General features: G+C 39.6%; 3 protein-coding genes and 2 non-coding genes across 5 annotated transcripts in view; 1 reads left to right on the top strand and 4 right to left on the bottom strand.

Moving 5' to 3' along the window:
- Positions 1 to 26243: 26243 nt before the first annotated feature.
- LOC130977485 (small nucleolar RNA R71) lies at positions 26244 to 26347 on the bottom strand. The gene has a single exon (XR_009085174.1). It is a non-coding gene; the product is annotated as a small nucleolar RNA R71 (small nucleolar RNA).
- An 8512-nt stretch (positions 26348 to 34859) lies between these two features.
- On the bottom strand, positions 34860 to 34963 carry LOC130977252 (small nucleolar RNA R71). The gene has a single exon (XR_009084953.1). It is a non-coding gene; the product is annotated as a small nucleolar RNA R71 (small nucleolar RNA).
- A 7365-nt stretch (positions 34964 to 42328) lies between these two features.
- LOC130974692 (uncharacterized) lies at positions 42329 to 43039 on the top strand. The gene is made up of 2 exons (XM_057899551.1): positions 42329 to 42541; positions 42704 to 43039. Exons 1-2 carry the CDS (start codon positions 42329 to 42331, stop codon positions 43037 to 43039), a joined length of 549 nt encoding a protein of 182 aa, XP_057755534.1.
- Positions 43040 to 68368: 25329 nt separating this feature from the next.
- Positions 68369 to 70001, bottom strand: LOC130973290 (serine carboxypeptidase-like 50). Its single transcript, XM_057897751.1, has 2 exons — positions 69984 to 70001; positions 68369 to 69901 (listed from the first exon to the last, which is right to left on the bottom strand). The coding sequence occupies exon 2, from the start codon at positions 69876 to 69878 to the stop codon at positions 68526 to 68528; it is 1353 nt and encodes a 450-aa protein (XP_057753734.1). The 5' UTR covers positions 69879 to 69901; positions 69984 to 70001; the 3' UTR covers positions 68369 to 68525.
- Positions 70002 to 71147: 1146 nt separating this feature from the next.
- LOC130974691 (uncharacterized) overlaps positions 71148 to 72089 on the bottom strand; it is a 3160-nt gene continuing 2218 nt past the window's right edge. The window contains exon 3 of the mRNA XM_057899549.1: positions 71148 to 72089. This exon is cut by the window's right edge and continues 207 nt beyond it. Within this exon, the coding sequence (XP_057755532.1) occupies positions 71148 to 72089 (942 nt within the window).

Below are 72089 nucleotides of genomic sequence, written 5' to 3'. Positions count from 1 at the left end.
AGCCTAAGCCTAAAAGGGAAAGAGATCAACACGATAGAACTCGGACGAGTTCAAGCACGAGAAGATCTTCGGCCACAACCAGAGGGAGAAACCGAAAAGGTCCAGATTGGGAGCACACCTGAAAAAATAACAAACATAGGGGCAAATCTCGAGGCAGGCCTAAAAGAGGAACTCATAAACCTCTTAAGGAAGAATTCCGACCTCTTCGCCTGGAAAGCCTCCGACATGCCAGGCATAAGCCCCGATCTGATGTGCCACAAGCTATCAGTATACCCGGGATCCCGACCTGTCCAACAAAGGCGCAGAAAGCTCGGGCCCGAACGCATGCAAGCAATAGAAGACCAAGTACAAGCACTACTAGATGCAGGGTTCATTAGGGAAGTAAAATACCCCCTATGGCTCGCGAACGTGGTCTTGGTAAAAAAGCCCAATGGAAAATGGAGGATGTGCGTCGACTACACGGATCTCAACAAAGCCTGCCCCAAAGATCCATATCCGCTACCAAGCATCGACGCCTTAGTAGACGCAGCCTCAGGCTATAGATATCTCTCCTTCATGGACGCATACTCGGGATACAACCAAATCCCGATGTATGGACCTGACCAAGAAAAGACCTCGTTCATAACCCCAAGGGCAAACTACTGCTACGTAGTAATGCCCTTCGGGCTGAAGAACGCAGGGGCAACCTACCAGAGGCTAATGAACAAAGTATTCTCAGAGCACATCGGACTACAACTGGAGGTGTACGTCGACGACATGCTGGTAAAGACACAAGAAGACAAAACTTGCTGACCGACCTCACCAGTGTCTTCGGCACCCTCAGAAAACACAACATGAGACTTAACCCGACGAAGTGCACCTTCGCCGCAGAAGCCGGAAAGTTCTTAGGCTTCATGCTGACTCAAAGGGGCATCGAAGCAAACCCGGACAAATGCCAAGCAATACTCAATATGAAGAGCCCGACGTGTGTCAAAGAAGTACAACAACTGAATGGAAGGCTGGCCGCCCTATCAAGATTCTTGGCAGGATCAGCAATAAAATCGCTACCTCTCTACTCACTCCTAAAGAAAGGGAAACCCTTCTCGTGGACCCCGGAGTGCGAAAAAGCCTTTCAAGAATTCAAGGAATTCCTAGGACAGCCACCAGTCCTAACCCGACCTTTAAAAGGAGAAGAGCTCGTACTATACCTCTCGGTCGGACACCGAGCAGTCGCTTCAGCATTAATACGAGAAAATGACCAAGGACAACACCCCGTATACTTTGTAAGCAAGGCACTACAAGGGGCCGAGTTAAACTATCAGAAAATAGAAAAATTCGCCTACGCCCTAGTGTTCACAGCTCGGAGGCTCCGTCCCTACTTTCAGGCCCACACCATCAAAGTCCGGACAAACCAACCCATGAGACACATCCTACAAAAAACAGACCTGGCAGGACGAATCCTACAATGGGCGGTGGAACTGTCCGAGTTCGACCTCCACTACGAAGCCCGGACTGCCATAAAATCTCAGTACCTAGCCGACTTCGTCGCAGAATACACTGAGACCCCTGGAACCCCACTCTCATGGAACCTGTATGTCGACGGGTCCTCAAACAAAACAGGAAGTGGAGCGGGGGTTATACTCGAAAGCGACCAAGGAACGCAGATAGAACTATCCCTAAAATTCGAGTTCCAGGCTTCGAACAACCAAGCCGAATACGAGGCCCTACTAGCAGGACTAAAACTAGCCGAAGAGGTCGGAGCCCAGAAAATCACAATCTTCAGCGACTCCCAGGTCGTCACATCACAAGTAAATGGAAGCTACCAGGTCAAAGACCCAACTATGAAGAAATACCTGGACCAAACGCAGGCACAATTACGCCACTTTTCAGAAATACAGATCCAGCACATACCTCGGGAACAAAATGCCCGGGCAGATGCCCTCTCAAAGCTTGCCAGCACCAAGCCCGGAGGCAACAACAGAAGTCTCCTCCAGGAAACCTTACGATCTCCCTCCGTGCTAAGAGAGGAAGAAACGCTAAATATATCCGACCAACAGCAAGGATGGATGACCCCCATACTCAGCTACCTGAAGTCAGGAACTCTCCCCGCCGAAAGAAAGGAAGCTAAAGACTTACGAAAGACGCCCAGAATTATACACTAATACACGATGTATTATACAGAAGAGGATTCTCAAACCCCCTCCTTAGGTGCGTCCCGACCTCAGAAACAAAGAGCGTCCTCGAAGAAGTCCACGAAGGCATGTGTGGGAACCATCTCGGAGCTCGGGCACTATCCAAAAAAGTAGTCAGAGCCGGGTTCTACTGGCCGACCTTGCAAAGAGACGCAACAGAGTTTGTGAAAATATGCCCCCTGCCAAAAACACGCCAATTTTCACAAGGCACCACCCGAAGACCTTATCAGCATCACTGCGCCATGGCCCTTCGCAAAATGGGGACTCGACCTACTCGGCCCGTTCCCACAAGGACCGGGGCAAGTCAAATACCTCATAGTAGGGGTCGACTACTTCACAAAGTGGATCGAAGTTGAACCCTTAGCCACCATTACGGCTCAGAAAAGCCGCAAATTCCTATACAAGAACATTGTCACAAGGTTCGGAGTCCCCTACTCCATCACAACAGACAATGGAACACAGTTCACGGACACAAGTTTTCAGAAATTGGTGACCGAACTAAAAATCAAACAGCAATTCACATCAGTCGAGCACCCACAAGCCAATGGGCAAGCAGAAGCTGCAAATAAAGTCATCTTGGCCGGGTTAAAACGAAGACTCCAAGAAGCCAAGGGGGCATGGGCTGAAGAGCTCCCCCAGGTGCTATGGGCATATCGGACAACCCCACACTCTACAACGGGAGAATCGCCATTCCGACTAGCTTATGGAATGGAGGCAATGATTCCTATTGAAATAGAGGAAGGGTCACCTAGAACCATATTCTACAACGAAAAAGATAACCCGCAGGCACAAAGGGAAGAACTCGACCTCCTCCCCGAGGTCCGAGAAGGAGCTCGGATTCGAGAAGAAGCCTTAAAACGGCGAACGGCCCTCAGATACAATCAGAAAGTAATAAAGCGAAGCTTCTCCATTCATGACCTGATTCTAATCCGAAATGACATCGGAACACAAAAGTCGGGAGAAGGAAAGCTAGCTGCAAATTGGAAAGGACCCTACAAAGTGACAGAAGTCCTAGGAACAGGTTATTACAGGATATCCGACCTAGAAGGCAATGAGCTGCCCAGGGCCTGGCACGCCTGTAATCTAAGACGGTACTACAGCTAGAAAGATTTGACCCGAGGTGTACTCTTTTTCCCTACAAGGGTTTTTTAATGAGACACCCGGTCAAGTAAGGCACCCGACCTAGTCAAGGGTAAACACTCTGTAAATATTCTTTCTTTTTAATACTAATCAAATTTTTCTATTTTCTTTTGTTCTTCCTCGTGACGAAACAAATCCTGAAAAAGTACCCCGCCAAGGCACATTAATTTATGCTCGACAAAACGCAAAAATCATTTGCCAAGAGACCACACAAGGTCGGCAAAGATAAAGCGACGAGGTTCAAATTAATGTGAGAAGTTATAAAGTAACTCTGGAAAGGCTCAAAAAGCCAAACAAAAAGAGATTACAAAAATAACTTAAAGGGCCGACCGGCAACAAGGTCGGACCCAACAAAGGAGGTACTCGAAAAGTCCGAGGTCCGAGGAAAAGCCCGGACCAGAGAAAGAAGCCTTAAAGGGGCGGAAAACCAAGATTTCGAAAACGCTTACTAAGAAGTTGCTTTACAAAAAACAACTAAAAAGTACAAGCGAAAGAACGAAATCGAAGGAAGTTTCGAAAACGCTTACTAAAAAGTTGCTTTACAAAAAACAACTAAAAAGTACAAGCGAAAGAACGAAAGCAAAGGAAGTTTTCAAAACGCTAGCTAAAAAGTTGTTATCCGAAAACAACTAAAAAGCACAAAAGCGAAAACAAGGAATCAAAACGCTAGCTAAAAAGTTGTTATCCGAAAACAACTAAAAAGCACAAAAGCGAAAACAAGGAATCAAAATGCTAGCTAAAAAGTTGTTATCCGAAAACAACTAAAAAGCACAAAAGCGAAAACAAGAAATCAAAACGCTAGCTAAAAAGTTGTTATCCGAAAACAACTAAAAAGCACAAAGGCGAAAAACAAAAGGTCAAAACGCTAGCTAAAAAGTTGTTATCCAAAAACAACTAAAAAGCACAAAAGCGGAAACAAAAAATCAAACGCGGACAAAAAAACACCGCATAAAAAAGTTACTACAAGTAGCTAAATAAAGCAAAAGGTGTCCAAAGCGTTCACAGAAACCATCCAAAAAACAAAAGAGCCCACAGATCGGGCAAAATACCAAAAATACAAGGTCACAGAGGATCAAGGCCCTTTCCAGACTCCGCATCAACTGAAGGCTGCGGAGCAAACATAGAAATCGGAACTGCATCAACGGCAACGTCACCCGGGTTTGAAACCCCCACACCAGATCCATCCCCGGCCAAAAAGGAAGTCGGGTTCTCAACAGGAACTTCGGGGTCAGACGCCGGAACCTCATCCTCGTTTGGAGCAGGAACAATCTTTCCCTCCGTAACGACGTTATCCGTACTGAACAAGCTCAGATCTAGGTCGGGAGCAAGAACCCGAACCTGAGCCTTCAGATTTTCAAACATAGCGTCCATACCCTTGGCCACATGACTTTCCAGCTCGTAAAACTTGTCCTGCGCAAATTGCAACTCCTCCTTCGTCTCCACAAGCTCGGCATATAGCCGAGTATAATTCTCTGTGGCCGCCTTCGCCATCTCCTCAGATGTCTTCGCTGACGCCATAGCCGCAGTAGCCCTAGCTTTCTCTTTCTCCAAAGAAGCCTCCAGCTCAGTAATCCTGGCAGCCTTCAGTTGACTAATCTTATCAAGCTCGGACTGAGCCTTCTCAAGTCGGGAGCTAGTCGCCCCAAGAGGAGATTTCTTGAACTCCCGGGCAATAGCAGCATAAAGACTAGACATCCGGACACAGCTCCGTGCCATATACTGAAAATGATGCTCCATAGACACATCATCAGTAGAAATAAAGGTCTGAGGAAGGATATGCTGCTCAATCCAACCAAGAGCATCAAAGTCCTTATCATTAAAACCGGCAGAGGTCTTCTGCTTCTTGGAAGGAGGACCCGAGAACGGAGGAGGAGAAGAAGTAACAGTCCCAGAGGCCGGAGGATCCTGACTTATAGCTCGGAACTGAGGAGTCGGAATAGTCTTCGACCGAGTCTGAACACCCACAGTAGCCTTCTGTGGAGAAGATCGGGCAGAATCCTGCCCGGCCTCGATATTCCGAGCAGCAACCGACTTCTTCGTCCGACGAAGGAATTTCATGGAATCCGCCTGAGAAGACATCTCTGCAAAGAAATAAAGAAAAGGATTACAAACAACAGAAATTCCACCAAAAACAGGCAATACAAAAATACTACAAAAAGATGAATTTCGGAAGAGGTCGGGAACTACCTAACTCGGAACGGAGAAGGCTTGGATCTCCCAACATTTTCTTCGTGTCCAAGTGAGGTGCCCGACCCCATAAACTGCTCACCACACCCACAAAAGCCTGCTCCACCTCATCTAGACTCTCAAAGGTATACTTAACAGACACTACATTCTCCTGCCAACAAAGAAGAAAAGAAGGCTCCCCACTCTCATCTAGAAAGAAAGGTCGGACGTCTCCAACAGCCCGGACCTTGAAATAAAAGTTCTTAAAATCGTGAAAGGACTCATCATACAGGGTACAAAACTTTCTTCCCTGGTTAGCCCTAAAAGAGACCCAGGACACCTTCCCTCCACCCGACCCCGGCTTCGTCAACACAAACAAATAGGAAAAAAGAGAAATAGAGGGAGAGACACCCAAAAACTGACACAAAAGTTGGAACAGCTTTAAAAATGCCCAAGAGTTTGGATGGAGCTGCGTAGGGGCAAGGTTACAAGACCACAATACCTCGGACTCCAGGTCGGTAAAAGGAAGTCGGACGCTCAGTTTAGAGAAAAAACAATCATAAGCGTAAAAGAAGAGCTTCTCGGAACTATCTAAGGGCGGGAAGCACACTCTCTCCTCGGAATCGGGGGCTAATAGCTCATAATCCCTCTCAGACTCTCTATCTTCACATATACTACACTGCCTACGAAACCTAGCTAAATACTCAGAATCTACCACAGAAGGGACTTTTAGAGGAACATGATCTACCCAACCAAGACCACTCGGAATCTTGGTCGACATTGCTTGAAGAACCTTTCGAGACATAAAAATCTTGCCTACAAAGAAGAGTACAAACAGCAAAGCAAAAATCACATAAAGGCAGCAAAAACCCATTCAGCAAAAGCAAGAAAGAAAGATCTTTTAGAAGAAAATACAGCAAACCCAGAGCAAAATACCAGAAAACAAAAAAGAGCCCCCCCATGTACAAAAAACAAAGCAATGGCGGCGCCTCTTTTCGGGGCAACCCAGGCATAGAGAAAAAGAAACAGACAAAGAGCCACACAAAAGAACAGAAGCATACGTACACAAAAGAAAAAGAGACGAGAACAAACCTGGAAAGAAAGAGAACGACGAGTTCCGACAGCAAGAAACAGGCGGCGCAGAAGAAACCCCGGAAAAAACGCACAGAAAGAATCGGAGAAGAAGAAAAAAGAAGGAGCGGTGCTCGAAGGAGAGATGGCGAAAACTCAGAAAATGGAAAAGGGAAACAGAATAAACGAAGAAAATGAGGAAAGGGGCAAATAAATAATGACCTTCACAGAGCCCGAACGGAAATCGAGGAGAAACGGTAAAAAGCAATAAATGCTGAAACGGCCATTTTCAAAATTTTGAAAAAGCTACTATGCCCGAGCTCGACCTCTCAAAGGACGAACTCGGGCAGGGGCACTGTTCATACCCTGACCGAGCTCCCCAAACTCGGTAAGTTCATAGCAGGTCCGACCTTGTTCCAAGGCCCACGCCTGAGGTCGGACCTCGGACAAATAAGCAAGGAAGGCCCATCAAAAGGAACGCAGCCCAAAACCTAAAGGCCGAAAAGGCCTAGCAAAGGCGGTTCCACAAAGATAGGGATAAAACTCCCGAAGGATAAGATAAGATAAGAATATCTTATCCAGGGAAGATCACGGCCAAACTACTATAAATACACTGGAGCACCCATGTATGAGACACATTCTATATTCTACACATATCTGCTTGGACCCGTGCTAACTTAAGCATCGGAGTGTCATTGCAGGTACCCCCACCCGCCGCTCTGCGCATCAAGCTCGGGTCACGGAACCCCCACCTCGGGTCTCGCCAGAGGACCGAGCTACACGTTTCAGGTAACCCTCGGAACAATAACCATAGCTTGCTTCATACCAACAATCTCCGTGGGATCGACCCTTACTCACGTAAGGTATTACTTGGACGACCCAGTGCACTTGCTGGTTAGTTGTGCAGATTGCAAAAGTGTGATTGCAATTTTGTGCACCAAACACCCTCCTCAACATCAATTTCAAACGTCTTTGAAAGAGGTTCTATAATTTGACTTTCCCATAGAGGTTCAACATCTCCTAAGTCTTCAACCACTTCTTCCTCCTCAATAATTGCGGCTTCCTCCAGTTGTTTTAGCATAAAATCGTACTCCTCCTTGATGATTTTCTTTCTATGACAACTCCTTTCAACTACTCCTTCATTTTCAAGGGTCTCTCCTACCTCCACATTTTGGGCTTCCTTTTGCTCCCCTGGAAATAAAGCCACGTGTAACCGATCCATTGCGATTGCATCCCTAAGACGATCCCCTCTCTCTTGTTCCATGTCAATAGCATCATTGGGATCATGTTGCTCTTGGATTGATGGACATGGGTATTCTTGCATAGAGGGTGGTGGTGCAGTAAAGCTTGAGGGTTGAATACTGGAGGTAGAGGGTTGGTCCATGCGGGATATAAGATTTTGGAGTTTAGAGGTGAGACTAATGAGAGAGGTAAGTGTGTTCTCCATGAAGGTTTGGGGGTGGATAGGAGGTTTCATTTGTTGGGAGAAAGGGCTCATAACACGGAGGTAGTTTCTCTTGATAAGGATATGGAGATGGTGTATATTGAGGTGGTGGTTCTAAGTATGGCTCATAAGGCTCTTGGTGTGGTGGGTAAGGATTAAGGTCATATGGGGGTGTTTGGTGGTAAGGGACTTGTGAGTATGGTGGTTCAAAACTATGTTGAGGAGGGGGTTCATAGACATGTTGTGGTGGGTATTGAGTGTCACGTAAAGGTCCACCATAACCATTGTCTTGGTATGCATCATGGAATGGTTGTTGCTTGTGGTATATTGGAGGGGGTTGTTACCAAAAGGGTTGATCAAATCCTTGTGGATCCTCCCATCTTTGATTATTCCAACCATGGTGCATGTTGTCATTATAATCTCCTCTTCTTGCAACATAATTATAATCACGCTCATAGCCAAAGGTGTGAGAATTCATAGTAGCTAATAAAAATTAAAAACAAAAACAAATAAATAAGCAAAAACAAATATTTACAATAACCAATAATAAGGTACACGTTTGCAACTCCCCAACAACGGTGCCATTTTGACGATCGAGATTCCCTGCGCAGTCTAGAAATTCACAAATTAGTTCTCGATGAAAGTATAGCGTCTAAACCAACAAGGAATCCCTTTCGTGCAAAAGTTTGTTTGTCACAAGTAACAAACCCCTAATAAAATTGATAACCGAAGTATTTAAACATCGGGTCGTCTCTCAAGAAATTGCAGGGAAGTGTTCTTATTATTGGTTATAAGTTGTGTAAATTGGGGTTTTGGGGATGAGAAATAAGAAGAGTAAATTGTAGAGAAAACACAATAATAACAATAAAAACTCTTGACAAGGTATGAGAACCAGATGTCATATCCTAATTATCCTTATCAATTGTGATGAGAATTGTTCATTGCTCCCACTTGGTCAACCTCTAACTATGAAGGTATGTCAAGTGGATAACTCAATTTGATTTCCCAGGTCCTAGTCAGTTCTTATGGAAAGACTAGAGTTAGTGGAATCTAAATCAACTAGCAAACACAACAATTATCCATCAACAAAGGAGTTTGATAACTCAAGTGTCACCAATTGCTTAACCAAAGCCAAAAGGATAAAAATCTACTCTAGAATCCAACCAAGCATTTTAACAAACACTTGGAAGGCACAACACAAAAGCATAGAAAAGCAACAAGAGAGAATAAAATCCAAATAATCAATTGCATTAATAGGGAAATTGAATCTAACATCAAAATTTCACAAGCCAAAGTAATAACAATGAGTAATCAATAAGAGTATAAGAGAAATCCTAAATTGAAAATAGCTAAACTTAAGAATCCTAAAACCTAGAGAGAGGAGAGAGCCTCTCTCTCTAGAACCTACATCTAAAACCTAAAATTATGTGAATGTGATGAATGAATGATTCTGCTCCACTCCCAGCATCTAATCTGTATTTTTTGGGCCGAGAACTAGGTCAAAAACAGCCCAGAAATTGATGGGGGTGATTTCTGATACGTACAGGTCGCGGCTCATGTGTGCATACGCGCCAGGTGCGCGTGCGCACCGATGAAAATTTCGCAGATGCGCGCATCCGCGTGCTTTGCGCGTGCGCATCCCTGATCTCCAGGTCAACTATGACAAATTATATATTGTTGCGAAACCCCGGATGTTATCTTTCTAACGCAACTGAAACCGCTTCATTTGGATCTCTGTAGCTCAAGTTATGATTGATTGAGTGCGAAGAGGTCAGGCTTGACAACTTTGCAGTTCCTTCAATCTCTTGTATTCCTTCCACTTTTGCATGCTTTCTTTCCATCCTCTAAGCCATTCCTGCCTCATAAAACCTGAAAATACTTAACACACATATTACGGCATCGAATGGTAATAAGAGAGGATTAAAAATAGTGAATTAAAGGCCAAAGAAGCATGTTTTCAATCGTAGCACAAAATCAGGAAGGAAAGTGTAAAACATGTGAATTCCGTGAATAAGTGTTAGAATAGTGGATAAAATCCACTCAATTAAGCACAAGATATACCACGAAATAATGGCGCATGACCCAGCTAACCTATATAACAACCTATACTATTCTAAACAAACCTAACTACCCATTCATCACTTTTTCACACACTCATGCATTCTCTTTTTGATCATCACATATATGTATTGATTATTATTGAACTTTACTTTGGGGCATTTTGTACCCTTTTTATTGCTTTTATTTTTTTCTTTCTTTTTCTGCTTTTTTTTTCTTTTGACAAATATTATTTTTTTTCTTTATTTTATATATATATATATATTCTCTTTATTTTATATATTCTCTTTGCAATAAAGTATATACAAAAGTATCAATGCATATTGTTTTACATAATTAATGCATGAACATGCACCTAATTTCCAATGTTTTCAATAGAAATACAAAACACACCCTTTTTCTCATCCAGTGTCCTAAGTTTCCCCACACTTGAATGATACACACACTCACTAGCCTAAGCTAATCAAAGATCCAAATAAGGGGCATTTGTTGTTTTTCGCTTTAAGACTTGTAATGTGCTAAATTAAAGAACAAAGTGGGTTAATCGTAGGCTCAAAGTTGGCTAACAATGGAAGATAAAGGGTAAGGCTATTTGGGTAAGTGAGCTAATTGAAACAATGTCCTCAATCATATAAATTCATATATACACAAAATAATAGACATATAGAATCAAACAAATCAAAGATTACAATCATAGAAAGAGAATAATCACACACAAGAAGGAAAAATAGTGGTTATATGATGTAACCACACAATTAGGCTCAAAACTCACAGGGTTGTGTGTTCTTAGCTCAAAAACATGATCCACAATGTATAATTCAAGCAAGTTCGATGAAGAATTTTTACTCAAATCAATTGGGGTGTCCTATAGATAGCATCTTTGAAAATTTTCATTATTTTGACTAAGCTTATTATATATATATATGCAAAACAAGAAAATGCAACTAAGAATCCTAAAGGACCTAAAAATGAAATGCAAAAGTGTTGGGGTTAAAAATTTGTCACCCAAAATGTCGACTGGTAGGACAACCTCCCCACACTTAAAAGTTTGCACCGTCCTCGGTGCATTCAAAGATGATTGGGTGAATTAGTGTGACATTAATGAAACAAGTGTATGAGTTCTAAGTTTGCGTGCGGTTTAGAACACACACACTAGCATATAAAGAACTATGTCACAAGTACACAAAAGAAGCATGCACTTCACTCATTCTAGTGTGCTTGAAATACTTCAAACACTTGTAGGTTAAGTCAACCAACCAAGTAACAAAGAAGCATAAAAGCATTCAAGCAAAAATCAAGCAATTGTGAATTGGATAATGAATGGACATTGATTGATGTGCAAGAGAACTTAATGGACCAAATGGTATATGAAATTTACACAGTAGTCAATGACACACCTTGAATTTGGGCTCACATCACCTAGTGGACATAAGATGGAAAACATGATTGCTATGCAATGTAGTAAAAGAGAACTAGAGGTGAAAAGTCAATCACATAGCAAGCATGGTCCATATAGCTTGAGACTTTCAAAAGGATGTCCCTAGGTGAACTTCCAATCCAGTTTCACAAAAGAAACATTATGCCAAAATGACTAGTTTCAAATATGTGTAGAGTACATAAGTAAACAATTAATGGTCAATCATGTCATTAAGGCTTAAGCATAACATATGGATGCATATGATCAAGAAACACAATGTATTAAGATAAATGCACAACATCCATCAAGAAATTGCCTAATCAAAGAAAAGGATTCAAATCACATGGTGGCCAAATCATGCAATAAAAAAGATTTAGAATGCTTTAAAGGCAATTCTCATGTATTTGGTATTCCCAGTTGCTCAACAAAGAAACTCAAAACCAAGTAGCAAAATATAACCTCAACAATAAAATTCAACAATGAATATTCAAAAATAATTATGCTAAAATAGCATTAAATTAGTAATAAGCAGCAATAAACAGCAAACAATATTAATAATCCAACACTTATAATGAAAAACAGGAAATTAAACATAAGCTAAACTAACTAAATAACTAACTAACTATCTAACTAAAAAAATGGTGTTAGATGGTGATTGGTAGTGTTGGATGATGGGTGAAGAAGGGAAAGAAAAGAGAAGAAGAGAGAGGAAGGAAAGAAATGGAAAGAAGAGAAGAAAAGAAGGTGGATGAAACAGGGCAATCCACGTGTACGCATGGAGTGACGCGTAAGCGTGGATAGGTGAAATGGGTGCGACGTGTACGCGTCTGGATTATTTAGAGGGGTGACGCGTACGCGTGGGATGACACGTACGCGTGGGTTGGTTTTGTGCTAAACGCACAATTCCAGCCCAAAACTCACATAACTCTCGGGTTTTTGTATGGATGGTGAAAATTTTGGATCCACGCGTATGTATGGGTGATGCATACGCGTGGATGGTCAAAAAACATGGGGTCACACGTATACGTGGGTGACGTGTACGCGTGGTATGGTGCTCTGTTTTTTAAAATTTTTCTAAGTTCTTGCACCAAACCAAGCATTCCAAGCCTCTAAACAGCTACCAAAACACCATAAAACCTTATTTCACATGCTAAACTACCAATTAAACTCAACAAACTAAACTAAACATAAAATTAAACTTATTTTTACCAATATCTACAAAAGAGAGAAATGAAAAAGAATTTACCATGGTAGGGTGTCTCACACCTAGCACTTTTATTTTATTGTCCTTAAGTTGGACTTATGGGGAGCTCTTATCAAGGTGGCTTGTGCTTGAATCTATCCTTGAACATCCACCAATGCTTGGACTTCCAATAAGCTCTAACATTTCCAAGTGAATTCATCAAGCCTTGATGAAGTTCTTCAGAAGTCTTGAGCTCCCAAAGTCGATCCTCTTGTATGCCGGGATCCGAAATCTTATTTTTACACCCGTCGTGAAGTTGATCATCATTGTTCCAACCGGGTCGCAAGCAATCCAAATTCTCAATGCAATACCAAACTCTTCTCTTAGACCCAATCAAGTGATCACCGGTCTTGTAACACCCTAATTAGCCTAAGCTTTACCTCGCGTCGTAAAGCAAAGGGTAATCAGAGATTACGACAATTCTAAGCTCATACATATAATCTAGAAGCCCAATGAATAATATAGCTCAAAACAGGATTTACAAAGCGCAAAACGTACTAACAGAGCTACTAACTTAAAGCATAAGAAACAGATACAACATAACAAGAGATAATAGTATAATATCATAAGAATCTAGCCATGGCTCGCGGAGTTTAAGCGGGCTAGCTATATATAGTAGATCATATAGAAATCAGACAGTAAAAACAACTTATACAAGTTTTGTTCCCTCAATACATGCCTCTAGGCTAAAGCAAAATACAAAATGAGAGATGTATAAACAAGATAAATCAAAAGACTCCAAAAAGGTAACAGGATCCTCCGCTTCTGTCACCGTCCAACCAACTCACCGAGGTGGGTTGTGACCTGCATCTGAAAAACACAATAGAAATATGGTATGAGAATCGGAGATTCTCAGTATGGTAACAGTGCCCAGTGATGTAGGATATAAGACTCCGAGACGCCAAAGGCAATCCTAAGCTCCATATCCATCACAAGATCTCATCTTAAGGCATACTAAAACCATAAAACATATATATAAATAAACCTTAGCATAAATAAATAGGGTACTCTATCTTATGGAATTTTTATTCTAACCAAACACCGCTGTCCCACAGCCTTCACCAAACTATCCTCCATGCAATCCCATCACCACCGCCTTCCAAACCTCCTCAATCCCAGTAGAAATCACAATGATATACAATGCAAGTAAATCACAAGTAAAAGTATATAAAGCAAGTAATTCAAATAGCAATCTGGCATGTTATACAATTAGGCAAGCAATTACAAGTTGGCAAAGCAAACAAACAAATAGAAAATACACATGATGAATGCCTGTCCTACTAGCTGTGATATCACATTGTCGATTCAACTGCCAACCCGACACATCTCCATGGAGATGTCGCCCTTCGAAGTCATCATTGGGAACCCCCGAGATATAGTGCTCGGATCACTATCCAGGGTTTTATGCCTGCACGCTCTATTGATCTGAAGGGATGCAAGCGGGATACTCTTGCCACGGGCCTCACATCTCAACGCAAGCGGGACAAACCACCGCCCTTACGCCGCCGCTGCTACCTCGACAGGCAGGATCCAACCGCCGTCCCTGCCGAGCGCATAGTGTCTCATAATCTCAATATAAAATAGTAGTTCAGTGGTTTTTCAGAAAAACATTTTCATCACATCAATGGATCATCATTGCACATTCGAGTCGTCGACCCATCTCAACCACTGTCCAATCAACATTTCCATTCCGAGTCCTTGACTCAGCTCAACTACTGTCAATTCACATTTTAATTCCGAACTCAACAGTTCATCAGTTCTCATCTCATATACCAATCCTTCTTTACACGCCATCAAACCATCCTCAGTACACCAGAAACCTAGCCTTCATTTTCTAACTTTTCAAAACAGCATCAACTAAAACCCTTAGGTTATTTCCCATGTTCTCATACTCAAATTAAGCCCAAAAGTCTTAAAATGGTGTTATAGAAGCTTATAATCTTGTTGGGAAGGTGGAATAGTTGAAAAGAAAGTTAAAATTTGAGAAACAAGGCGTGTGCGTACGCACAGAGCTGTGCGTGCGCACGCCCGGGAGAAGTTTTTTTGAAAGTGTGCGTACGCATAGGTACCAAAATTCATAATGTTTGTTCGCTAGCACAACCTGTACTAGCGCCCTCAACAGACTGGCCTTCCCAACGTGTGCGTGTGCACAGGACTGTGCGTGCACACAGGCTGCAAATCCTCATTGGGTATGTGCGCGCACAAGCTGTGCTAGCGCTGTAAACAGATTGCCTGCCTCTGCGTGTGTGTATGCACAGGTCTGTACATGCGTACAGGTTAAAATTTTCGTAGAGGTGTGCGTGCGCACAAGGCTGTGCGTGCGCACATACCAGAAATCACAAAATTCTGCAACTTTGTAGAATTTCAGATTTTTACACCAATCTTTGAATGATCATAACTTCCTCTACAAAAACCCAATTCTTACAAACTTTATATCAAACTGAAGGGTTTTTTAATAAGATTTAATTTCAAACAAATTCCAATCAATTTTGAAAACTGAGGCATAAGTTATGATCAAACAAAGTTCACCTAAAAGCAACTTTTACCAAAAGTCACAACTTACCAAATTTTCCAAATCCTCAAACCACATCCAACCACAATAATACCAAAGTCCCATTTACACACAATCTACCCTCTTGGGTTACAATTCACCACTCTCAACCATCAAAAATCAATTATATGACACTAAGGTCAAATCTCCACCAATACATTCCTCAATCATCAATTTATCACTATCAATTCTCATAATCAATCTCATTCATGATTTATATCAATATCCACAATATACAATCGTTCAAATCATCAAACATCATACCTCAACATCAATATTTCTCAACATAACAATACCCATTCAATATACATCATCAATCAACCATCATCAACAAACACATAAATCCAAACCTATCCTATAGGTCACTAGCCTAAGTGTCCATGAATATTATATACTACATAGAAGAAACCGAAATCATACCTTGGCCGATTCCCAATATGTCCTTAACCTAAAATGAGCACAACAAAGATCACCAACAAGCTTTCCAACACAATCCAAGCCACCAACAAATTCAAATAGCTCCCAAACTCACAATAATCAAGCTATATATACATAAATCATTACAAATCAACCTAAGGCTCAATTTAAACATAATCTCACAAGGGTTTCAAGAGCTCTTACCTTGTCCAACAGTTTTGGTAGCCAAAATCCAAGGCTAAGCAAAAGTTAGAGTGAACCTAAACACCCAAAATCACAAAATCTCACTTAACCAAAAACCTTAAAACTCAGAATTTTAAAGAGAAGAACTGAGAGGAATTCAAGCTTTCCTTACCAGTTTCTTAGGTGGGTCATGTAGAGCTCTTCACAAGGAACGCATAGCCGTAAACGGTGCAGCGATCGGAGCTCTATAGTTCAAGATATGAGCTTGAGAAGGTGAGAATGAATAATGTTAATGGAGTCTCTCTCTCCTTCTCTTCTCAACTGGCGGTGTGTGTTTTAATGGCTGGTTGGTTCATTTAAAGCACTTATATATGTTGGGCTTGGGCTCAACTTGGGCCCGATCCAATCCGTTAGCGTTTTTAGCCCGTTCGACCCAACTTCGGGCCAAACCTTTAAAATTAACGCCCGATTTTATATTTCTAATATTTTTCTAAGGTTTTTTTACCGTTTCTATTTTTTCTCGTACAACACCGAGCAAACTTGAACCGGTTCAACCGGTTCAACTGCCGGTTCGCAGTTTTTTACGGTTTTTCGTAGAAAACACATTTTCTGACTCAGAAAGACCTTCTGATTCCAAAAATCATACTTAAATCCTCAAATTCTCACTGTAACTATGTGAAACCTACTTTGGAGCAATTAAATACTTAATTAAACAGTTAATTAAGCTCAGTTCTTACAAGTCTAACCCCTGCATCTAGCTTTTGAAATCTCAACCTTGATGAGTCTTGATTTGCAACTCCAACCACTAAACATCCTTCTCTTACACTTTATTCCACAAAGCCTCCTAAGTTGACCATCCGTTTCAAGAATACCATATTCAAGTGGGGTAGTAAAGCTAATAGAGATAAGTTTTACCCACTCAAATGAAGGAGTAGACGGCAACATAGGTAGAGAAGTCTCTAATAATGATCTTGATAAGGCATATTCAAATCCCGTCTATCCTTTTTGAAGGACTTCCACATCCACATCATTCTCCAATTCAATCGAAGAGGGTTCTTTAAACTCAAGGAGTTCATTTGCGGACGCACATTCATCACTTGGAGGGCTTGATTCATGATCATCATCACCAAGGGAACTTGTCTCTTGATCTATTCCATCCAATTCGGCATAGGGAATATGCCTTGGAGGTTGTGCACTAGCCTCCTCAACATCAAATTCAAGCTTCTTGGAGGAATACTCTACAACTCTAGATTTCTATGGAGGTTCAGCATCTCCTAAGTCTTCAACTACTTCTTCCTCTTTAACAAGTACGCCTTCCTCCAATTGTTCTAGTACAAAATCACATTCCTCGCTTTCCACCGGGATTTCTAGTTTTTCCTTCATGCTACGTTCTTCATTAGATTCTCCACATGTAGCCAATGGAGTTCCTTGAGTGTTGAAATGCATTGAAGCTAAATTATCGACTACCTCAGTCAAGGTAGTTATGAACTCTAGTGTCGTCCTTTGCATCTTACTTTGCTCTTGAAGAAGAACACCAAGAGTGTCATCCATTGGAGATTGGGGTGGATATGAGGGTTCACTACTTGAAAGGAAAGGTTCATGACAAGAGAGTGGTTCATCATGATAGGGATATGACGGTTCAACACTCTCCATCTTTGCCACTTGTTGTACAATACACTCTAGTCCTTTGTTCTCAAGTTGAGATTTGTTAGCCATGAGAGCTTCGTGTGCTTTTTGGTTTTTTCTCGCTCTATTTAATGGATGGTTGCTTGAAGTTGATCCATTGCTTCCTTAAAATGATCTTGTGGCTCTTGTTTCGCTTGGCTAACATAATTAGGATCATGTTGCGGTTGAAAGTTTACATATATTGGAGGTGGTGGTTCTTGGGAGTAATTGGGATGGAATTGGGGTGGCTCTATGTATGGTTCATATGGCTTATAAGGTTCTTGGTATGGTGGGTAAGGATTAGGGTCATATGGGGGTGTTTGGTTAGATGAGGCTTGTGAGTACGGTGGTTTAAAATTATGTTGAGGAGGAGATTCATAGGCATATGGTGGGGCTTGTTGGTAACTACAAGGAGGTCCACCATAGGTATTGTCTTCATATGAATCATGGAATGACTCTTGCTCATAGTACGTTGGTGGAGGTTGTTGGCAAAATGGTTTATCATAAGCTTGAGGTTCCTCCCACCTTTGATTGTCCCATCCTTGATGCATGTTCTCATTGTAGCGTTCATTCCCTATAATATAATTTGAACCAAACTCATAGCTAAAGGGGTGAGAATTCATAGTAATAAGAGAGAATAAAAACAAAAACTAATAAGAATTAATGAAAATAAACTCCTAAAACTAGAAACAACTAACAAAGAAACAAAAAGGCAAACATATTCACAATATTCACAATAACCAATAATAAGGCACACATTTGCAATTTCTCGGCAACGGCGCCAAAAATTAATGGGAAAAAAATGTTGGTAAAGATTTTCACAAAAATAAGCGCGTTGTAAGTATAGTTCTAAACCGACAATTAAACCTTAATCAAATTTAAATTGTTTGTCACTTAAGCAAACCCAATAAAATTAACCGAAGTATTTAAACCTCAGATCATCTCTCAAGGAATTACAGGGAAGTGTAGTTTATTATTGGTTATGAGATTGTATCTTTTTGAGTTTTGAGTTTAATAAACAAGGAATGTAAACAACAAGAAAATAAACTAGTAACTAAGATGCTCTTAGCAAGGATTGATAATTAGAAGTTCTATCCTCATTATCATTGTCAATTGTGATGGTAAATGTGAGTTGCCTTCACTTAGTTAACCTCTAACCAATGGAGGAAGGTCAAGTGCATACAATTAACTTGAGTTCACAAGTCCTAGTCAACTCAAAGTGAGAGACTAGCTTTGGTGAAGTTCAAGCTAACCGGCAATCTTCAATTACCAATCAACAAATGAGTTTTGATAACTCAAGAGTCTCTAATTGATTAATCCAAGTTAAGAACATAAAAATCTAATTTAAAACCTAACCAAACATTTTATCAAACATTTGGAAGGCATAAAATAAAAGCATAGAAAACTAATAAGGAAAATAAATATAAACAACCAACTGCAAGCATCAATGACTAACAAATAAAGAGAGCAACAATAAACTATGAAAACACAAATTGCATTAGAAGAAATCAAATGTAACAATAGCTCATAAACATGAAAGTGGCGAAAATAGAGAAATCAACAAGAGAAGGAAATAAACTAAAGTAATAGAACAAATAAAAGTAGAAGAAACCTAAATTAAAGCAAGGTAGAGATCTGAATATGAGAAAAAATAAACCTAAAAATCCTAAAACCTAGAGAGAGGAGAGAGTCTCTCTCTTTAGAAAACTACATCTAAAACCTAATAATTGTAAATTGTAAACCCTGTAAATTTAGCAAATAATTAAAGGAAAAATTAAGTTTTAATAAGAAAAATTAAAAATGTAAATATAATATTAAAATAGGATAGAGCTAATTAAAATGAAAATTTTGACACAAATTTTAAAGAAATCGGCCCAAAATTGGGCCGAACGGGCCAAACCGGTTAAACCGCACCCAAACTGGACCCGTGGGCCCCACCCACTCACTTAATAAAGTGAGTTTAGATCTTCCTTCTCCCTTCTTGCATGCTAAACACGCTGCTAGGCAGCCATGGAAGAGGAGAAGAAGCAAACCCTGACCTAAACTTCAATCCTTGATAACTTTTGATCCGGAGCTCCGATCGCTGCACCGTTTACGGTCACGCGTCTGCGGTGTTGAACTCTACAAAGCCCAGTACCTTTCAAGGTGAGGAAATCAAAATCCCAGCTTCTATTTTCTCTTCTTCAATTCAGGAATATTAAGGTTGCTGGATGTTAAAATTTTGGTTAAATTAATGATTATAGGATCAAATTGAGTTGAGGAATGAGTGGGCTTTGGTTCGATTGAGGCACATACAAGGTAAGGTTCATAAACCCTAGCCAATTTCGGTTCTAGTATGTTAAATGTGAATTTTGAGTATGTATGGTGATATATGTAAAATTAGGTGTATAAGTGTATATGTTGAAGGCTTGGTGGTGATTAGAGCTAAGATTTTGGGTGGTTTCTCAAAGCTTGAGGGGCTATGTTGTGACTTGGGTGGCTGCCTTGGACTAAATATAGTGATCGGCCAAAATATGGTTTAGGTTTCACGCGTTTAACATATAAGGTTTTGTGAAAACTTAGGTTAGAGCACTATAGGATAAGTTGAAATGGATGAATGTGTTAAATGATGAGTGTTTGTGATGTTGATGAATAAATTGATGTGGTATTGTGTTGAGTAATTGATAATGGGAGTTAAACGTATGTATGTATATATGCTTGTGGTTGGAAAGGTGGAATTTTGAATAATGTATGAGTCTTATGAATTGGTGTGAGTATTAATGTGTTAATAGATAGTATTAATAAAATGGGGCTTGATATGTTATAAATGTGCAGGTTTTATGGGTAAGGGTTAGAATTATGGGTAATAGATAATTGTTAAATGCAATTTCTAGTTGAAGGGGATGAGTTAGTAAGGTTGATGTTGCTGAAATTCTGTTGATTGGTTGGTTTATTATTGTTAGAAGAAGTGCAGAATTTTAATGATTTAAAGTGTGCTTGTATGATATAAATCATGGTAATTTCTGATAGGTACATGGAATTGAGGTTTTGGAGTGGGGTTATGATATAATTAAAGTAGATATGGTGATTAATGAGAGGAATGGTGGATTAGTATAAGTTGAAAACCTAGAGGACTAAATTTGGTTAGTGAAATTGATAAGTCTTGCTGCAGAAACTCCTAATCTGTTTGGACAGCAACCTAAAATGAAAACTGGGAATAATCTAGACATGATTTTCAAACTAATCAATTTTTCTAACAAATTTCTATAAGTCAAGATTATTCCAGAAAAATTTAAGGGAATTTGGCCAAGTGGTTTGGAAGATATGATTTTTTGAAGTTCAGTGGTTGCTGCGGATTTTCTGGTTTTTTTGTTCTACAGTACCAACTTTCAGATGCTATAACTTTGGATTTAAGTGAAATTTTGAGTTCTTTATAAAACGTATTTAAATATTTATCAGTCTATTTTAAGTGAGAACAAGTTTCAGGTCCAAATCTATTTTGTAGACTTAGATAAGTCATTTGGAAGATGGGTGGTTTGCTGGAAATTCTGAACTGATTCATAAAAACAGGGCACCTCTTTCAATTGATAATTAATTACTCAAACGAAGTGATATGAATCTGAAACTTGTGGGTTTTTTAACTTGGGAATGTTGACTGTAATCCCACCAAAATTTAGAAGCAACGGATTAGAATTAGAATTATTGTGGAATTTATAAAAATACTGCCGCTGTCTGCTTTTTCTGGAATTTTGTAAATGTAGTAGCAGAATTCTAAATTTTGTAAAAAATTCAATTCTAATCCAAGTTTAGCAAAACCTAACTTAAATTGAAGATTAGGATCTCTAGAGTTATCTTACCAATAAAAATAGGTCGTGCATAAGTATTTACAACACAAGAAGGATTTAGATTAAACAAGCTTAGGAAATGAAAAGAAATGTAAGTTGCCCCTAGGAAGGGTTAAAGTTAAAGACAATGATATTAAGAAATAAAAAGAAGAAAGAAGAATGAGGAACAAAAAATAAAATAAAAGTTGAGAATTGATGATGTTAATCAATCAAGAATAATAAAATGTATGAGCAATGAGATAAGAAAAGTTGAGAATGATGAGAAAATGATTTAATAACTTAGGCTTAGGGCGTTGTCCCCATGTCAGCCGAGATTTTTCTCGTGGTTGTTATTGAGCTTGGGGTATTGTTTTCCCCATGTCAGCTTGGGGTGTCGTCTGTTCTCCCCATGTCAACTTGGGATTCGTCCCATGGATATTATTGAGCTTAGGGACGTTCTCTTCCCCATGTTAGCTTGGGGATTCTCCCCATGGTGTATTTCTGAGCTTGAGAACATGTCGGGATGGCTACATAACCAACAGTTGATATCAATAGCCATAGGACAAACATGCATCATGTGCACATTGTTTGAATTGCTTGTTTGTGAACTAGTTGGGAATGTCTACGTGATTATAACATGCTATCTGTTGTACTTGTTATTTGCATTACTTGTAAGTTACTTGTGCTTGCCTTGTTTGCTTATTTGTCTGTGTAAACTAATTGGTGATGGAGGAGCGGAGGAAGGGTGGACCGGTTTGGACTTAATGTTAGGTATAAAATATGTAAGGCTAGAATTCATTAGGCCACCTACCCCTTTTTATGACTTCTGCTTAGAAATTAAGCTTTGCAATTGTATGATGGAGTTCTAGGATTACCTTTGGCATTCCCAGGACCGTATTTATTATACGTGTGGCACTGATGAGCGGATAATTTATACACTTTTTGGCATTGTTTTTAGTATGTTTTTGGTATGATCTAGTTAGTTTTTAGTATATTTTTATTAGTTTTTAGTTAAAAATCACTTTTCTGGACTTTACTATGAGTTTGTGTGTTTTTCTGTGATTTCAGGTATTTTCTGGCTGAAATTGAGGGACCTGAGCAAAAATCTGATTCAGAGACTGAAAAGGACTGCAGATGCTGTTGGATTCTGACCTCCCTGCACTCGAAGTGGATTTTCTGGAGCTACAGAAGCCCAATTGGCGCGCTCTCAATGGCGTTGGAAAGTAGACATCCTGGGCTTTCCAGCAATATATGATAGTCCATACTTTGCCTAAGATTTGATGGCCCAAACCGGCGTTCAAAGTCACCCTCAGGAATCCCAGCGTTAAACGCTGGAACTGGCACCCAAATGGGAGTTAAACGCCCAAACTGGCATAAAAGCTGGCGTTTAACTCCAAGAAGAGTCTCTACACGAAAATGCTTCATTGCTCAGCCCAAGCACACACCAAGTGGGCCCGGAAGTGGGTTTTTATGTCATTTACTCATCTCTGTACACCCTAGGCTACTAGTTTTCTATAAGTATGACCTTTTACTATTGTATTGAGATATCTGGGTAGCCATCTTCGTGTTTTATGCTATCTTAGATCATTGGGAGGCTGGCCATTCGGCCATGCCTAGACCTTATGCTTATGTATTTTCAACGGTGGAGTTTCTACACACCATAGATTAAGGTGTGGAGCTCTGCTGTACCTCGAGTATTAATGCAATTACTATTGTTCTTCCATTCAATTCCGCTTGTTCTTGTTCTAAGATATCACTTGTTCTTCAACTTGATGAATGTGATGATCCGTGACACTCATCATCATTCTCACTTATGAACAAGGTGACTGACAACCACTTTTGTTCTACAAGCAACCAAGGCTCTAGTGAATATCTCTTGGATTCCTGATTGCACGATGCATGGTTGATCGCCTGACAACCGAGTGCTCACCTGACAAACAAGCCAACCATTCCGTGAGATCAGAGTCTTCGTGGTATAGGCGAGAACTGATGGCAGCATTCAAGAGAATCCGGAAGGTCTAACCTTGTCTGTGGTATTCTGAGTAGGATTCAATGATTGAATGACTGTGACGTGCTTCAAACTCCTAGCAGGCGGGGCGTTAGTGACAGACGCAAAAGAATCGATGGATTCTATTCCGGCCTGACCGAGAACCGACAGCTGAATTCCGCGTGCTGTGACAGAGCATTTGCAATCGTTTTCACTGAGAGGATGGGAGGTAGCCATTGACAACGGTGAAACCCTACACGAGCTTGCCATGGAAAGGAATAAGAAGGATTGGATGAAGACAGTAGGAAAGCAGAGAGATGGAAGGGAAGGCATCTTCATGCGCTTATCTGAAGTTCCTACCAATGAATTACATAAGTATCTCTATCTTTATCTTTTATGTTATTTTCGTTCATCACCATATCCATTTGAGTCTGCCTGACTAAGATTTACAAGATGACCATAGCTTGCTTCATACTAACAATCTCCGTGGGATCGACCCTTACTCGCGTAAGGTTTATTACTTGGACGACCCAGTGCACTTGCTGGTTAGTTGTGCGAAGTTGTGTAATGCCATGGAATTGAGCTACCAAGTTTTTGGAGTTCATGACCGGGGATTATGAGAGTTGTGAAAAAGTATTGTTCACAATTTCGCGCACCAAGTTTTTGGCGCCGTTGCCGGGGATTGTTCAAGTTTTGAGCAAGCTCTTTGTCCGGTAACATCAGTGCCAAAATCCGGCAACAGCACCAAGTTTTTGGCGCCGTTGCCGGGGATTGTTCAGTTTGGACAACTGACGGTTTATCTTGTTGCTTAGATTAGGTATTTTTTTTTTTTCGAAATTCTTGAAGATGAATTCTAGAGTTTCATGATGATTTGTTGAAGTCTGGCTGGCTGAGAAGCCATGTCTAATCTCATTGGACCGAGGTTTCAACTTATCATCACAAGAGCTTGTTGATTTTTATCAATCTTGCTTTTGGAGCAGTGATCTGCTAAGGCTTGGCTGGCCTTTGGCCATGTCTAGTGTTTTGGACCGAAGCTTTCTTTGAAAGCTTGGCTGGCTGTGAAGCCATGTCTAATTCCTGGACCGGAGTCTTAGACTAGCATTGCACTGATTCCTGGAATTCTCATTAAGAATTTTGATACCTTTTTCCACTTAATTTTCGAAAAAACACAAAAAAATCAAAAAAATCATAAAACCCAAAAATTTCTTGTTTGAGTCTAGTGTCTCATCTTAAGTTTGGTGTCAATTGCATGCATTCATTCATGTGTCTTAGTGATCTTCAAGATGTTCTTGATGATTTCCGTGCTCTGATCTTTAAATTCTATTGACTTGAAGTGTTTTGTGTGTCTCATATGCATTCTCATTAGTGTCAGTAGTATACAAACTACTAAGTTTGGTGTCTGGCATGCATTGTTATTTGATTTTAGTTGCATTTTGATTATTCTTTATTATTAAAAATCCAAAAATATTTTTAATTTGTGTCTTTTCAAGTCAATAATACAGAGAATTGAAGATTCAGAACATACAGCAGAGGAATTGCACAGAAAAAGCTGGGCGTTCAAAACGCCCAGTGAAGAAAGACAGACTGGCGTTTAAACGCCAACCAGGGTGCCTGGTTGGGCGTTTAACGCCCAAAAGGGTATAGTTTTGGGCGTTAAACGCCAGAATGTGCACCATTCTGGGCGTTTAACGCCAGGATGGCTAAAGGGGGAAGATTTTGTTTTCAATTCAAATTTTTTTTTAAGTTTTCAGAATCTTTTCAAAATCAAATCTTTTTCAAATCAATTTTTCAATCAAATCTTTTTCAAAATCAATTTCTTTCCATTTTTTAAAGATACTTGCTATCAATTAATGATTTGATTCAACATCTCAAGTATGTTGCCTTTTCTGTTGAGAAAGGTTTAATGTTTGAATCATATCTTTTCTTGATAGCCAAGTTATTAATTTCTAAAATCAAATCTTTTTAAAATTGTTTTCAAATCATATTTTCTCAATCACATTTTTAAAAAAAAAAAAAACCAATCATATCTTCTTAACCACATCTTTTTCAAAATAGTTTTCAATCAAATCTTTTTGATTTCTAATTTCAAAATCTTTTTCAAAAATCATTTTATTTCTCTCCCACTTTCATTTTCGAAAATTAAGTAATGTTTTTCAAAAATGTTTTCAAAATCTTTCACTTAATTTTTGAAAATTACTTCCCTTCTCCTCACATCCTTCTATTTATGGACTAACACTATTCCTTAATGCAAAATTCGAACTCCATCTCCTTTGATAAGTTCGAATTTTCCACTTCTGTCTTCTACTCTTCTTTTCCTCTGACACTTCAAGGAATCTCTATACTGTGACATAGAGGATTCCACATTTTCTTGTTCCCTTCTCTTTCTTATGAGCAGGAGCAAAGACAAAAGCATTCTTGTTGAGCCTTATCCTGAACCTGAAAGGACCTTGAAGAGAAAGCTAAGAGAAGCCAAAGCACAACCCTCTTTAAAGGACCTGACCGAATTCTTCAAAGAAGAAGAACACATGGCAGCCGAGAACAACAATGCCAACAATGCAAGGAAGGTGCTGGGTGACTTTACTGCACCTACTCCCGACTTCTATGGGAGAAGCATCTCTATCCCTGCCATTGGAGCAAACAACTTTGAGCTTAAGCCTCAATTAGTTTCTCTAATGCAACAGAATTGCAAGTTTCATGGACTTCCATTGGAAGATCCCCATCAGTTTTTAGCTGAATTCTTGCAAATCTGTGACACTGTCAAGACTAATGGGGTTGACCCTGAGGTCTACAGACTTATGCTATTCCCTTTTGCTGTAAGAGACAGAGCTAGAACATGGTTGGACTCTCAACCTAAAGAAAGTCTGGACTCTTAGGAAAAGCTAGTCAATGCCTTCTTGGCAAAGTTCTTTCCACCTCAAAAATTGAGTAAGCTTAGAGTGGAAGTCCAAACCTTCAGACAGAAGGATGGAGAATCCCTCTATGAAGCTTGGGAAAGATACAAACAATTGATCAGAAAATGTCCATCTGACATGCTTTCTGAATGGAGCATCATAGGTATTTTCTATGATGGTCTCTCTGAACTATCCAAGATGTCTTTGGATAGCTCTGCTGGAGGATCTCTTCATTTGAAGAAGACGCCTACAGAAGCTCAAGAGCTGATTGAAATGGTTGCAAATAACCAATTCATGTACACTTCTGAAAGGAATCCTGTGAACAATGGGACTAATCAGAAGAAAGGAGTTCTTGAGATTGATGCTCTGAATGCCATTCTGGCTCAGAACAAGATATTGACTCAACAAGTCAATTTGATTTCTCAAAGCCTGTCTGGAATGCAAAATGCACCAAGCAGTACTAAGGAAGCTTCATCTGAGGAAGAAGCCTATGATCCTGAGAACCCTTCAATGGAAGAGGTGAATTACCTAGGAGAACCCTATGGAAACACCTATAATTCTTCATGGAGAAATCACCCAAATTTCTCATGGAAGGATCAACAGAGACCTCAACAAGGTTTCAACAACAATAATGGTGGAAGAAACAGGTTTAGCAATAGCAAGCCTTTTCCATCATCTTCTCAGCAACAGACAGAGAGTTCTAAGCAGAATACCTCTGACTTAGCAACCATGGTCTCTGATCTAATCAAAACCACTCAAAGTTTCATGACTGAAACAAGGTCTTCCATTAGAAACTTGGAAGGACAAGTGGGTCAGCTGAGCAAGAAAATCACTGAACTCCCTCCTAGTACTCTCCCAAGCAATACTGAAGAAAATCCAAAAGGAGAGTGCAAAGCCATTAACATGGCCGAATTCTGGGAGGAAGAAGAGGCAGTGAACACCACTGAGGAAGGCCTCACTGGACGTCCACTGGCCTCCAATGAGTTCCCCAATGAAGAACCATGGGAATCTGAGGCTCAAAATGAGACCATAGAGGTTCCATTGGAATTACTTCTGCCATTCATGAGCTCTGATGAGTATTCTTCCTCTGAAGAGGATGAGTATGTCACTGAAGAGCAAGTTGCTAAATACCTTGGAGCAATCATGAAGCTAAATGACAAGTTATTTGGAAATGAGACTTAGGAGAATGAACCTCCTTTGCTCACCAAAGAACTGGATGACTTGTCTAGGCAGAAACTGCCTCAAAAGAGGCAGGATCCTGGGAAGTTTTCAATACCTTGTACTATAGGCACCATGACCTTCAAGAAGGCCTTGTGTGACTTAGGGTCAAGTGTAAACCTCATGCCCCTCTCTGTAATGGAGAAGCTAGGGATCTTTGAGGTGCAAGCTGCAAAAATCTCACTAGAGATGGCAGACAACTCAAGAAAACAAGCCTATGGACTTGTAGAGGATGTTCTGGTTAAAGTTGAAGACCATTACATCCCTACTAATTTCATAGTCCTAAAGACTGGGAAGTGCATGGATGAATCCATCATCCTTGGTAGACCCTTCCTAGCCACAGCAAAGGCTGTGATTGATGTTGATAGAGGAGAGTTGATCATTCAAGTGAATGAAGAATCCTTGGTGTTTAAGGCCCAAGGATATCCCTCTATCACCATGGAGAAGAAGCATGAAGAGCTTCTTTCAAAGCAGAGCCAAACAGAGCCCCCACAGTCAAACTCTAAGTTTGGTGTTGGGAGGCCACAACCAAACTCTAAGTTTGGTGTTGAACCCCCACATTCAAACTCTAAGTTTGGTGTTGGGAGGTCCCAACATGGCTCTAAGTATCTGTGAGGCTCCATGAGAGTCCTCTGTCAAGCTAATGACATTAAAGAAGCGCTTGTTGGGAGGCAACCCAATGTTTTATAATTAACTATTTTCTTTTGTTATTTTATGTCTTTTGTAGGTTGATGATCATAAGAAGTCACAAAATTAATGAAAAAAGCAAAAACAGAATGAAAAACAGGAAGAAAAACAACACACCCTGGATGACGCACCTACTGGCGTTTAAACGCCAGTGAGGTTAGCTGTTGGGCGTTTAACGCCCAGTCTGGCACCATTCTGGGTGTTTAACGCCAGAAAGGGGCACCAGACTGGCGTTAAACGCCAGAAAAGGGCAAGAACCTGGCGTTAAACGCCAGGAATGGGCACCAGCCCGGCGTTTAACGCCAGAAAAGGCACAAAACGTGATTTTGCATGCCATTTGGTGCAGGGATGACTTTTCCTTGACACCTCAGGATCTGTGGACCCCACAGGATCCCCACATACCCTACCACTCTCTCTCTTCTTCACCAATCACCTCAACACCTCTTCCCCAAAAAACCCTCACCTATCAAATCCCTTCTTCTCTTCACCACTCACATCCATCCTTCATAAAACCCCACCTACCCCACCATTCAAATTCAAACCACTTTCCCACCCAAACCCACCCTCAAATGGCCGAACATCCCTCTCCCTCTCTCCTATATAAACCCTCCTTCACTCCTTCATTTTCACACACCTTAAACACCATCTCTCTCCCCTTGGCCGAATACAAAGCCATTCCCTTTCTCCTCATTTCTTCTTCTTCTACTCTCTTCTTTCTTCTTTTGCTCGAGGACGAGCAAACATTTTAAGTTTGGTGTGGTAAAAGCGTTGCTTTTTCGTTTTTCCATAACCATTTATGGCATCCAAGGCCGGAGAAACCTCTAGAAAGAGGAAAGGAAAGGCAAAAGCTTCCACCTCCGAGTCATGAGAGATGGAGAGATTCATCTCAAGGGTGCATCAAGACCACTTCTACGAAGTTGTGGCCTTGAAGAAGGTGATCCCCGAGGTCCCTTTTTCACTCAAAAAGGGTGAATATCCGGAGATCCGACATGAGATCCGAAGAAGAGGTTGGGAAGTCCTTACCAACCCCATTCAACAAGTCGGAATCTTGATGGTTCAAGAGTTCTATGCCAATGCATGGATCACCAAGAACCATGACCAAAGTGTGAACCCAAATCCAAAGAATTATCTTACTATGGTTCGGGGGAAATACTTGGATTTTAGTCTGAAGAATGTGAGGTTGGCGTTCAACTTGCCTATGATGCAAGGAGATGAACATCCTTACACGAGAAGGGTCAACTTTGATCAAAGGTTGGACCAAGTCCTCACAGTCATATGTGAAGAGGGCGCCCAATGGAAGAGAGATTCAAGAGGAAAGCCGGTTCAATTGAGAAGGCATGACCTCAAGCCCGTGGCTAGAGGATGGTTAGAGTTTATACAACGCTCAATCATTCCCACTAGCAACCGGTCCGAAGTTACCATAGACCGGGCTATCATGATCCATAGCATCATGATTGGAGAAGAAATAGAGGTTCATGAGGTTATAGCCCAAGAACTCTACAAGTAGGAGTTGACATAGAGGGAGACATCCCCATTGATGAAGACAAGCCCATCACTAAGAAAAGGATGGAGCACACAAGAGACCCCACTCATCATGAGATCCCTGAGATGCCTCAAGGGATGCACTTTCCTCCACAAAACTATTGGGAGCAACTAAACACCTCCCTAGGAGAGTTGAGTTCCAACATGGGACAACTAAGGGTGGAGCATCAAGAACACTCCATCATCCTTCATGAAATTAGAGAAGACCAAAGAATCATGAGGGAGGAGCAACAAAGACAAGGAAGAGATATTGAGGAGCTCAAGCACTCCATAGGATCTTCAAGAGGAAGAAAGAGCCGCCATCACTAAGGTGGACCCGTTCTTTGATTTCCTTGTTCTTTATTCTTCTGTTTTTCGAATTTTATGCTTATGTTTATCCATGTTTGTGTCTTGTGATCATTAGTGTCTTAGTGTCTATGCCTTAAAGTTATGAATGTCCTATGAATCCATCACCTTTCTTGAATAAAAACGTGCTTAATTGAAAAACAAAGAAAGAATTGCATGAATTTTGAATTTTATAATAGTTTAATTATTTTGATGTGGTGGCAATACTCTTGTTCTCTGAATGTATGCTTAAACAGTGCATATGCATCTTGAATTTGTGGTTCATGAATGTTGGCTCTTGAAAGAATGATGAAAAAGGAGACATGTTACTGAGGATCTGAAAAATCATAAAAATGATTCTTGAAGCAAGAAAAAGCAGTGAATACAAAAAAAAAACGAAAAAAAAGGGGGAAAGAGAAAAAGAAAGAAAAAGAAAGAATAAAGTTGTGATCCAAGGCAAAAAGAGTGTGCTTAAGAACCCTGGACACCTCTAATTGGGGACTTTAGCAAAGCTGAGTCACAATCTGAAAAGGTTCACCCAATTATGTGTCTGTGGCATGTATGTATCCGGTGGTAATACTGGAAGACAGAGTGCTTTGGGCCACAGCCAAGACTCATAAAGTAGCTGTGTTCAAGAATCATCATACTTAACTAGGAGAATCAATAACACTATCTGGATTCTGAGTTCCTAAAGAAGCCAATCATTCTGAGTTGCAAAGGATAGAGTGAGATGCCAAAACTGTTCAGAGGCAAAAAGCTAAAAGCCCCGCTCATCTAATTAATACTGATCTTCATAGATGTTTTTGGAATTCATTGCATATTCTCTTCTTTTTATCTTATTTGATTTTTAGTTGCTTGAGGACAAGCAACAATTTAAGTTTGGTGTTGTGATGAGCGGATAATTTATACACTTTTGGCATTGTTTTTAGTATGTTTTGGTATGATCTAGTTAGTTTTTAGTATATTTTTATTAGTTTTTAGTTAAAAATCACTTTTCTGGACTTTACTATGAGTTTGTGTGTTTTTCTGTGATTTCAGGTATTTTCTGGCTGAAATTGAGGGACCTGAGCAAAAATCTGATTCAGAGACTGAAAAGGACTGCAGATGCTGTTGGATTCTGACCTCCCTGCACTCGAAGTGGATTTTCTGGAGCTACAGAAGCCCAATTGGCGCGCTCTCAATGGAGTTGGAAAGTAGACATCCTGGGCTTTCCAGCAATATATGATAGTCCATACTTTGCCTAAGATTTGATGGCCCAAACCGGCGTTCAAAGTCACCCTCAGGAATCCCAGCGTTAAACGCTGGAACTGGCACCCAAATGGGAGTTAAACGCCCAAACTGGCATAAAAGCTGGCGTTTAACTCCAAGAAGAGTCTCTACACGAAAATGCTTCATTGCTCAGCCCAAGCACACACCAAGTGGGCCCGGAAGTGGGTTTTTATGTCATTTACTCATCTCTGTACACCCTAGGCTACTAGTTTTCTATAAGTATGACCTTTTACTATTGTATTGAGATATCTGGGTAGCCATCTTCGTGTTTTATGCTATCTTAGATCATTGGGAGGCTGGCCATTCGGCCATGCCTAGACCTTATGCTTATGTATTTTCAACGGTGGAGTTTCTACACACCATAGATTAAGGTGTGGAGCTCTGCTGTACCTCGAGTATTAATGCAATTACTATTGTTCTTCCATTCAATTCCGCTTGTTCTTGTTCTAAGATATCACTTGTTCTTCAACTTGATGAATGTGATGATCCGTGACACTCATCATCATTCTCACTTATGAACAAGGTGACTGACAACCACTTTTGTTCTACAAGCAACCAAGGCTCTAGTGAATATCTCTTGGATTCCTGATTGCACGATGCATGGTTGATCGCCTGACAACCGAGTGCTCGCCTGACAAACAAGCCAACCATTCCGTGAGATCAGAGTCTTCGTGGTATAGGCGAGAACTGATGGCAGCATTCAAGAGAATCCGGAAGGTCTAACCTTGTCTGTGGTATTCTGAGTAGGATTCAATGATTGAATGACTGTGACGTGCTTCAAACTCCTAGCAGGCGGGGCGTTAGTGACAGACGCAAAAGAATCGATGGATTCTATTCCGGCCTGACCGAGAACCGACAGCTGAATTCCGCGTGCTGTGACAGAGCATTTGCAATCGTTTTCACTGAGAGGATGGGAGGTAGCCATTGACAACGGTGAAACCCTACACGAGCTTGCCATGGAAAGGAATAAGAAGGATTGGATGAAGACAGTAGGAAAGCAGAGAGATGGAAGGGAAGGCATCTTCATGCGCTTATCTGAAGTTCCTACCAATGAATTACATAAGTATCTCTATCTTTATCTTTTATGTTATTTTCGTTCATCACCATATCCATTTGAGTCTGCCTGACTAAGATTTACAAGATGACCATAGCTTGCTTCATACTAACAATCTCCGTGGGATCGACCCTTACTCGCGTAAGGTTTATTACTTGGACGACCCAGTGCACTTGCTGGTTAGTTGTGCGAAGTTGTGTAATGCCATGGAATTGAGCTACCAAGTTTTTGGAGTTCATGACCGGGGATTATGAGAGTTGTGAAAAATTATTGTTCACAATTTCGCGCACCAAGTTTTTGGCGTCGTTGCCGGGGATTGTTCAAGTTTTGAGCAAGCTCTTTGTCCGGTAACATCAGTGCCAAAATCCGGCAACAGCACCAAGTTTTTGGCGCCGTTGCCGGGGATTGTTCAGTTTGGACAACTGACGGTTTATCTTGTTGCTTAGATTAGGTATTTTTTTTTTTCGAAATTCTTGAAGATGAATTCTAGAGTTTCATGATGATTTGTTGAAGTCTGGCTGGCTGAGAAGCCATGTCTAATCTCATTGGACCGAGGTTTCAACTTATCATCACAAGAGCTTGTTGATTTTTATCAATCTTGCTTTTGGAGCAGTGATCTGCTAAGGCTTGGCTGGCCTTTGGCCATGTCTAGTGTTTTGGACCGAAGCTTTCTTTGAAAGCTTGGCTGGCTGTGAAGCCATGTCTAATTCCTGGACCGGAGTCTTAGACTAGCATTGCACTGATTCCTGGAATTCTCATTAAGAATTTTGATACCTTTTTCCACTTAATTTTCGAAAAAACACAAAAAAATCAAAAAAATCATAAAACCCAAAAATTTCTTGTTTGAGTCTAGTGTCTCATCTTAAGTTTGGTGTCAATTGCATGCATTCATTCATGTGTCTTAGTGATCTTCAAGATGTTCTTGATGATTTCCGTGCTCTGATCTTTAAATTCTATTGACTTGAAGTGTTTTGTGTGTCTCATATGCATTCTCATTAGTGTCAGTAGTATACAAACTACTAAGTTTGGTGTCTGGCATGCATTGTTATTTGATTTTAGTTGCATTTTGATTATTCTTTATTATTAAAAATCCAAAAATATTTTTAATTTGTGTCTTTTCAAGTCAATAATATAGAGAATTGAAGATTCAGAACATACAGCAGAGGAATTGCACAGAAAAAGCTGGGCGTTCAAAACGCCCAGTGAAGAAAGACAGACTGGCGTTTAAACGCCAACCAGGGTGCCTGGTTGGGCGTTTAACGCCCAAAAGGGTATAGTTTTGGGCGTTAAACGCCAGAATGTGCACCATTCTGGGCGTTTAACGCCAGGATGGCTAAAGGGGGAAGATTTTGTTTTCAATTCAAATTTTTTTTTTAAGTTTTCAGAATCTTTTCAAAATCAAATCTTTTTCAAATCAATTTTTCAATCAAATCTTTTTCAAAATCAATTTCTTTCCATTTTTTAAAGATACTTGCTATCAATTAATGATTTGATTCAACATCTCAAGTATGTTGCCTTTTCTGTTGAGAAAGGTTTAATGTTTGAATCATATCTTTTCTTGATAGCCAAGTTATTAATTTCTAAAATCAAATCTTTTTAAAATTGTTTTCAAATCATATTTTCTCAATCACATTTTAAAAAAAAAAAACCAATCATATCTTCTTAACCACATCTTTTTCAAAATAGTTTTCAATCAAATCTTTTTGATTTCTAATTTCAAAATCTTTTTCAAAAATCATTTTATTTCTCTCCCACTTTCATTTTCGAAAATTAAGTAATGTTTTTCAAAAATGTTTTCAAAATCTTTCACTTAATTTTTGAAAATTACTTCCCTTCTCCTCACATCCTTCTATTTATGGACTAACACTATTCCTTAATGCAAAATTCGAACTCCATCTCCTTTGATAAGTTCGAATTTTCCACTTCTATCTTCTACTCTTCTTTTCCTCTGACACTTCAAGGAATCTCTATACTGTGACATAGAGGATTCCACATTTTCTTGTTCCCTTCTCTTTCTTATGAGCAGGAGCAAAGACAAAAGCATTCTTGTTGAGCCTGATCCTGAACCTGAAAGGACCTTGAAGAGAAAGCTAAGAGAAGCCAAAGCACAACCCTCTTTAAAGGACCTGACCGAATTCTTCAAAGAAGAAGAACACATGGCAGCCGAGAACAACAATGCCAACAATGCAAGGAAGGTGCTGGGTGACTTTACTGCACCTACTCCCGACTTCTATGGGAGAAGCATCTCTATCCCTGCCATTGGAGCAAACAACTTTGAGCTTAAGCCTCAATTAGTTTCTCTAATGCAACAGAATTGCAAGTTTCATGGACTTCCATTGGAAGATCCCCATCAGTTTTTAGCTGAATTCTTGCAAATCTGTGACACTGTCAAGACTAATGGGGTTGACCCTGAGGTCTACAGACTTATGCTATTCCCTTTTGCTGTAAGAGACAGAGCTAGAACATGGTTGGACTCTCAACCTAAAGAAAGTCTGGACTCTTAGGAAAAGCTAGTCAATGCCTTCTTGGCAAAGTTCTTTCCACCTCAAAAATTGAGTAAGCTTAGAGTGGAAGTCCAAACCTTCAGACAGAAGGATGGAGAATCCCTCTATGAAGCTTGGGAAAGATACAAATAATTGATCAGAAAATGTCCATCTGACATGCTTTCTGAATGGAGCATCATAGGTATTTTCTATGATGGTCTCTCTGAACTATCCAAGATGTCTTTGGATAGCTCTGCTGGAGGATCTCTTCATTTGAAGAAGACGCCTACAGAAGCTCAAGAGCTGATTGAAATGGTTGCAAATAACCAATTCATGTACACTTCTGAAAGGAATCCTGTGAACAATGGGACTAATCAGAAGAAAGGAGTTCTTGAGATTGATGCTCTGAATGCCATTCTGGCTCAGAACAAGATATTGACTCAACAAGTCAATTTGATTTCTCAAAGCCTGTCTGGAATGCAAAATGCACCAAGCAGTACTAAGGAAGCTTCATCTGAGGAAGAAGCCTATGATCCTGAGAACCCTTCAATGGAAGAGGTGAATTACCTAGGAGAACCCTATGGAAACACCTATAATTCTTCATGGAGAAATCACCCAAATTTCTCATGGAAGGATCAACAGAGACCTCAACAAGGTTTCAACAACAATAATGGTGGAAGAAACAGGTTTAGCAATAGCAAGCCTTTTCCATCATCTTCTCAGCAACAGACAGAGAGTTCTAAGCAGAATACCTCTGACTTAGCAACCATGGTCTCTGATCTAATCAAAACCACTCAAAGTTTCATGACTGAAACAAGGTCCTCCATTAGAAACTTGGAAGGACAAGTGGGTCAGCTGAGCAAGAAAATCACTGAACTCCCTCCTAGTACTCTCCCAAGCAATACTGAAGAAAATCCAAAAGGAGAGTGCAAAGCCATTAACATGGCCGAATTCTGGGAGGAAGAAGAGGCAGTGAACACCACTGAGGAAGGCCTCACTGGACGTCCACTGGCCTCCAATGAGTTCCCCAATGAAGAACCATGGGAATCTGAGGCTCAAAATGAGACCATAGAGGTTCCATTGGAATTACTTCTGCCATTCATGAGCTCTGATGAGTATTCTTCCTCTGAAGAGGATGAGTATGTCACTGAAGAGCAAGTTGCTAAATACCTTGGAGCAATCATGAAGCTAAATGACAAGTTATTTGGAAATGAGACTTAGGAGAATGAACCTCCTTTGCTCACCAAAGAACTGGATGGCTTGTCTAGGCAGAAACTGCCTCAAAAGAGGCAGGATCCTGGGAAGTTTTCAATACCTTGTACTATAGGCACCATGACCTTCAAGAAGGCCTTGTGTGACTTAGGGTCAAGTGTAAACCTCATGCCCCTCTCTGTAATGGAGAAGCTAGGGATCTTTGAGGTGCAAGCTGCAAAAATCTCACTAGAGATGGCAGACAACTCAAGAAAACAAGCCTATGGACTTGTAGAGGATGTTCTGGTTAAAGTTGAAGACCATTACATCCCTACTAATTTCATAGTCCTAAAGACTGGGAAGTGCATGGATGAATCCATCATCCTTGGTAGACCCTTCCTAGCCACAGCAAAGGCTGTGATTGATGTTGATAGAGGAGAGTTGATCATTCAAGTGAATGAAGAATCCTTGGTGTTTAAGGCCCAAGGATATCCCTCTATCACCATGGAGAAGAAGCATGAAGAGCTTCTTTCAAAGCAGAGCCAAACAGAGCCCCCACAGTCAAACTCTAAGTTTGGTGTTGGGAGGCCACAACCAAACTCTAAGTTTGGTGTTGAACCCCCACATTCAAACTCTAAGTTTGGTGTTGGGAGGTCCCAACATGGCTCTAAGTATCTGTGAGGCTCCATGAGAGTCCTCTGTCAAGCTAATGACATTAAAGAAGCGCTTGTTGGGAGGCAACCCAATGTTTTATAATTAACTATTTTCTTTTGTTATTTTATGTCTTTTATAGGTTGATGATCATAAGAAGTCACAAAATTAATGAAAAAAGCAAAAACAGAATGAAAAACAGGAAGAAAAATAGCACACCCTGGAGGACGCACCTACTGGCGTTTAAACGCCAGTGAGGTTAGCTGTTGGGCGTTTAACGCCCAGTCTGGCACCATTCTGGGCGTTTAACGCCAGAAAGGGGCACCAGACTGGCGTTAAACGCCAGAAAAGGGCAAGAACCTGGCGTTAAATGCCAGGAATGGGCACCAGCCCGGCGTTTAATGCCAGAAAAGGCACAAAACGTGATTTTGCATGCCATTTGGTGCAGGGATGACTTTTCCTTGACACCTCAGGATCTGTGGACCCCACAGGATCCCCACATACCCTACCACTCTCTCTCTTCTTCACCAATCACCTCAACACCTCTTCCCCAAAAAACCCTCACCTATCAAATCCCTTCTTTCTCTTCACCACTCACATCCATCCTTCATAAAACCCCACCTACCCCACCATTCAAATTCAAACCACTTTCCCACCCAAACCCACCCTCAAATGGCCGAACATCCCTCTCCCTCTCTCCTATATAAACCCTCCTTCACTCCTTCATTTTCACACACCTTAAACACCATCTCTCTCCCCTTGGCCGAATACAAAGCCATTCCCTTTCTCCTCATTTCTTCTTCTTCTACTCTCTTCTTTCTTCTTTTGCTCGAGGACGAGCAAACATTTTAAGTTTGGTGTGGTAAAAGCGTTGCTTTTTCGTTTTTCCATAACCATTTATGGCATCCAAGGCCGGAGAAACCTCTAGAAAGAGGAAAGGAAAGGCAAAAGCTTCCACCTCCGAGTCATGAGAGATGGAGAGATTCATCTCAAGGGTGCATCAAGACCACTTCTACGAAGTTGTGGCCTTGAAGAAGGTGATCCCCGAGGTCCCTTTTTCACTCAAAAAGGGTGAATATCCGGAGATCCGACATGAGATCCGAAGAAGAGGTTGGGAAGTCCTTACTAACCCCATTCAACAAGTCGGAATCTTGATGGTTCAAGAGTTCTATGCCAATGCATGGATCACCAAGAACCATGACCAAAGTGTGAACCCAAATCCAAAGAATTATCTTACTATGGTTCGGGGGAAATACTTGGATTTTAGTCCGGAGAATGTGAGGTTGGCGTTCAACTTGCCTATGATGCAAGGAGATGAACATCCTTACACGAGAAGGGTCAACTTTGATCAAAGGTTGGACCAAGTCCTCACAGTCATATGTGAAGAGGGCGCCCAATGGAAGAGAGATTCAAGAGGAAAGCCGGTTCAATTGAGAAGGCATGACCTCAAGCCCGTGGCTAGAGGATGGTTAGAGTTTATACAACGCTCAATCATTCCCACTAGCAACCGGTCCGAAGTTACCATAGACCGGGCTATCATGATCCATAGCATCATGATTGGAGAAGAAATAGAGGTTCATGAGGTTATAGCCCAAGAACTCTACAAGTAGGAGTTGACATAGAGGGAGACATCCCCATTGATGAAGACAAGCCCATCACTAAGAAAAGGATGGAGCACACAAGAGACCCCACTCATCATGAGATCCCTGAGATGCCTCAAGGGATGCACTTTTCTCCACAAAACTATTGGGAGCAACTAAACACCTCCCTAGGATAGTTGAGTTCCAACATGGGACAACTAAGGGTGGAGCATCAAGAACACTCCATCATCCTTCATGAAATTAGAGAAGACCAAAGAATCATGAGGGAGGAGCAACAAAGACAAGGAAGAGATATTGAGGAGCTCAAGCACTCCATAGGATCTTCAAGAGGAAGAAAGAGCCGCCATCACTAAGGTGGACCCGTTCTTTGATTTTCTTGTTCTTTATTCTTCTGTTTTTCGAATTTTATGCTTATGTTTATCCATGTTTGTGTCTTGTGATCATTAGTGTCTTAGTGTTTATGCCTTAAAGTTATGAATGTCCTATGAATCCATCACCTTTCTTGAATAAAAACGTGCTTAATTGAAAAACAAAGAAAGAATTGCATGAATTTTGAATTTTATAATAGTTTAATTATTTTTGATGTGGTGGCAATACTCTTGTTCTCTGAATGTATGCTTAAACAGTGCATATGCATCTTGAATTTGTGGTTCATGAATGTTGGCTCTTGAAAGAATGATGAAAAAGGAGACATGTTACTGAGGATCTGAAAAATCATAAAAATGATTCTTGAAGCAAGAAAAAGCAGTGAATACAAAAAAAAACGAAAAAAAAGGGGGAAAGAGAAAAAGAAAGAAAAAGAAAGAATAAAGTTGTGATCCAAGGCAAAAAGAGTGTGCTTAAGAACCCTGGACACCTCTAATTGGGGACTTTAGCAAAGCTGAGTCACAATCTGAAAAGGTTCACCCAATTATGTGTCTGTGGCATGTATGTATCCGGTGGTAATACTGGAAGACAGAGTGTTTTGGGCCACGGCCAAGACTCATAAAGTAGCTGTGTTCAAGAATCATCATACTTAACTAGGAGAATCAATAACACTATCTGGATTCTGAGTTCCTAAAGAAGCCAATCATTCTGAGTTGCAAAGGATAGAGTGAGATGCCAAAACTGTTCAGAGGCAAAAAGCTAAAAGCCCCGCTCATCTAATTAATACTGATCTTCATAGATGTTTTTGGAATTCATTGCATATTCTCTTCTTTTTATCTTATTTGATTTTTAGTTGCTTGAGGACAAGCAACAATTTAAGTTTGGTGTTGTGATGAGCGGATAATTTATACACTTTTTGGCATTGTTTTTAGTATGTTTTTGGTATGATCTAGTTAGTTTTTAGTATATTTTTATTAGTTTTTAGTTAAAAATCACTTTTCTGGACTTTACTATGAGTTTGTGTGTTTTTCTGTGATTTCAGGTATTTTCTGGCTGAAATTGAGGGACCTGAGCAAAAATCTGATTCAGAGACTGAAAAGGACTGCAGATGCTGTTGGATTCTGACCTCCCTGCACTCGAAGTGGATTTTCTGGAGCTACAGAAGCCCAATTGGCGCGCTCTCAACGGCGTTGGAAAGTAGACATCCTGGGCTTTCCAGCAATATATGATAGTCCATACTTTGCCCAAGATTTGATGGCCCAAACCGGCGTTCAAAGTCACCCTCAGGAATCCCAGCGTTAAACGCTGGAACTGGCACCCAAATGGGAGTTAAACGCCCAAACTGGCATAAAAGCTGGCGTTTAACTCCAAGAAGAGTCTCTACACGAAAATGCTTCATTGCTCAGCCCAAGCACACACCAAGTGGGCCCGGAAGTGGGTTTTTATGTCATTTACTCATCTCTGTACACCCTAGGCTACTAGTTTTCTATAAGTATGACCTTTTACTATTGTATTGAGATATCTGGGTAGCCATCTTCGTGTTTTATGCTATCTTAGATCATTGGGAGGCTGGCCATTCGGCCATGCCTAGACCTTATGCTTATGTATTTTCAACGGTGGAGTTTCTACACACCATAGATTAAGGTGTGGAGCTCTGCTGTACCTCGAGTATTAATGCAATTACTATTGTTCTTCCATTCAATTCCGCTTGTTCTTGTTCTAAGATATCACTTGTTCTTCAACTTGATGAATGTGATGATCCGTGACACTCATCATCATTCTCACTTATGAACAAGATGACTGACAACCACTTTTATTCTACAAGCAACCAAGGCTCTAGTGAATATCTCTTGGATTCCTGATTGCACGATGCATGGTTGATCGCCTGACAACCGAGTGCTCGCCTGACAAACAAGCCAACCATTCCGTGAGATCAGAGTCTTCGTGGTATAGGCGAGAACTGATGGCAGCATTCAAGAGAATCCGGAAGGTCTAACCTTGTCTGTGGTATTCTGAGTAGGATTCAATGATTGAATGACTGTGACGTGCTTCAAACTCCTAGCAGGCGGGGCGTTAGTGACAGACGCAAAAGAATCGATGGATTCTATTCCGGCCTGACCGAGAACCGACAGCTGAATTCCGCGTGCTGTGACAGAGCATTTGCAATCGTTTTCACTGAGAGGATGGGAGGTAGCCATTGACAACGGTGAAACCCTACACGAGCTTGCCATGGAAAGGAATAAGAAGGATTGGATGAAGACAGTAGGAAAGCAGAGAGATGGAAGGGAAGGCATCTTCATGCGCTTATCTGAAGTTCCTACCAATGAATTACATAAGTATCTCTATCTTTATCTTTTATGTTATTTTCGTTCATCACCATATCCATTTGAGTCTGCCTGACTAAGATTTACAAGATGACCATAGCTTGCTTCATACTAACAATCTCCGTGGGATCGACCCTTACTCGCGTAAGGTTTATTACTTGGACGACCCAGTGCACTTGCTGGTTAGTTGTGCGAAGTTGTGTAATGCCATGGAATTGAGCTACCAAGTTTTTGGAGTTCATGACCGGGGATTATGAGAGTTGTGAAAAAGTATTGTTCACAATTTCACGCACCAGGCACCTTTACCATGCTGAGAACCTCCGGTTCTCACCCCCATACTGTGTTGTTGTTTTCAGATGCGGGTCGAGCGGATCCTCGGTAGGCGTCTAAAGGTTCTGCAGCGAAGTGGTTTGCTTTGGGGTGTCCTTTTGTTATTTTGATGTATATATATATATGTATAGTTTCTCCTCTTGTATGTAAGAATACTTTGTTTATGGAGAACTAGGGTTTTGAACATGTTCTTCTGGGTTGTTATTATATATATATATATATGTATATGTTCTTCGGCCAGCCTTAGCTTCGCAGGCTGAGTTAGGAGCTAGTTATGCTGTGTTCTTGGCCCTCTACTCGTATCATCTGTACATATATGTTATTGAACTTTAGTTTCCTTCTCACACTAGTAACCACGTTTTCTGAGGGTTGCGCTTTTGAATTTTGCGATTTTGTTTTACCCGTTTTTTCAAGGCTCCTAGTTAAGTATCACTTTCTCTATTATTATTATTATTATTATTATTATTATTATTATTTATTATTATTATTATTATTATTATTAGTATTAGTATTAGTATTAGTATTAGTATTAGTATTAGTATATATATATATATATATATATATATATATATATATATATATATTATTTTTAGAGGTCGTAATACCTTACTATCTCAGTCTTATGACTTAAGCATAAGATTAAGTATGGTGGGGTGTTACATTATGGTATCAGAGCAGTTCGTTCCTATAGAGCCTGAGGACGAACTGATTATGCTTCTATGCCTTCTCTGTGTATGTGTCTATGTGCTATTAGGATATCTAACTGATATATGTGGTATAAACGTTCATGAGCATGTATTTGGGACTTAAAGCACTAGACTTGCGATATTGAGACTGATCAACTTGATATCATTTGTTTGGTGTGTATAGGAACTAGATGTCGACTCGCGGACGCGGTTGCGGGTGAGGTAGAGGCAGAATAGGCAATGCTATGCCTGAAGCAACAGGGAACAATCCTCCTAACCCTGTAGACTTCATGAACGCTCTAGGAAATATGGCAGCGGCGATGCAAGTGATAGCCGAAGCCTTGTGAAACCAAATAAATAATGGGAACAACGGCAACAACGGCGAGGATGGTCCTATGACGCTTTCTTCCTTCCTGAAGGTTCATCCTCCGACCTTCAGAGGAACCTCGAGCCCTACCGATGCGGATAACTGGATACAAGCCATTGAGCGAGCATTACAGGCTCAGCAGGTTCCTGATGAACAGTGGATTGAGTTTGGAACCTACCAGCTACAAGGTGAGGCTCAGCATTGGTGGCAGGGCATGAGGCGTATTCTGCAACCTGATAGGGTTGTGATCTCTTAGGAGTTGTTCCAAGAAGAATTCTATAAGAAATACTTTCTCAGTTCAGCCAGAAATACTAAGGAACTTGAACTACTTCAGCTGAAACAAGGTCAGATGACCATCATTGAGTAGACTAGCAGGTTTGAGGAACTGTGTCGTTTCTCACAGATTTGTAAGGGAGCTCCTGAGGACTTTGCTGATTGGAAGTGTATCAAGTATGAGGGAGGCCTTAGGAGCGATATTCTGAGCTTCATTGCAATGATGAAGATTCGAACCTTCTCTGAACTGGTAAACAAAACTAGAGTTGCTGAAGAATGTCTGAGAAATGTGGCATTAGACAAGAGTGATCACCGAAGCTCTGTTAGGGAAGATCACGGAAGAAAGTTATTGCCTAGAGGTCAAGATTTCAAGCGAGGCGGCAATACTCCAAAGCAACATCAAGGCCAGAGTAGCTTCCGAAGGTTCAACGATAACAATAACCAAGGAAAAGGACGCAAAAAATAGGCTCAGTTTCTGCAGGATGACTTGACTTGCAGGAGGTGTGGAATATACCACCCAAACACTCCGTGTAGGGCTAGTTGGGATGTCTGTTATTACTGTGGAAGAGCTGGGCATATGTTCTGAAATTTCCCAGAAAAGAAGAGTCAGGATGCTAGGAGAGCTCCGCAGGCGGGACAAGCGTACACTATGAGGGTGGAAGGTGCTGAGGGCACAGATGCTCCGATTAGAGGTAATGATGAACTAATAATTACAATTTGGACTGCTTTACATGATGATGATCTATAACGCTTATTATAATCCTCCACCCAACTGTGAGAATTGTGACTTCCAAGGGATTGATCGAAAGATGACTTTTAGTTACTAAAATAAAATGGCATTTGGTTGACTTTGAGGGAGTGACTAGGTTCTTGAAGAATAATAACTAGAGTTATGTAGTAAAAGAGGATTGGGAGAGTAGACATACAACTTGAGTCATATGTTAGGGATCGAGAGTGTTGAGAATGGTATGATGACACTATTAGAACCGAAGGAACTCAGAAGCTTGAGGGATTATAAAATAGAGGACGAGATCCGTTCAATCAAGTGTTTCTGGCATGAAATACCAATTGGACCGGAGAGCGCGTTAATGAATCCTTTCAAATTGACCTGACCTTCTTTTGTAGCTTACAATAGAATTCTACCCCGAACTTCTTCTTAAATAATAATAAATGGATCAACTCCTAATCCTATCCCTGATTTGCACGAGTCTTGCTCCTTCCAAATGAATTCGACTTTGTCTTGTCATAATAATGTAAATTTGTGAATGATGCACCACTATTTTGTGGTACATCTTGTGCTTAATTGAGTGGATTTTATCTATTATTCTCACACTTATTCATAGAAATCGCATGTTTTACATTTTCCTTCCTAATTTTGTGCTATGATTGAAAACATGCTTCTTTGACTTTAAATTTTGCTAATTTTAATCATCTTTTATTACTATTCAATGCCGTGAAATATGTGTTAAGTGTTTTCAGGGATTACAGGGCAGGAATGGCTTAGAGGATGGAAAAGAAGCATGCAAAAGTGGAAGGAATACAAAAAATTGAAGGAATTGCAAAGCTGTCAAGCCTAACCTCTTCATACTAAATTGATCATAACTTGAGTTATAAAGATCCAAATGAGGCGGTTCTAGTTTCGTTGGAAAGCTAACATTTGAGGCTTTAAAATGATATATATTTTGCCATGGTTGCTCTGTGGTTAGGCGGCGCGCACGTGTGCATCACACGTACGCGCGCATTTGCAAAAAGTTCAACGTATCAGAGATCGCCTTCAGTGATTTCTGGGCTGGTTTTGGCCCAGTTCTAAGCCTGAAAATTACAGATTAGAGGCTGCAGAGTAGAAGAATCAAGAGGATACTTCTCATTATTCACAATTTAGGTTTTAGATATAGTTTTTTAGAGAGCCTCTCTCTAGGTTTTAGGGTCTCTCTTAGTTTTAGGTTTACTTCTTCTCAATTCTAGGTTCAATGTTCCTTTAAATTAGTTTCTTTTCTACTTTTATTTGTTCTAGCATTCTAGTTTATTATTTTCCTTGTTGATTACTTTATGTTGACAATTTGGTTTATGAATTCTCATGTTAGATTTGATTTCCCTTGTTAATGCAATTTGAGGTATTTGATGTTTATTGATTCTCCCTTTATTTGTTATCATTGATCTTGCAATTATTGGTTTTAGATCTTATATTCTATTATTACTTTTCTATGCTTTTGTGTTGTGCCTACCAAGTGTTTGACAAAATGCTTGGAAGGATGTTAGAGTAGGATTTTATGTTCTTGGCTTGGGAGGGTAACTTAGGAACTCTTGAGTTACTAATGTCCTAATTGATGATTGGAGCCATTAACTCTAGTTCTCACTAGTTGCATTGGTGTAGAGCTAGGACTTATGGACTTGGATTGATATAGCTCATTTAACTTTCCTTTACTAGTTAGAGGATGATTTAATGTGATTGATCCTTGCCAATTCTCATGTTATGGTTAGTGATAGGGATAGAGATCCTTGACCACCAAACCTTGCCTAGAGCTTTTCTAGTTATTAGTTTATTCCTTTTAAAATTTATTTTTCCTGTTTTCTTATTCAAAATTCCAAAATATACAACTCATAACCAATAACAAGAACACTTTCCTGCAATTCCTTGAGAGACGACCCGAGGTTTAAATACTTCGGTTATTACTTTTAAGGGGTTTGTTACTTGTGACAACCAAACTTTTGTATGAAAGGATTATTGTTGGTTTAGGAACTATACTTGCAACAAGAATTTATTGTAAAATTCTTTACCACACAAAAGTCCGATCATCAGTGAATCTTAGGAATTTGCCGCGAATGGAATTGCCCTCTTTCATAAAACAGGTAATCCATTGCATCAGCTAAGGTTTATTTAATTTGGTGCGCTATATCTTCTCCTCAAGCAGCTCGAATCTCAGTTATTCTCTGAGAGTGCACCTTAACTCCTTCTTGTATATCTTGTTAATCTCTAGAACTTACTGTACCCACCATATAGAGCATCCCTTTACTCTATAATAAACACCGTTCCAGTAATTCAATTACCTCCGAATTTTTAACTTTACAAGCTAGAATTAGCATAACGTATAATGCCTAACCATAACAATAAAGAAATGTCGGTCCCTTAATATTCTTCTATACCTTAGAAAATATTACTGTTTAGACGCTTGAGAGCGGAAATGATTTTGAACTTCCTCGAGAGAAACTAGTTACACATTATTAAATATTACTTTGAGAGTCGGTGCGCAATTGAGACTAAAGAATTGGCTTGTATTAGGTGCGCTCTTGCAAAAAAGGATTGAATTATCAGCAAACAAAAGGTGATTAACTGTTTGGCATCTCCGATTAACTTGAACTCCTTGAATTAATTTGTTTTGCTCTGCCTTGTGTAGAAAGAAGGAAAGCCCTTCTGCACAAAAAAGAAAGAGATATGGAGATAGGGGGTCACCCTGTCGGATGCCCCTATTTGGCCTAAAATAGCCAAAAGGTTGACCTTTGGTGCACGAATTTGTGATTCGCACAACTAACCAGCAAGTGCACTGGGTCGTCCAAGTAATACCTTACGTGAGTAAGGGTCGATCCCACGGAGATTATTGGTTTGAAGCAATCAATGTTTATTTTATTAATCTTAGTTAGGATGTCAAAGTGTTTAAAATTGCAAGTTGGAATTATTAGATTTGATTGGAAAGATAAACGTGAACAATAGAGTTACTTGTTTATAAAGGACTGGGGAATATGTTGAGGTTTTGGAGATGCTTTGTCCTTTGACTTCAACTCTTCCTTGATATTCTCTTCCCACACGCAAGATTCCTTCCATGGCAAGCTCTATGTAGGGTGTCACCGTTGTCAATGGCTACCTCCCATCCTCTCAGTGAAAACGTTCCTATGCTCTGTCACAGCACGGCTAATCATCTGTCGGTTCTCAATCAGGTTGGAATAGAATCCATTGATTCTTTTGCGTCTGTCACTAACGCCCAGCCCTCAGGAGTTTGAAGCACGTCACAGTCATTCAATCCCGGAATCCTACTCGGAATACCACAGACAAGGTTTAGACCTTCCGGATTCTCATGAATGTCGCCATCAATCCGGCTTATACCACGAAGATTCTGATTAAGGAATCTAAGAGATATTCATTCAATCTGATGTAGAACGGAGGTGGTTGTCAGGCACACGTTCATGGATTGAGGAAGGTGATGAGTGTCACGGATCATCACCTTCTTCACAATTAAGCGCGAATAAACATCTTAGGTAAGAACAAGCGTGTTTGAATGGAAAACAAAGGAATTGTATTAAATCATCGAGACGCTGCAGAGCTCCTCACCCCCAACAATGGAGTTTAGAGACTCATGCCGTCAAAAAGTATGTAATTCAGATCTGAAAATGTCATGAGGTACAAGAAATGTCTGTAAAAGTTGTTTAAATAGTAAACTAGTAACCTAGGTTTACAGAAAATGAATAAACTAAGATAATTGGTGCAGAAATCCACTTCTGGGGCCCACTTGGTGTGTGCTGGGGCTGAGATTAAAGCTATCCACGAGTAGAGGCCTTTCTTGGCGTTAAACTCCAGGTTATGACGTGTTTTGGGCGTTCAACTCCGGATCATGACGTTTTTCTGGCGTTTAACTCCAGACAGCAGCATGAACTTGGCGTTCAACGCCAAGTTACGTCGTCTATCCTTGCGCAAAGTATGGACTATTATATATTGCTGGAAAGCCCTGGATGTCTACTTTCCAATGCCGTTAAGAGCGCGCCAATTGGACTCCTGTAGCTCCAGAAAATCCATTTCGAGTGCAGGGAGGTCAGGATCCAACAGCATCAGCAGTCCTTTTTCAGCCTAAGTCAGATTTTTGCTCAGCTCCCTCAATTTCAGCCAGAAAATACCTGAAATTACAGAAAAATACACACACTCATAGTAAAGTCTAGAAATATGATTTTTGCTTAAAAACTAATAGAATTCTATTAAAAACTAATTAAAACATGCTAAAATCTACATGAAATTACCCCCAAAAAGCGTATAAACTATCCGCTCATCACAACACCAAACTTAAACTGTTGCTTGTCCTCAAGCAACTAGATGAATAAAATAGGTTCTTAACAGAAATTTAAGAAGTAATAATATTTTAGAGTTTTGAATGAAGCTTAGATTCCTATTGGATGAGCGGGGCTTGTAGCTTTTTGTTCCTGAACAGTTTTGGCATCTCCCTGTATCTTTTAAATTTCAGAATGATTGGCATCCTTAGGAACTCAGAATTTAGATAGTATTATTGACTCTCCTAGTGTAGTATGTTGATTCTTGAACACAGTTGTTTTATGAGTCTTGGCTGTGGCCCTAAGCACTTTGTTTTCCAGTATTACCACCGGATACATAAATGCCACAGACACATAACTGGGTGAACCTTTTCAGATTGTGACTCAGCTTTGCTAGAGTCCCCAGTTAGTGGTGTCCAGAGCTCTTAAGCACACTCTTTTGCTTTGGATCACGACTTTAACCACTCAGTCTCAAGTTTGTAACTTGAACCTGCATGCCACAAGCACATGGTTATGGACAGCTTGGTTTAGCCGCTTAGGCCTGGATTTTATTTCCTTGGGCCCTCCTATCCATTGATACTCAAAGCCTTGGATCCTTTTCACTCTTGCCTAGTGCTCATGGCTTGTGAATATATATATATATATATATATATATATATATATATATATATATATATATATATATATATATATTTGACTGCTTTTTCTTGCTTCAAGAATCAATTGTATGATTTTTCAGATCATCAATAATATTTTTTGTGTTCCTCATCCTTTCAGGAGCCAATATTCATCAAATTCAAAGTACATCTTATGCACTGTTCAAGCATTCATTCAGAGAACAAAAAGTATTGCCACCACACATAAGTAATTATAATTTTTATTATTAAGAACTCGAAAAATATAGATTACTTCTTTATTCTAAAAAAAAATCTACTACTTTATTCATGCCTGATGATGATGAGAAAAATAAATTATAGCTTAATTGGAAATAAAATCAAAATAGACATACTAATTACTACTAAATATCTCCTAAGGTGAATTTCTATAATAATACTATCACTAAGTTAAGGCAGAAAAAAAAAATTGGAACTCAGCAACCTGTTGTTTTGAGGATTAGATGTTCCTCTGATCTGTGGAGTGTGGTTCAAGGATTAATTTTTGGCGCTTCAGCTCCCTTAGATCACGCCCTTGCTCCTCCTGTTCCTTGAGCAGTTTGCAAATCATGCTACTTTGATTATTCTGTTCTTCCTTTATTTGATCCATAGCTTCTTGCAATCTGGAAATAGAAGCCTCAAGATGTTCCCAGTATTCGAATTGGGGCAGTTCTGGGAGAGCTTCTGGTGCTCTCTTCTTGGTTAAATCATCTTGTTGCTGTTGTCTGACCATTGATATTCCAGTAATGGGCTTTTCAATTAGGATATATTCAGTTATTCCCATCTTTACTCCAGCATCTTTGCAAAGCATAGAAATTAAGCTTGGATAAGCCAATCTGGCGTCCTTAGAATTCCTGTTTGCTATTTTATATAGCTCACATGAGATCAGCTGATGGACTTCCACTTCTTTTCCCAGCATGATGCAGTGAATCATGACAGCTCTTTTGATGGTAACTTCAGAACGGTTGCTGGTGGGCAATATGGAACGCCCGATGAAATCCAGCCAGCCTCTGGCCACTGGTTTTAGATCTTCCCTTTTGAGTTGAACAGGGACGCCAGTCGTGCTGGTGGTCCACTTGGCTCCAGGGATGCATATATCTTCCAAGATCTTGTCCAATCCTTTATTGACCCTCATCATTCTCCTATTAAAGGAGTCTGGGTCATCTTTCAGTTGAGGAATCTTGAATATCTCCCTGATCTTGTCAGCATTGGTATGAATGATCTTTCCTCTGACTACTGTCTTATGGTCAAAGAGGGCGGCTCCAATGATTCTTTGCCTTTCTGTCTGCCATAAATTAGCATAAAATTCCTGAACCATGTTCTTCCCCACTTTCGTTTCAGGGTTGGTCAGAATTTCCCAATTCCTGTTTCGAATTTGCTCTTGGATCTCCGGATATTCATCTTCTTTCAGATCAAATCTGACTTCCGGGATCACTGATCTGTGACTCATTATCTTGTAGTAATGGTCTGAATGTTCTTTAGTTAAGAACTTCCCTTGATTCCAAAGTGGCTTTGGAGTGCTTTCTTTCTTGCCTCTTGGGTTGGGTTGTTTCCCTTTAGGAGCCATGATCAAGAGACACAATAGTTTTTGTGATCACGGGTAAAACACACCAAACTTAGAGCTTTGCTTGTCCTCAAGCAAAAGAGAAGAAAGAAGAGGGATAGAAGGAGAACAATTGTGGAATGGTAGTGATGAGGAGGGCGCCGAATATAATATATAGGGAGGGGGGTGGGAGTTTTTCGAAAAATAAGAAAGAATTAAGATAGAAGATATGATTTTAAAGTATATGATAAGAAAAAAGATATAATTTTAGAAGAGAAAGATATGAATAATAATTTGAAAAGATAAATCTGAAATTTTTAATTTTGAAAAAGATTTTAAAAAGAAAATTGAGTTTTGAAAACAAATTTTTAAAAGAGTTGGATTGGATTGGAAAACCATTTGGTTTTATAAATTAAGATACATTTGATATTTTTGAAGAAGAGATTTTAAAAATTAGGATTTTTAGAACACTAATTTGGATTGAGGGGTGATGATTTAAAATATGTTTATGCAAGAAATCATGGATTGAAACATAAAAAAAAAATAAAAAATTTGGATTAAAAACGAAATTGTACCTCCTCCCACCATCCTGGCGTTAAACGCCCACATGGTGCATGGTTTGGGCGTTTAACGCCCAATTGTTGCTTCTCCTGGGCGTTCAACGCCCATTTGGTGCTTATTTCTGGCGTTGAACGCCAGGAAGTCCTTCGTCACTGGGCGTTTTTCTGAACGCCCAGGATGCTAGCAGACTGGCGTTAAACGCCCAGAAGGTGCATCTTTCTGGCGTTTAACGCCCAGAAGATGCTTCTTTCTGGCGTTTAACGCCCACATGGCTACCTTCACTGGCGTTAAACGCCCAGTGGGAGCTTCTTTTGGGCGTTTAACGCCCAAAGTATTTCTTACTGGCTTTTTCACGCCAGTGAGCTTCCAAATTTCCCTGTAACTCTGTGACTTCAACCAATTGCTATTCCACCTTTGAAGATACTTGGACTCAAACCTGAAACAAAATCAATTAATTAATTAATACGAATAAAATTAAATTTTGTAAATGGCTGGGTTGCCTCCCAGCAAGCGCTTCTTTAATGTCATTAGCTGGACTGTCACTGATCTTCAATGAAGTCTCAGTCTTGAGCATTCTTGCTCGAAATTATCTTCAAGATAGTGTTTAACTCTTTGTCCATTAACAATGAACTTTTTGTTAGAGTCACTATCCTGAAGTTCTATGTATCCATATGGTGATACGCTTGTAATTACATATGGACCTCTCCACCAGGATTTTAATTTCCCAGGGAATAATTTGAGCCTTGAATTAAATAGCAGAACTTTCTGTCCTGGCTCAAAGACTCTGGATGACAATTTCTTATCATGCCATCTTTTTGCTTTCTCTTTGTAGATTTTTGCATTCTCAAAAGCATTGAGTCTAAATTCCTCTAGCTCATTTAACTGGAGCAATCATTTTTCTCCAGCTAACTTGGCATCAAGGTTTAGGAATCTGGTTGCCCAGTAGGCCTTGTGTTCCAGTTCCACTGGCAAGTGACATGCCTTTCCATACACAAGCTGGTATGGAGAGGTCCCTATAGGGGTCTTAAATGCTGTTCTGTATGCCCACAGAGCATCATCCAAGCTTCTTGCCCAATCCTTTCTACGGTTAATTACAGTCCGTTCCAGGATTCTTTTGAGTTCTCTATTTGAGACTTCAGCTTGCCCATTAGTTTGTGGGTGATATGGAGTAGCTACCTTGTGGTTGACTCCATAACGTACCAGAGCAGAGTAAAGCTGTTTATTACAGAAATGAGTACCCCCATCACTGATTAACACTCTAGGGATACCAAATCTGCTGAAGATATGTTTCTGGAGGAATTTCAACACTGTTTTAGTGTCATTAGTGGGTGTTGCAATAGCCTCTACCCATTTGGATACATAATCCACTGCCACCAGAATATAATTGTTTGAGTATGATGGTGGGAAAGGTCCCATGAAGTCAATGCCCCATACATCAAACAACTCAATCTCCAAGATTCCTTGTTGAGGCATGGCATAACTGTGAGGTAGGTTGCCTGATCTTTGGCAACTGTCACAATTAAGCACAAATGCTCGGGAATCTTTATAGAGAGTAGGCCAGTAGAAGCCACTTTGGAGGACTCTTGTGGCTGTTCGCTCACTTCCAAAATGTCCTCCATACTGTGATCCATGGCAATGCCAAAGGATCTTCTGTGCTTCCTCTTTAGGCACACATCTACGGATTACTCCGTCTGCACATCTCTTGAAGAGATATGGTTCATCCCAAAGATAGTACTTTGCATCTGTGATTAATTTCTTTGATTGCACCCTACTGTACTCTTTGGGTATGAATCTCACTGCCTTGTAGTTTGCAATGTCTGCAAACCATGGCACTTCCTGGATGGCAAACAGTTGCTCATCCGGAAAGGTTTCAGAGATCTCAGTGAGAGGGAGGGACGCCCCTTCTACTGGTTCTATTCGGGACAGGTGATCTGCTACTTGATTTTCTGTCCCTTTTCTGTCTCTTATTTCTATATCAAACTCTTGCAGAAGCAACACCCATCTGATGAGTCTGGGTTTTGAATCTTGCTTTGTGAGTAGATATTTAAGAGCAGCATGATCAGTGTACACAATCACTTTTGATCCTACTAAATAGGATCTGAATTTGTCAATGGCGTAAACCACTGCAAGTAGCTCTTTTTCTGTGGTTGTGTAATTCTTCTGTGCATCGTTTAGAACACGGCTGGCATAGTAAATGATGTGCAGAAGCTTGTCATGCCTTTGTCCCAACACTGCACCAATGGCATGGTCACTGGCATCACACATCAGTTCAAATGGTAATGTCCAGTCTGGTGCAGAGATTATTGGTGCTGTAACCAATTTAGCTTTCAGAGTCTCAAATGCCTGCAGACATTCTTTATCAAAGATAAATGGCGTGTCAGCAGCTAGCAGGTTGCTCAGAGGTTTGGCGATCTTAGAAAAATCCTTTATAAACCTCCTATAGAATCCTGCATGCCCCAGAAAGCTTCTGATTGCCTTAACATTGGCAGGTGGTGGCAATTTTTCAATTACTTCTACTTTAGCTTGGTCCACCTCTATCCCCTTGTTCGAAATTTTGTGCCCAAGGACAATTCTTTCAGTCACCATAAAGTGACATTTTTCCCAGTTTAAAACCAGATTAGTCTCTTGGCATCTTTTTAGAACAAGTGCTAAATGGTTAAGGCAGGAGCTGAATGAGTCTCCAAATACTGAAAAGTCATCCATGAAGACTTCCAGGAATTTTTCCACCATATCAGAGAAAATGGAGAGCATGCACCTCTAAAAGGTTGCAGGTGCATTGCACAGGCCAAATGGCATCCTTCTGTACGCAAATACTCCGGATGGGCATGTGAGTGCCGTTTTCTCCTGATCCTGGGGATCTACTGCAATTTGATTATAACCTGAATATCCATCCAGGAAGAAGTAGTATTCATGACCTGCTAGTCTTTCTAGCATCTGGTCTATGAATGGTAAAGGAAAATGATCCTTTCTGGTGGCTGTATTGAGCCTTCTATAATCAATGCACATACGCCACCCTGTAACTGTTCTTGTAGGAACCAGTTCATTTTTTTCATTATGAATCACTGTCATGCCACCTTTCTTAGGGACAACTTGGACAGGGCTCACCCAGGGGCTGTCAGAAATAGGATAAATAATCCCAGCTTCTAGTAATTTAGTGACCTCTTTCTGCACTACTTCCTTCATTGCTGGGTTCAGCCGCCTTTGTGGTTGAACCACTGGTTTGGCGTCATCCTCCAGCAAGATCTTGTGCATGCATCTGGCTGGGCTAATGCCTTTAAGATCACTGATGGACCACCCAAGAGTTGTCTTGTGTGTCCTTAGCACTTGAATTAGTGCGTCCTCTTCCTGTGGCTCTAAGGTAGAGCTTATAATTACAGGAAAGGTATCACCTTCTCCCAGAAATGCATATTTCAGGGATGGTGGTAATGGTTTGAGCTCGGGTTTAGGAGGTTTCTCCTCTTCCTGAGGGATTTTCAGAGGTGCTATTATCTTCTCTGATTCCTCCAAATCAGGCTGAACATCTTTAAAGATGTCCTCTAGCTCTGATTCGAGACTCTCAGCCATATTGACCTCTCTTACCAGAGAGTCAATAATATCAACACTCATGCAGTCATTTGGGGTGTCTGGATGTTGCATTGCTTTGACAACATTCAACTTGAACTCTTCCTCATTGACTCTCAAGGTTACTTCCCCTTTTTGGACATCAATGAGGGTTCGGCCAGTTGCTAGGAAAGGCCTTCCTAGAATGAGAGTTGCACTCTTGTGCTCCTCCATTTCCAGCACCACAAAGTCAGTAGGAAAGGCGAATGGCCCAACCTTGACAATCATGTCTTCAATCACGCCTGATGGGTACTTAATGGAGCCATCAGCAAGTTGAAGACATATCCTGGTTGGTTTAATTTCTTCAGTTAAACCAAGCTTTCTGATAGTAGATGCAGGTATTAGGTTGATACTTGCCCCAAGATCACATAAAGCTTGCTTGGTACAATTACCCTCTAATGTGCATGGTATCATAAAGCTCCCAGGATCTTTAAGCTTCTCAGGTAAGCTTTTCAGAATGACTGCACTGCATTCTTCAGTGAGGTAGACTTTTTCAGTTTCCCTCCAATCCTTCTTATGACTTAAGATTTCTTTCATGAACTTAGCATAAGAAGGTATTTGCTCAAGTGCTTCTGCAAACGGAATCTTTATTTCAAGAGTCCTGAGATAGTCTGCAAAGCGGGCAAATTGCTTATCCTGTTCCGCTTGGCGGAGTTTTTGAGGATAAGGCATTTTGGCTTTGTATTCCTCAACCTTAGTTGCTGCAGGTTTATCACCTGCAGGAGTAGGTTGGGAAGCCTTTTTAGAAAGGTCAGCACTTGTATGTGACTAATTTCCCACTGGCATTTGAATGCCAGTGATGGTAGCTGGAGTGGCGTTAGACGCCACTTCCTTGTTTGTCACTGGCGTTTGAACGCCAGAACCATGCTCCCTTTGGGCGTTCAACGCCGGATTCATGCTTGTTTCTGGCGTTGAACGCCAGGAATGAGCATGGTCTGGGCGTTCAGCGCCAGCTTTGTTCCTCTCTGGGCTCTGATTGTCCTCAGAGGGATTTTGAGTATCCTCTTGTTCATTTCTTGGTTTCCTGCTGCTTTGAAGTGAGGTATTTAATGTTTTCCCACTTCTTAATTGAACTGCTTGGCATTCTTCTGTTATTTGTTTTGACAGTTGCTTTTCTGTCTGCTTTAATTGTACTTCCATGTTCCTGTTAGCCATTCTTGTTTCCTGTAATATTTCCTTGAATTCGGCTAGTTGCTGAGTTAGAAAATCTAATTGCTGATTGAATTCATTAGCCTGATCCACTGGACTGAGTTCTGCAGTTACTGTTTTAGCTTCTTCTTTCATAGAGGATTCACTGCTTAGGTACAGATGCTGATTTCTGGCAACTGTATCAATAAGCTCTTGAGCTTCTTCAATTATTTTTCTCATGTGTATAGATCCACCAGCTGAGTGGTCTAGAGAAACCTGAGCTTTTTCTGTAAGCCCATAGTAGAAGATGTCTAATTGCACCCATTCTGAAAACATTTCAGAGGGGCATTTTCTTAGCATCTCTCTATATCTCTCCCAGGCATCATAAAGGGATTCATTATCTCCTTGTTTGAAGCCTTGGATGTTTAGCCTTAGCTGTGTCATCCGTTTGGGAGGGAAATAGTGATTCAGGAATTTTTCTGACAGCTGTTTCCATGTTTTTATGCTGTTCTTAGGCTGGTTGTTTAACCACCTCTTAGCTTGATCTTTTACAGCAAATGGAAATAGTAATAATCTGTAGACATCCTGATCTACTTCCTTATCATGTACTGTATCAGTAATTTGCAGAAATTGTGCTAGAAACTCTGTAGGTTCTTCATGTGGAAGACCAGAATACTGGCAGTTTTGCTGCACCATGATAATGAGCTGAGGATTCAGCTCAAAGCTACTAACTCCAATGGAGGGTATACAGATACTACTCCCATATGAAGCAGTAGTGGGGTTGGCATATGACCCCAGAGTCCTCTTGTCTTGTCCATTCATACTTACTTCCATGATGGAATACAAGGGATAATTTATATGTTGATAATTATTTATTTTATAGTTGTGGAATAAATAAAATGGAATATATAAAAAATATTTTGAAAATACTTTGTGAAAATTTTCCGAAAAATTTGAAATTGAAATTTGGATTTTATATTAAAAATTTCGAAAAAGTAGTTTTAAAAAAAAGGTTAGAAAATAAATTTTTTTTTGAATTTTGAATTTTTATAATGAAAGAGAAAAACACACAAAAGACACAAGACTTAAAATTTTTTAGATCTAATGCTCCTTATTTTCGAAAATTTTTGGAGGGAAAACACCAAGAAACACCAAACTTAAAAATTTTAAGATCAAGACACAAGAAAAATTCAAGAACACCTTAAAGATTCACAAGAACACCAAGAACAAAAGAAAGAACACCAAACTTAAAATTTTTAGAAAACCAAGACAAATTTTCGAAAATTAAAGAAAACTTAACAAGAAAACACCAAACTTAGAGTTTGGTACAAGATTTAATCCAAGAAAAATTATTTTTGAAAAAAGTTCCAAAGAGTATAACCAATTATCAAGAACAACTTGAAAATCAAGGGAGAACCAAGAACACTAACACGAAAATTTTAGAGAAAATATAAAATATGCAATTAACACCAAACTTAGAACAAGACACTAAACTCACGAAAATTAGCAATTAATTAAAAGAAAAATAATAAATTTTGAAAAGAAATTTTTGAAAAGAAATTATCCTATCAAGATTTAATGACTCTATAACAACAAAAATAAATTATTCCTAATCTAAGAAATAAAATATGCCTTCAATTGTCCAAACTCAATAATCCCCGGCAACGGCGCCAAAAACTTGGTGCACGAATTTGTGATTCGCACAACTAACCAGCAAGTGCACTGGGTCGTCCAAGTAATACCTTACGTGAGTAAGGGTCGATCCCACGGAGATTATTGGTTTGAAGCAATCAATGTTTATTTTATTAATCTTAGTTAGGATGTCAAAGTGTTTAAAATTGCAAGTTGGAATTATTAGATTTGATTGGAAAGATAAACGTGAACAATAGAGTTACTTGTTTATAAAGGACTGGGGAATATGTTGAGGTTTTGGAGATGCTTTGTCCTTTGACTTCAACTCTTCCTTGATATTCTCTTCCCACACGCAAGATTCCTTCCATGGCAAGCTCTATGTAGGGTGTCACCGTTGTCAATGGCTACCTCCCATCCTCTCAGTGAAAACGTTCCTATGCTCTGTCACAGCACGGCTAATCATCTGTCGGTTCTCAATCAGGTTGGAATAGAATCCATTGATTCTTTTGCGTCTGTCACTAACGCCCAGCCCTCAGGAGTTTGAAGCACGTCACAGTCATTCAATCCCGGAATCCTACTCGGAATACCACAGACAAGGTTTAGACCTTCCGGATTCTCATGAATGCCGCCATCAATCCGGCTTATACCACGAAGATTCTGATTAAGGAATCTAAGAGATCTGATGTCAGAGGTGGTTGTCAGGCACACGTTCATGGATCTTGAGAACATGAGTGTCACGGTTTGAATGGAAAACAAAGGAACAAACAAAGGAATTGTATTAAATCATCGAGACGCTGCAGAGCTCCTCACCCCCAACAATGGAGTTTAGAGACTCATGCCGTTAAAAAGTATGTAATTCAGATCTGAAAATGTCATGAGGTACAAGAAATGTCTGTAAAAGTTGTTTAAATAGTAAACTAGTAACCTAGGTTTACAGAAAATGAATAAACTAAGATAATTGGTGCAGAAATCCACTTCTGGGGCCCACTTGGTGTGTGCTGGGGCTGAGATTAAAGCTATCCACGAGTAGAGGCCTTTCTTGGCGTTAAACTCCAGGTTATGACGTGTTTTGGGCGTTCAACTCCGGATCATGACGTTTTTCTGGCGTTTAACTCCAGACAACAGCATGAACTTGGCGTTCAACACCAAGTTACGTCGTCTATCCTTGCGCAAAGTATGGACTATTATATATTGCTGGAAAGCCCTGGATGTCTACTTTCCAATTCCGTTAAGAGCGCGCCAATTGGACTCCTGTAGCTCCAGAAAATCCATTTCGAGTGCAGGGAGGTCAGGATCCAACAGCATCAGCAGTCCTTTTTCAGCCTAAGTCAGATTTTTGCTCAGCTCCCTCAATTTCAGCCAGAAAATATCTGAAATTACAGAAAAATACACACACTCATAGTAAAGTCCAGAAATATGATTTTTGCTTAAAAACTAATAGAATTCTATTAAAAACTAATTAAAACATGCTAAAATCTACATGAAATTACCCCCAAAAAGCGTATAAACTATCCGCTCATCAACCTTCCACAACAACAGAGTAAGAAACAGTCGTTACCAATTCCTTAGTCCAGTTAATCTATTTAGCATCAAAGCCCAGCTTATCCATAATATACCATAAGAAATGCCATTCGACCCTATCATAAGCCTTGCTCATGTCTAGTTTAATAGCCATCTCATGCTCTGCCCCACTTCTCTTATTTTTCAAATAGTGCATACATTCGTGGGCAATTAGGATATTATCTGAAATGAGTCTACCTTTGAGAAATGCACTCTGATTTGGGCTTATAATTTTATTCATAATACCTTGTAATCGATGCACCATAACTTTAGAAATAATTTTATACATAACTGAAGACAAGCTGATCGGTCGTACCTGAGTCATGTCATTGGCATCTGGCACCTTTGGAATCAAACAAATTTGAGTATGATTGAAGCTTTTTAGAATTTTGCCACTGTGAAAGAAACTTCTTACTGCCTTAAAAATGTCACCTCCAACTATATCCCAGAAAAAGTTAAAAAACTTAGCTGTAAACCCGTCATCACCAGGAGCACTCTGAGCGTGAACACTAAATGTAGCTCTTTTGACCTCATCCATAGTTACTGGCCTTTGGAGCCTACGGTTCATGGAAGCTATAACCTTTGGCTCAAAATCCTCTAAGTATGGATTCGGATCAGCTGAACAAGAAGAAGTAAAAATATCGCAAAAGTAGTCTTCAGCTATCTTTGCAATATCCTCCGGTTTCGATGCAATCTCATTGTCCCTCCCCACTAATCTCCAAATTCTGTTCCTTCGCATCCTTGATTGAAATTTCTGGTGAAAGAATCTAGTGTTCTGATCTCCTTCTTTTAGCCACTTGACTCTAGATTTTTCTCGCCAATAGCTCTCTTCTTTCAAATATGCCAGCTCCAACTTCTTCTCCAAACTGGTAACCTCCTCTCCCCCATTGATTCCAGCCACCCGCAACTCCTCTAGTTTAGCTTGAAGGTCCTCAATTTCTTTTTGAGAGTTTGCTTTGTGAGTTTTCTGCCATTGAACTAGTCTATGTCTACAAACTTTCAACTTTTGGACCAAGGAGAACATAGCTGAGCCTACAACTTCCATTCTCCACACTTCACTGACAATTCTCTTGACATCCTCTTCTCCACACCAATGTTCCTGGTATCTAAACCGCCTTTTACAATGCCAGGATTGAGGTTCGGTTTCCATCAAAAGTGGAGCATGATCCGAGCCTGACTCTGCGAGCCTGTGCACCACTGCATTCGGAAACTTCAACTTCCATTCCATCCCAACTAAATAGCGATCAAGCCTCTCCTTCACCAAATCCTCTCCTTGTCTTCGATTTGTCCACGTGAAAGGGTGCCCCACCATTCTAATATCCACTAATTCGTTACTGTCAATAAAATTAGTGAATGTTGCAATGGTGGTTGCTGATTTTTGGCCTCCACCCTCCTTTTCCGCTTGGCTTGTTATAGCATTAAAATCGCCTGCTATTACCACTTTTCCTTCCAGGTGTTGGCTCATTGTTGTAAGCTCCTCAAACTGTAAGGATCAAATTTGTTCCGAATAACTCAAATGGACACCAATGAACGCCCATACCTCACTACTTCCGACTTTCTTAATTTCGGCTGCCACAAAGAATTCTTCACTGCTAATAATTTGAACACTGATGATGTCCTTCCAAGCTAGCACAAGTCCTCCTGCCACTCCTGCCGGGTTAACAATATGCCAGTTTTCGTAGCCGCATACCCGAAGTTTTGCTTCCACCTGTCGAGATTGGTTCTTTGTTTCACTTATAAACACAATCTCGGGGGAGTGGAATTTACATATCCCTTTTAAGGTGTGAATTGTCAGGGGTCTCTGGTGCGCGAAATTGTGATTCACTACACAACTTTGCACAACTAACCAGCAAGTGCACTGGGTCGTCCAAGTAATACCTTACGCGAGTAAGGGTCGATCCCACGGAGATTGTTGGTATGAAGCAAGCTATGGTCACCTTGTAAATCTCAGTCAGGCAGACTCAAATGGGTATAGTGATAAACGAATAAAGCATAAAGATAAAGATAGAGATACTTATGTATATCATTGGTGAGAGCTTCAGATAAGCGTATGAAGATGCCTTCCCTTCCGTCTCTCTGCTTTCCTACTGTCTTCATCCAATCCTTCTTACTCCTTTCCATGGCAAGCTTATGCAAGGGTTTCACCGTTGTCAGTGGCTACCTCCCATCCTCTCAGTGAAAATGTTCCTATGCTCTGTCACAGCATATGGCTAATCAGCTGTCGGTTCTCGGTCAGGCCGGAATAGAATCCATCGATCCTTTTGCGTCTGTCACTAACGCCCCGCCTGCTAGGAGTTTGAAGCACGTCACAGTCATTCAATCATTGAATCCTACTCAGAATACCACAGACAAGGTTAGACCTTCCGGATTCTCTTGAATGCCGCCATCAGTTCTCGCCTATACCACGAAGACTCTGATCTCACAGAATGGCTGGCTCGTTTGTCAGGCGAGCACTCGGTTGTCAGGCGATCAACCATGCATCGTGTATCAGGAATCCAAGAGATAAACACTAGAGCCTTGATTGCTTGTAGAACAAAAGTGGTTGTCAGTCACCTTGTTCATGAGTGAGAATGATGATGAGTGTCACGGATCATCACATTCATCAAGTTGAAGAACAAGTGATATCTTGGACAAAGAACAAGCGGAATTGAATAGAAGAACAATAGTAATTGCATTAATACTCGAGGTACAGCAGAGCTCCACACCTTAATCTATGGTGTGTAGAAACTCCACCGTTAAAAATACATAAGAACAAAGTGATCATTGGTTTCGGCCCCAGAGAGGGAACCAGAAGAACCAAGATGAAAATACAATAGTAAAAGGTCCTATATATAGAGAACTAGTAGCCTAGGGTGTACAGAGATGAGTAAATGACATAAAAATCCACTTCCGGACCCACTTGGTGTGTGCTTGGGCTGAGCAATGAAGCAATTTCGTGTAGAGACTCTTCTTGGAGTTAAACGCCAGCTTTTATGCCAGTTTGGGCGTTTAACTCCCATTTAGGTGCCAGTTCCGGCGTTTAACGCTGGGATTTCTGAGGGTGACTTTGAACGCCGGTTTGGGCCATCAAATCTTGGGCAAAGTATGGACTATCATATATTGCTGGAAAGCCCAGGATGTCTACTTTCCAACGCCGTTGAGAGCGCGCCAATTGGGCTTCTGTAGCTCCAGAAAATCCACTTCGAGTGCAGGGAGGTTAGAATCCAACAGCATCTGCAGTCCTTTTCAGTCTCTGGATCAGATTTTTGCTCAGGTCCCTCAATTTCAGCCAGAAAATACCTGAAATCACAGAAAAACACACAAACTCATAGTAAAGTCCAGAAAAGTGAATTTTAACTAAAAACTAATAAAAATATACTAAGAACTTAACTAAAACTACTAAAAACATACTAAAAACAATGCCAAAAAGGGTACAAATTATCCGCTCATCAGTCTCCCCAAACCCCGACAATTCCAAACTATAGTTCTCATGGCGCCTTGGGTGCCATTTGTAGGCTGGCACCCTCCACCATATCTTCAACTGCTTTTTCATCCTCTATTCTTGCTTTCTTTGTAGATCCTTCAGCTATACCACTCATCAACCTTTTTTTGGGTTCACTTTTAGTATCTGACTCTGCAGCACCTTGTCTTGCTAACCTTTTCCACTTCCTACCTTTCTCTGTGGTGAGACACTGTCCAATAGCAAATTGCATAAGCTGCCCTTCATCCTCCTTGGTATTGGACTGACCAGCTATGATAACCTCCATGCATTCTGTTCTAGAATTGGCTGATTGAGGTGACTCAGGTGCTGCCCTATTACCAGTGTCTTGTGGTTTCAAACTTTGTTTCCCTTCTTGCATTGACATCCCTGCAAATTCTTCCAATAAGCAGTTTAAGACCGGTTTTTTCTTACGTTGAGTGGCCTTATTCTGGTTTTGGGTTGAGTTGTTGAATGCTCTTTCTCCTTCAGAGTAGATTCGCGTTCCCACTTGACTGGCTTTAACCCATTCGCCAATGTCATCCTCTTTTACCATATCACTCTCTGTGTCCTTCAGCAGATCATGGCAGTTTTTCACCTCGTGCCCCAATTTTGCGCAATAGGTACAGAACTTTCCAAGTCTCTTATAGCGCAGTGCCACTTCTACCTCCTTTTTATTAGGTCCTGCCACTATTAACTGATCTCTCACTTGCCTGGCAGCATCAATATTGATTTTGGTCTTCACAATCCTAGTTTCTCTGCCTCGCATCTGAAATTTACCTACCTCCAACACTGTGCCCAATTTTTCTCCCAATTTACGTCCAACTTTGAGGGTTTTAAACGATTCTGGCAAACCCCAAAATTGAACCCAAACTAGAAAATTGGAAATAATCTCTTCATCACAGTTCTGATCTTCCTTCCATCTCTTGACATGGAGCACATAATCTTTGAATAGCCATGGAGAACCACGTTCAACACGCAAGACATCCACTTCTTTATTAAAAAAGAATTGGAAGAAATTATCCCCTTTATCACTCACTCTAAATCCTTCCGGATTTCCCCATATAGCCTTTAAAGCATTTCCCATGGTTCCAATTGAGAAGGTTTTGGAAGCAAAGAGTCTGCCATAAAGACTATTGGAGCAAGCGTTAATACCTTCTAATATGTCTGCCTCTTCCAGTAGAATCACATTCCTACCTCCTTTTCGGTTGCTTTCCTCGGTCCGATCTTCATCCCTCGTTGTCTCAGCCATGCAGATTACGGATACTTGTATTGAGATTTAATTGACGTTGACAATGTAGCCTTGACGGCAATAGAAACTCCGTTAAGAAACTCTAACAGAGCACTAAGAAACTCTAACAGAGCACTATCTTTGTAGGTTATATAAATCAAAGAATTTTGGTTGTGGTTGAAAAATAAGTAACTAATTATATAACAAAAAATTTGAAAATTAAAATTACAAAAGTTTTGTGTGTTCAAATTTTGAAATGTATTTGGTATTAAAAAATTTTTATTTGGATTTTTAAATTTTAAAAGTCGAGCCGGTTGGGTATTTTGAATTTTAAGAAAAATTTTAGGTAACCGACACAAAAAAAGTTGAATTGATTTTGAATTTGGATCAAATGGCAACCAAAATAAGAGTAGTTTTTGTTTTGAAAAAATATTAGAGAATTTAAAAGAACTTGTGTAAATTGAGGTTGAGTGTAAGTAGTATTTATAAAGTAATAATAAATTTTATTATTACAACAAGTTATAGTTTTAATGACATAGTTTTTCTATATTCGCTTAGAGATTGCGAGTTCGTATTTGTCGCAACAAAAAACTATTATTCTTCCAATGCATAAAGCAAGTTCTAATTACACTTGTGTTACATTTTAAAAAAAATTACACTTGTGTTAGAACAGAAACTCTATTTTTCTACCGTGATAGGTTTTCTAAGATTCCATGATACAAAAAATTAGTCATTTTAATGCTAATTAACATGATTCTGAAAATCAGTTCGAATCGACCAATTAAATCGTCAAACCATAAAATGGGACAAAAAACAAATTGGTTAGATGTCAAAATAAAAAAAATTAGAAATCGCTTTTGAACCGTTGAACCGGTTGAAAATTGGTCAGTCAAATCGAACTAGGATTCGGTTGGTTTTCTAAAAATTGATCTAGACGACGTCGTTTGGTTTGTGTTTAGGCTTAGATTGAAATCCACGAATCCTAAGCCCTTAACGTGTAGTAGCCAAAGCCATTTTTTAGTCTTCATCACCCTCATCACTCAGCCTCAGCCACTCTTCTTGTCCTTCTCCGTCCAGCCGCCGTCGCAACTTCTTTCCCCTCCATCGCATAGCCACCGTTCGAACTTCGAAGCCACTGTCCTAAACTCCGTCGCAACCTCCTGCCTCCGTCGCAACCTCTTTCACGTCTGTTCTGAGCTTTCACCACCTCTGTATTGCCGTACTTCTACCACGGTGCTCTTTCTTTGTCGCTTGTTTGAGCTTTCCTCAAGCCCTCATTTCTGCTCCAGCTCGCTATTATCGTCACGCTTCGGCCTCTATTTTGGCTGAGCTTCCGCTGAACATCTGAGTTCTCTCTCCTTCATTTGAAACCCTGAATCCCTGTTTTGTTCATTTTTTTTATATAAGTAATTTCTTGCTTATCTCTGTTTTGAAGTTTTTTAGGTTTTTTAAACCAATATAATTTAGTTTGTTCATTCATGATTAATGATTTAATTGCAAACTGATTTTTATTATTGATGATGAATAATGAACATTATTGAATATTATTGATTTGTTCTTGTTATGAGTAATGATTTTCTTAGGTTTCTCTGTTATGAGTAATTTAGATTATTTTATTTTACAATCATTATGGAACTGTTCTTGTTGTTCAAATGTATTTTTTTTATTTAATTGTTCAGTGTTGTACTTATTATTGTTGCTGATTGTTAGGACTGGCAATATATACCCTACCAGTGGGTACCCAATCCGGACCAACCCATTCGGGTAAGGTAGGGTGCAAATTTGTCTGCGGGTAGGATAAGGTACGGATTTAGAGTATACCCTACCCTACCTTACCCGCACCCTTAATATATTATATAATATACATGTAAAAGTTATGTATGTAGTGAAGAAAGTGAGTCTTCTCCTTATAATCTTCTTCCTATAAAAATTTATAATAATAACTAAGCTAGTTGATAATCATATTATTTGTAATTTTATGTTAAATTTCTTTAAGATTTTATTGTTTTTAATTTTAATTTGAACTTAGTTTTTTATTTTCTATTTTATTAATATATGTGAAATTTGGAATGGTTGAATTTTATATTTATTTGAAAAATTTTTTGTTTCTGCGGGTAGGGTCGGATAGGGTAGGGTTTAAAACTTTAGGGTGCGAATAGGATTAGGGTTGAGAGATTCTCAACCCGCGGGTAAGGTAGGGTAGAGTTTTAAGAAAGTTTTCAACCCGCAGGTAGGGTTAGGGTAGAATCTAAACCCTACCCTACCCTATCCATTGTCAGCCTTACTGATTGTTGCTGTTTGTTCTTGATGGTTTTGATTGTTGATGTTTGTTTACTGATGTGTTTGTTCTCATTGTTCTTGATTGTTGCTATTTTTATAATGCTGTTTGTTTGCTGTATTGCTATTTTCATGTTGTTTTTGTATTTTTATGTTGTGTGCAGCTTAATTTTTTGCATTCTTTGTATTATGTTTTGATTATTTAATTAAAGAATTACTCCTAACAAAGTTAAAAGAGATGTTTAAGAGTAATGAAAAAATTACCATTTGAGAGTGTGTGATCCATCGAAGTAGTTGAAGGTTCTTGACTATGACTCTTGTCTTTTGATTTTGATGATTAATAACAAATTTTAATTTTTTTCTTTGATATTTGAATATTTAATATTTGAATATTTATTTAGTTTGTTATTGGATGACATTATAACACTTTGAGTGATGTATTATTTTTAATTTGAATAACATTTTAAGGTTTATGTTTGAATATAAGTATGTTTGAGTGTGTTTATTTATATTTTATTTATTATTTTATTATAAAATAATTATTTCGGTTGAACTACAGTTGGACCAATTAGACTTATAAACTAATAAACTAATAATTAAAGTGGTTCAATCTTCTATAACCGATTCAATTTTCAACACCTTGCTAATTTAGTAATCAAACAGGCTCTTTTATTTAAATAATTATATAAAATATATTAATTTCTAAAATGCACATAGATGATGAAGAAGACAAAAATATGTAGACCATTTCCACTTAGGCGCCCGCGAAATGGAATCGACTTCCATGTCAGGTGAGGTGTCCGCGAAATGAAAGTCAACATGTCAAGCCCATTTCCACTGTGGCGTTCGCGAAATAGCTGACAAATTTCGTGAAAAAATTAGAGACGCTGCACTATGTATGTAATCGAGCCATCTAAAGAACTCATATTTAGGTATTTTATTATGGCTGAAAATTCCAAAAAAAATAATAATAGTCAACTTTTTTTAAAAAAAAGTTAATACCAATAAATACGAATAATAATAACATAAACATTTATAATTATTAAAATAATAATAACAAATATTTTTTTCATAACTATTAAAATGATCATGATCAACTTTTTTTTAAAAAAATGTATTTTAAATTAATAATAATTTCAATTTTTAATACATCCAAATACTAAAATTTTCAAATAAATATGCAGAAATATAAAATTGGTCCAACTGATTAAAATATTTTTTAGCATTAATTCCACTATTTTATAATTACAATAATAATTTTTGGGTAATTTCCGTTAATAACTTAATTAGGAGCTAAAATTATGCAGGTGTCCGGAAAAAAAATTGGTTATGCATTTATCCTAAATATTTATATATACAGGATAGATATAGTAAAAAATTTTTTTGTATATTTATTTAGAAAAAAATTATATGTATTATTTTTATTTGTATATTTTTTACTTTAGTATTATTTTTGTTCGTATATAAAAAAATTATTTGTGTTTTACTTTATTCTATTTATATATCTGTTTAAAACATGCATTTAACCAATTTTTAATTAAGATATTCATATAATTTTAAATTTTTAATTAATTTGTTAACGTAAATTATTTTTTTTTTTTTACTCACAATCTCTCTCCAACGTTTCACTCACACTATTAGTGGCTAAATTTCTCTCTTGCTGTGTTTTGGTCCCCTCCTCCCCTTTTATATTGTTTCACTCCTGAAACCTCCAAGCTTAGCCACCAGCAACAACCAAAGCATGTTCGACGGAGATTGCCATTTCGTTGGTGCCGACACGGGGATGCTCCATTTTGCGGTTGCCTCCAGTGAGTTGCTTCAATTTGCGTGCGCCAGTCACTTCTTTCGACATGCCGGCTCCATTTCGTATTAGCAGTCCAAGGCCTGATATGCTGGCTTCCATTTCGCAGGCACCTCACCTGACATGGAGGTCAATTCCTTTTCGTGGGCACTTCAGCGGAAATGGCCATGCGTATTTCGGTCATCTTTTTTATTCGTGTGCATTTCAGGAATTTATGTATTTTACATAATTATTTAAATTAAAAAAAGTCATACCAAACAGGGACGGACACAAGGGAGGTGAGTGGCGGCCTCGACCCAACTTTTTTTAATAGTAATAAGTTATTATGTATAATTTAACTTTTTTAAAAAAATTATTTATTATTTAGTCTAGTATAAATAAAAGTTCAGTCTAATTTAAATATTAATAATTTTTAATATCTAAAAAGTAAGTAACAATATTAAAGAAATCTGAAAAATATATTATTACTAATATTTTTTAATTAAATAAAAATTTTCAAATCTCATAAAGTGAATTCTTTTTCTTCTTGTGGCCGTCTTTTTTTATTCATTTGATATTAATTCTCTCTGTTTCAACTGCTACAATTAAGAGATCTTTTTCAACTATGAATATTGTGAAAAATAACTTAGAAACAAAATAAAAGATGAATTTCTTGCTAATTGTCTTTTAATTATATTGAAAAGAAAATTACTGAAAAATTTGACACAAATTCTATTATTGGTGAATTTTATGATACGAAGATTCGACCACTTCGTTAATAAAAAGTATACACATATTTTTTTTACTTTAAAATATATTCTCTGTCGGTATATTTTTGTAATACATCTTATATTATATAATTTTTTTACATAATTTTTAATATTATATGTGTTTTTGGCTCCCATAATATCATTTCTGTATTCGTCCCTGGTACCAAACGCACCTTGAAAAATTAAATAATGTAAATTAACTAGTTTGTTAACTTTCCTTTTATGCAAGTTCAATCAAGCAGAATAATTTTGATATTCTCAATTTGGCACTGAACAAAATGTGCAATTGCGTGTGTCTAAAGATCTCTGAGAGATGCTGCACGAAGTTGTGAAAACCCAACTCAGTACTTGGGAAGTTTGTATGAAACCATAAATGAATTGAATATATATATGTAGCGCTACTACATAAATGGTTACAATCCAAATTCGATCAAAGAATATGGAGCAGTAACTTTGCTACAATAAGTTGCACACATTCCCCATTTATAATTATATTCATGCAGTTTCTACCGATGTTGTTAAGGATGAAAATGTGAATTGTTTCAGCAAAATGACTAATATAGAAGCATAAATAATAACTAAGCCAACAAGAAATTCACTTCCAATAGGTAACTTAAATCACAAAGTTAACTTTTTTATTGGTACATAAAGAAGTGGAAGTTGTCCCTAAACCAAGAGTTGTTCAGTTCCTGCTAACAAAATTACAACACTTATGGTTCAATACTTCAATCACAATGAATTTCTTGACACATTTTCATGATGCTGCAAACTTTGAAATAAACCTTTTTCAAGGACCCAATCTTCAATCATTGCTTGAGATGTCACAGGTTGATCAGAAGGTAAAAGATGCCCTGCCCCTAACACCACAACATTAGTGAGTGACTTCCATTGTTGGACATAGCCAGCAAGCTCTCCGTTCACCTTCCATATCTTCCTCTCTGCATTCAAAAAATCCTCAATCCCTTCCCACTTCATCGTCTTCACCCACGCCTCGACCTGAACCACTCCATCCTGAATATCATGCTGACCTTGATATAACAACACCCTAGTGTTCCTCACCAATTCCTCTACCATGTACTTCACACTCTTCATCACATCAGCATGTAACACGGCACCAACCACATCGCTGCATCCTTCAAACACAAGTGACTCATTCTTCACCCCTAAGGCCTTCTTAGCTTCCACATTGTTCAAGAATTTATCAACTACATCATCGCCATAGGGCTTTTTCCTTGTGTAATCAAACAAAGTAGCCAACCCTGTTACATTCCTCAACTTTCGCAAAACCACATTCCTTGCATCAGTTGCAGCGCTCCAATTCCCAATCTGCGCTAAACTAACCGCTTCCAATTGATCCTTCTCCAACTCATTCCTCTGCCTCTCATTGATCAAACCAATATAATAAGCATTAACAGCATGAGTAACCACTTGTGTAACAGGGTCAGTCAACCCATCTCCAATAGCCAAACCAGCCAAATTCACTCTCTTAGAACCGCGGAGCCGTGAATTCTCCTTCAATATATAATATCCAATAGCAGGAACATACTTCCCAGCATAACTTTCACCAGTAATATAAATAGGACGGTTCTTGAAAACAGGATCAAGCTCAACAAACCTTGTTATAGCAGCAAAGAGATGCTTTGCAACACCATCTTGATCAGTTGGGATTTCTTGTGTTGTTGCTGCTACACTGAATCCAGAACCAATGGGGTTATCAAGAAAGAGGAGGCCAAAGATCCTGTTCCAAGCACCAGGGTTAGGGTGAAGTGTAAGGGGTGATTCATCAGTGAGAGTCCATGGTCCAAGCTCATAGAAGTTGCCAATCATGGAGGAGCATCCGGGGCCACCTTGGAGCCAAATGAGAAGAGGGGTTTGGGAGAGAGGTAAAGTTGAGTTATGAGCTTCATAGAAAGCATAGAAGATAGCAGAGGAAGATGATGTACTTACTGGGAGGTAACCAGATTTAGTAGGAAGAGCTTCTTTTGGGAATGGATTGTTTGGATTTGAAGAAGCTGAGAGTGAGACTAAGGAGTAGAAGATAAGGGTCGTGATGATGGAGAAGAAGGGGGTAGTTGACTCCATTTGCTTTGTGCTCGACTCTCCAACTGTGCAGAAAGAGTAGTGAGAGGCTATTTGTTTGACTATTTCATAGATGGATCTGCATCTGCTCCTAGATTATCTACTTACGTGTCAGAATCAGATGCAATTATGCAAAAGAAAGTAAAAAAGATCTTTGTTTTATGTCCTTCAACCTGCTTTATCTGTTGGTGGTGTTCAGCCTGAGAGATTCTTTCTCAAAACAAATCATCAATTAGCAACGTGCAATAAACATGTAAATATAAAAGTTAAATTAACCTTAACACATTAATATTTTTTAAGTTTAAAAGTAACCTATATTAACGTAGAAAAGGGAGAAATTGAAGTAAAAAATAAAAATCATCATTTTGCCAAAGAAAAAGAAAAAGAATCTCCACCACACAGGCTGCACCTGCAATTTCATCTGTTAAGGCCTAAGGGAGAATGTTTAACATAAGGTTAGAGTTCCCAGCACCACCCACACCAACAGGTATTCATTCCGCTCAAACTCGATCGGAACGAGTTGGCAACCGGTCAACAGCGTGTAAGGCCAGATTCTAGTATCTGGCCAACTCTTCCTGCTTAGTGTCATTGAACTACCAATTTAATTTGCTAATAATACATAATAATATTTAATATTATAAAATATGAAAGACTAAATATTATGTTTGAATAAAAACCATTTACTTTTTATAAATTTAATTAAATATGGTCAAGTTAAGAGGTGTAAGATGCAAATTAGATTCAAATAGAGGGTTTAAATCCACAAATAAGAATAAAATGGAACTTAAATCTTATCCTATCCTATCAATTATCACCCCTAAATAGGTGTTAGTAGCTTTATCCCAAAATGAAATACTGAAGAATAAATATTCTGCAAGCACATAAGATCTGTTGCTTTTTGAATTATATCATGATCATGAAAACGCACATCAATCAATTTGCACTAAGGATAATAATTCGAACAATTGACTTTTGTTTAGTTATCTAATATCTATAACAATCAACAATCCACCATGCGAATAAGTTAAAACAAAAAAACAAGAACAAAATGATTGAAATAAACTATGATACTACATAAACTCTGATTGAAATATGTACTGCAGCCACAAGAATGACAAACTCCAGATCCCACAAGAAAATTGCTTCTAAGTTAACTTCATATTCCAAACTTCCACTCACATGTTCCATGCGCCTAAGTTGGGTCCAAAAGTGAAAGACTTGTCAGAGAAAGTCCATGGCCATGGTTCCAGCTAGGGCTGCCTTGGATCAGGTTTAAGAGACCATATTATCCTGAGGTTGAGGTGCTTGTAATTGAGTCTCAATCGGGGGCTCTGGTTTGTATCCGATATCAGGTTTAGAGGCCTCTTTTGATTCAGGTTTTGATTCTGAAACCAAACCTTGATCTTGCTCTTGTTGCTGCTGACCATCTGATTGTGGCTTCTGCTGCAAACTTCGATTATCGTCCTCAATCGGATTATCTAAGTTAACCAGACCTTCAGCATGATCTTGTGATTGTAACTGCTCCTCACATTGGTTTGTGTTCGTGTCTAGCTTTATTTTCCGAGGCCTCCCTCTCCCCCTACCAGTCCCCTTGCCTCTACCTCTACCTCTACCTCTACCTCTACCCCTACCCCTACCCCTACCCCTACCCCTACCCCTACCCCTAGAATTCTGCTGATCTTGATCATCTTTCCGTAGCTGCTTATCTTGATCATCCGTTTGCAGTTGCTGCTCAGAATGGTTTGCATCTTGATCTATTTTACGAGGCCTTCCCCGACCACAACCTCTACCTCTACCTCTACCTCGACCTAGACCTAGACCTAGACCACTACCAGTGCCTCTGCCTCTGCCACGACTATACTCCCTTGGGTTGTTTGCATCAGTCTCTGACTTACGGGGCCTTCCTCTGGGACGCTTAGCTGGACAATGCTCAGCATTCCCCGACACTGGATTCTCATATCCTTGATTTCCATGCAGCGGCTGATCATTATGAACATTCTCAGGAGCTAACATAGCTTTGTTTTTAAACATTGTTGGTTCCTTGTGCCTTCCTTGACCTGCAACTTGAACTTGAGGAGATGACTGCCACCGATTCTCGATAATATTTACCTTGGGCTTTTGTGCATCAAGAATAAGGTCACGTAACGGTAAAAAGGACTCCTCTTGATCGTCTGCAACTGGCATAGATTTCAGGTGCCTCCCTCTGCATTGGCG

This window comes from Arachis stenosperma, chromosome 4, assembly GCF_014773155.1.
Source record: "Arachis stenosperma cultivar V10309 chromosome 4, arast.V10309.gnm1.PFL2, whole genome shotgun sequence".
Taxonomy (NCBI): domain Eukaryota; kingdom Viridiplantae; phylum Streptophyta; class Magnoliopsida; order Fabales; family Fabaceae; genus Arachis; species Arachis stenosperma.
The sequence above is the reverse complement of the archived record's forward strand: the minus strand, read 5'-3'. Positions and strand labels throughout refer to the sequence as shown.

What these genes read in the sequence shown, in the direction of transcription:
- LOC130973290 (XM_057897751.1), bottom strand. Translation starts at nt 69,878, where the DNA reads ATGGAGTCAACTACCCCCTTCTTCTCCATCATCACGACCCTTATCTTC.
- LOC130974692 (XM_057899551.1), top strand. Translation starts at nt 42,329, where the DNA reads ATGACGCTTTCTTCCTTCCTGAAGGTTCATCCTCCGACCTTCAGAGGA. An exon ending in GTATTCTGCAACCTGATAGG is followed by an intron (nt 42,542 to 42,703) that starts GTTGTGATCTCT and finishes CGTTTCTCACAG; the next exon opens with ATTTGTAAGGGAGCTCCTGA.